This window comes from Mizuhopecten yessoensis, unplaced genomic scaffold, assembly GCF_002113885.1.
Source record: "Mizuhopecten yessoensis strain PY_sf001 unplaced genomic scaffold, ASM211388v2 scaffold8151, whole genome shotgun sequence".
Taxonomy (NCBI): Eukaryota; Metazoa; Mollusca; class Bivalvia; order Pectinida; family Pectinidae; genus Mizuhopecten; species Mizuhopecten yessoensis.
The window spans coordinates 131105-203193 of record NW_018407404.1 but is presented as its reverse complement, the minus strand read 5'-3'; the positions used below and the strand labels follow the sequence as shown (position 1 = coordinate 203193).

Sequence of the window (72089 nt, the reverse complement as noted above, 5' to 3'; positions counted from 1 at the left end):
GAAAGAGGGGGTCATACAAGAAAAAAGATAAAAATGACAAAATAATTTAAATGAGACCCACACAATTATTTCTTATTGATGCCTTCACCATTTTACTTACTAAAACATATTATAATTGGAGAACTTGGTCACATTAGTACATTTTTACCAAATTCCATGGCCCCCCACTCTTTCTTAATGGTTTCCATGGTAACGCAATGCAATATTGCAATAAAATTGGCCTTATATCTTAGCAGTGGATTCATTGACCAACAATAGAACAAACAAAAAATCAAATGAAGCAGTTTCAATCATTTTTATTGAGGAAGCTTAATGGTTCGTGGCATCCCCTCTTAATGAGAAATGCAAAATGAATCATTACCGAATATGAAAGGTTGGCTTCATTATATTTTATTGTTTATAAATTTGTGATAATATATATATATACATATTTGGCGATCTAGAAATTGTTTGATATGTTTGTGCTTTAGTTCTTCATTTGTTAACAGCTATGGTCATTTAAGGACGATTTAAATATTTACTAGCAGAATCGCCAAATTGAAATTCCTCTCAATAATTCGTCAGTTATACTATCAAGCAACACCTATCGGACGTCTGGCATGGTCTTACACCGACGAAATGTATCAGTGGCTAAGCCACTATTTACAACATCGGGCACAACCAAATTATCATAGGCGAAGACACATGTCTCGGGGATGACATAACAACATACCTTATACATGTGATAGAGGCCATTATGTTTGCAATACCTCCATCAGAAGTCCAACCCAGGACAACTAGTTTACTGGTCGTACGGAGTACAACAGAGCTAAAGAGAAAGTCTCCCTAACAGAGGCATAAGGAAGCAGCTAGTATTCTACAAGGGTGACTTATTCCCCCTGTTGGAAAAACGTCGTACCGATATTTCGAGGCGGTCATAGCGATTCTTGTGAAAGTTTCCCTTGTATTTTGTCAATACATCCCGGTGTCTACAAGGGTGCCAATGTAAATGAAATAGAGGTTATTATTTTCCAGTGCCTCCGCCAGGAGTCGAACCCGGGACCTCTGGCTTACAAGTCTTACGATCTACCGAAGGAGCTTAAAAGAAATTCTCCCGAACAGAGACGGCAGGAAGCAGCTAGTATTTTACCAGGGTGACATACTTCCCCTCCAGGACATAAATCGTCCCGATAGTTCGAGGCGGTCATAGCGATTCTTGTGAAAGTATCTCTAGTGTTTTGTCAATATATCCTGGTGCCTACATCGGTGCCAATGTACATGAAAGAGAGGTTATTATTTGTTAATGCCTCCGCAAGGAGTCGAACCCGGGACCTCTGGCTTACTGGTCTTACGCTCTAATGAAGGGGCAAACGAGAAATTCCTCCTAGCCGAATCGGTAGGTACAGCTAGTAATTGACCATGTTGACATATACATGTCTCACCGTTATAGCAACACAACATTAATAATTCAACGTCACGCCGAAACACCGAATCAGAGACATAGCTCTGTTTAACAGCTAATGCGTTGTAGTTCAACACACTTGATATATCTTGTGTCTTCGTCAATTATTTAGAAATTTATTTTATAATTTGTTTTTCAAATTTCAGTGAATTTGATAGGCTGTTCGGTTCCTGTTGTATTTAACAAGAAAACGACAGGCATCGGATAATTATATCATATGCTTACAATGGCTTACGACTGACGTTCGATCACGTGTTGGATGCTATGCCAATGTTCATAGTCTATATCTAATAAACATAGATTGTATCCCGAACGAAGTAATAGTAGTGCTTAAGAAAGCAGACGGTTTATCGCTGATTTCATTAAATCATTAAAGAAGTTAATGGCGGTTCTCTATAAAGGCAGGAGTGGGATGTTGCACAATCAATGATACTTAAAATCCATTGACCGCTACATGTAAGATACGAAATTGATAGTAAGAATGGAAAAATATTTTGACGTCATCTGAGGAGACGTCGACATGGTTTATGAACATGTCGCCGAAAAAATCTTAAATCAATTGATACATATTTGCATTTTCCGAAATAATTTTGTTGTGTAAATAGTCGGGAGTGACATCGACTTACCGTTAACAAGTCTAGAGAATATTACCGACATATGTAACCTTAATCGGTTTCATAGTTTGTAGATCTAATTCATATTCGTTATTTCTACTCCTCATGCTAACATTTTTTTAGAAGACGATTTTTAGGTACTGTTTTTTATTTTATATTAATAAGAGGCAAGTCGATGTCACTACCGAACATTTACACGAATACATAAAAACAAATAAAGATGTTGTAGTCATGAAACTATTGCAGTCATGAAACCAACCACTTTTCCCTTATCATGGGCCATGGAAAATATAAAGGATCTTACATGAGTGTCCATGTCAAATTGAATTTATTAAACGAGTTCAATGATTTTATTGTAATAATTTTAAGAAATTCAACATGAAATCGACACGAATGTAAGATTCTATTTATCACATCACGTTAATAGTTTAAAAAACAAATCTAACACAATTGTGTGTTATCAGATAACTCTGCATAGGTCATAACCAAAGTATTCCGATCATAGCGTTGTCGTTCCGCGCAGTGCAAAGTAGTTCACAGTTTTTATAAAAATAAATATTTAATACAAGTAGTACCTGTAGAGGCGTAGGAATATGTTCCAACGGTTTTGGCCAATCGCAAAACCTCTAGATTGTATGACATGTAGGTAATAGCATATTTATGACATTGCCGTATGACATAGTAAAATGGATCATATATGTTGTAAAAATGGTTTGAATGGTCGCTAACAATGTATCAGGGACATGTTTTAATAAAGTTTACTGTTTTTGTTTCAGATGTTTGCGTCTCGGCAAATGTCGAAGATGATGATCACAGCAGTGATCCTTTGGTTCAACGCATTTAGGACAGGTATCTTTACTGTTACCTTTATGTCTTAACTGTTCCCCGTATGTTTATACTGTTACCCGGATGTCTATACTCTTACCCATATGTCTATACTTTTACCAGACACGAAATATATACGCATCTGGGACAGGTATATTTACTGTTACCTTTATGTCTTAATTGTTTCCCGTATGTTTAGACTGTTACCCGTGTGTCTATACTATTACCCGTAAGTTTATACTGTTACCCATATGTCTATACTTTTACCCGTATGTCTATACGTACGTACCCGTACTTGTTGAAAGATGAATTGTTTTCCTCACGCCACCCGACCACCCATATGGTTATTATCAAATGTGTTATAACCTCACAAAACAGATGCGTGTGTTTATATGCCAATTTTAATAATAATCGCGTACGCAGGACTTTTTATCTCGTACGTACGACATTATTTATTTTTCATTCCAAAAAAAGGCACGAATAAGGTTTCGTAGGTCAGCATGTTTTGTACCCAAAACAACCCACTTTGAATCGATCTTACTGGTACTTTGCCGAGATGAACAATTTAGAACCTGCGATGAAATACGACAGAAAACGTAGCATCTGTTCCTCCAACTCTTCATGTATATTTTATTTTATTTTATTTTTCATTAACACGACTTCATGTTCATAGTACCTAATAACCACCATCATAAAGTCCATAGTTTTAGAGTGTATTACAAATATAAGTATAACGAGACGCTTGACTTCACAATAATACATTCCTTACTTCTTCATCCGATAATGATGGCGGAGATAGCTCGATATGTAGATACGATTAAGATATATAAACTGTATGCACATGGAATTCCTTAATTCTCCAAGGGTTACGCTCACTTATGTTCATAGTGTGTTTGTTAATGTACAATCAACAGCTGTAACCGACAATGCCAACCGAAAACACGATATCGTTATCAGGAATTTAACAGAAAAATGGTGACGGTGGATCAGAATTCACAAAACAAAGAGTAAATGCTATGATCAGAGATGGCCTCCGGCTACCAAATATAAACATTCTACAAGCAGAAGGTAAACAAAAACACCGGAGAGGTGATAAGCCAGGAGTTGTGATTGCTATCATCGAGACATTGGATCAAAAACACTCAGTCATGAAGAAAAAGAACACTTTAAAACAGTGTCGCGATTACTCCAATGTATATATTGATAATGACATATCTCAAAGCGAGCTGGATACACAGTGTCCTCTTCAAACTGTTTTGCGGGAAATAGGTAAACAACACGACTATAAGGTGTACGGTAACAGAATCGTAAAGGTAAAGGAACCGGAGCGTAATGACACGGGTAACGTGCACTCTGACTCGGACGGATGGAGGATCGTACAGCGCAGACACACACCGAATCGTGACGAGCGCCGCGTTAATCGAGATCATGGCTTCGCTACCGACAGGCGTCATGATCAACGTCAAGGTAGACGTCATCCGCAACGTGATAATCACTCTACTCAGAATTATAGCCGCAATTAAACGCCGCTAGGCCAGTCTTCGACTAGGTGGTTGAAACATTAATGGGTGGTCCAGGCATGAACAGGATAACTCTGTTTTTAGAAGTAAGGTAACCCAACATTTTGAATTCGATGTTTTTTGACCAGTAACGAACAGATAGCGGTTGACGGATATCGCTTTTTTGGTCACAATAGGAAAAACATTCATGCCCGTGCCAAGCGTGGTTCAGTTGGCATTGGGTTCCTTCTGAAAAACACTTTGTTTAACTTTTTTGACGTTTCGGATCTCAACAAAGAGAAGGAGGACGTGTATTGGACAAAATTGAAAGCGAAGTCTGATGAATTCACAATATGTTTATGTGTGTGTTACTTTCCTCCAGAAAGCTCCAAACACTCATATGATCCTTATATTGCGTATTCAGTGTTCCTACGTCAAGTACACATGTACCAAAATGAAGGACAAATATTCATATATGGTGATTTCAATGCTAGAATAGGTGATCTATCGGACTATATTGAAGGAATTGACTGCGTTCAGCCTAGACATTCTATATATGCCGATGTAAATTCTTACGGTGACCATTTAGTTGACTTTTGTATCGACTCCAGTACGTGTATAATAAATGGGCGCTACAACGTCGGTGACGACAACTTCACGTGTGTGTCTAGGAGAGGGAGAATTGTCGTTGACTATATGATCGTGCCACACGACCAACTGCTCTATTTTGTTGACTTTACGGTAATGACAATGTCTTCCGTAAAAGAAAACGTCAACGGTAATATTCCTAACTCTCATCATATACATTCATTATTGGAGTGTACAGTAAACCTGCCTGATGATATAGGAATCGCCATTACTTACCGAAGTCTCCAAACTGATGTCAACGATATATCTGACACGCAGAGACGTTATAACGCAAAAAAAGTTCCGGATGATTTTCTTGTCGGACCCCAGTATTTACCAAGCATCAACGAAACAATCGAATGTTTGGAAAACCATCTATGGAATAGCTCTGACGTTAACTCTGCGTATGAAGTTTTCGTAGATTTCCTAAATGTAAATATGGATAACGTTGGCATGCGAATCCGTAATAAAACCACTATACGTCCTAATAAAAAGTCATTGAACAGTTGTGGGATCGCACAACGTTACACGATTTGCGGTGTGCGCACGATGTGTGCACGGTGTGTGAACGGTGTGTGCACGCTGGGCCAACGATAAAAAGCTGAACGATCATTGGTTGCGCACATATGTGCGCACGATGGACGGACGTTGTGTGATAACAATCGTGGTTGGTGTAAATTGAGGAATGCCTTAACAATTTATACGGTTTCTTGTTAAACATATAAACTTGATGTTTACGTATGTTTCTATATTCTAGCAACATCTATAAACTTATCTTTCTGTCTATAAATTCTTATATCTAGGAATTGTGTTTTCTGTGTTTTTAAACAAACTTAATCGACACATGTAAAATTACAACACAACCCCGTATACAGGTAAACATAACCATTGTGTACATGTACCTGGACCGTAGTTTTCTCCCCGCCTGGGGCATTTACGTAACTCGTCGGGTAAGGCCGGGGGTGTGAAAATCCAGGTGAAGGGGAGCTATATATAGGTAAACGAATACAAATAACAAATCCTTTTTATGACGGTAAAACGGTATCGCATATCAGCTCTGTGTGTCAGGCACTGGTCAGGTAAAACTCCGGACACTCATACAATTGTTATTTACCTGTTCTGTTACCTTGGAGCCAAACCCATTCTTGACAGCCTAACGGTCACTGTAATACTGTGTAATACGCATTGTGAAATTGTATAATCTTGATTATTGGGATGAGAAATTACAGATATATACACAGTGTACATTATCGCATACAAGCCTTACGTATTTTTGTCATTCCGTAATTTTGATCTACAAACGATACCAAATCGCACAGTTGTGCGGAGAGAAGCGCACAACGGGGCGAACGATTGCTAAATCGCACAGTTGTGCGCACCATGTGTGGACGATGTGCGGACGGTGTGTGAACGATGTATGCACGGTGTGCGCACGCCATTTTTGGTGCGTTGTGCGGTCCCACAACTGTACAAACCGTATTGGAACAACGAACTGCAATGTAAATGGAACTCTGTGATTGAAAAAGAACGTAATTGGCTCAGATGAGCTGATAATCAGAAATCACAAAAACGTCAACTCAATTTTGCATTCTGTACAGAGCGTAAGGATTTCGATGAATTGCATAGAAAAGTTAAACGACAGTTTCAAGCGCAACAAATGAATGAATTGCGTATTAAACTTGAGAAACCTAATTCGAGGGATTTTTGGAAAGATTTCGGGAAAATTGGGATTGTAAATGACAAGTGTACGGCTATACCTCTACAGGTTAAGGATATTGATGGTAATATTATTACTGACACGTGAGATGTCCTCGAGCCTTGGCGAGCAAACTACGAGAGCCTGTACGCAACGGATCAGGAAACTCCAATGTATAACGAGGAACATTATGATATGGTTAAGGAGCGTGTTGCAAATAACACGGTTCCATTACAGCATAATCTGGATATTTCCGTCCTTAACGCACCGATTCAATGTCAGGAAGGTATGGAAGCACTAAGGCGTACAAAAATTGGAAAAGCTGCAAGTATCGACCATATTCCAACGGAAGTGCTCAAAAACGACGCTTGTGTGGATATTATGTTTTCATTAATTAGTCATTGCTTTAACTATAGAGTTGTTCCGGATAAATGGAAACAAGGTTAAACTTTGATCAAATGATCGTAAAACCTAACAACCCTGACCCTATGGATCCATTAACGTATCGGGGTATAGCCTTGTTGTCCGTTTCCTGTAAGGTCTATTGTGATATCATCAACCGTCGTCGTAGCGCCTGACTGGAAAAACGTGGTATTCTACACGATGCTCAAAACGGTTTTCGCAAGGACAGAGGTTGTCAGGACCATGTGTACTCACTTTCGTGAAAAACCAAATAAATGCTAAGCAGTCGACGTTTTCGTGTTTTATAGACCTACGTAAAGCCTTTGATACGGTCGTCAGAGACTGTTTATGGTATAAGATTTTACAGTATACAATTGGTTCATGGCAATTTGGGGAACAGTCAAATCTATCATCCCGAGGTAGGGGGAAGCCCTGGGGAACTGTTTGCCAGAGGCCGCTAGGCCAAGGGCAAACAGTTCCATAGGGATTCCCCCTACCGAGAGATGATAGTTTTGACTGTTCCCCAAATAACCATGAAACAATTGTTTTATTACCAAATAAATATTAGTATCAATGCTGGATGCAATGTTGCCATTGCTTCAACACTGAGTCGCGGTCACCGAAACGCTTGAACGGGGCTCTCGAGGGGGGCTTTCTGCGCATCGAATTCGCGCCGGGTAACAGTTCGCTCTGACCGGGAAAACAGTTTTGACTGTTTCACCCCTACAGCCGAAATCGGACAAAAGGCCAGAAACAGTCAAAAATGACTAATTATAATTTATATAGACTATTGGGTAATAATCTGGTATAAAAGGAGCAATTTATAATGCTGTACAGCGTTGTTACATGTTGTGTACGCGTCAACAATCTGCATAATGATTGACTGTCTGTGTCACGTGGTGTAAAACAAGGTTGTTTAGCCTCCCCGACACTCTTTGCAATCATTATTAATGACTTAATTGAAGAGCTTAATTCTTCAGAACACGGTATTGACATTGACGGTGTCAGTTCAGGTTGTCTTTTTATGCTGACGACATTGTGTTGTTGACGTCATCAGACGATAACCTCCAAGCCCTTCTCAACATCGTGTCATCTTGGTGCTCCCGGTGGCGACTATCGGTAGTATATCGGCTACCAAATATGCATTCCATTGCAACGGAGTTTCCCTAGAACGTACGGACCGTTATAAATACTTAGGTCTCTGGTTTGATGACTTTGCTGATAAGAACTTGGCTGTGAAAGAACTTTCAAAATTTGCTAATAGAGCCCTAGGTCTGCTTATTTCCAAGTTTTACTGTGCTGGTGGAATGGCCTACGCTGTGTTTACGAAGTTGTATGAAAGCCGTGTGCAACCTGTTCTATTATATTGTTCTGCCATCTGGGGTCAATCTCAAGGTAAACTAATTAATAATGTTCAGAATCGAGCTATGAAGGTGTTCATGGGTGCGACAATACATACATCGAATATTGGCGTTATTGGTGATATGGGATAGTTATCTACCCTTAGTAAACAAAGAACTGAAGTTTTTCGTCTATATTGTCGTGTTAATTATATTGATCATGGACGTTTATTATACAAAATGCATATTTGGTCGAAGCGGAGACATCATTCGTGGGACGCGCGAGCACTTCCGCTGAGTGGAAAGTATAATCTACGTAACATTTTGGAATCCGGAGTCAGACCCACTGACCACACTTTAATTGTCATTAAAAATAATGTTAGACAAAAGTACGAGAGTGACTGGTTCGGCCAACTTTGGGACGATCGGGGCCTTGTAAATGGAAACAAATTGCGGACATACAGGATATACAAGAAAGATTTAAAACCAGAACACTATGTTAAACATAATATACCTGGGCCTTACCGTGGTGCTCTAACCAATCTCAGATGTGGTAGTGCTCCTTTAAGGATAGAGACTAGTCGATATAGTAGACCCCCGACTCCTTTACATGAGCGTTTTTGTTTTTTCTGCTCTAACTCAGGCGAGACTGAAGTTCATTTTTTATGCGACTGTCCTTTGTATAGCGACCAAAGACTTAGTCTATTTCATCAGATGGAGAACTCTGGTGATACTTTCAAAGATTGTGATAGTAATGAAAAATGATATTTATTAATGGACAATCCAAATATCCAATTTTTATTAGGAAAAACTGTATATTTTATGTTACGCAGAAGGAGGATGTTTTTAAATTGGATATAAGGGTTTTTCTAATCACAATTATTTGCAGCATCTTTTACTAAATATATATCTCCTATAATTTAGGAAATGTTCTTAATTTCTCTTTTCCTTTTTGTAATATTTTATAATTTCTTAAGTATGGACTATTGAAGTAATTGTAAAGATTGATAGTGTCTCATAAGTCATTGATGGCTGGATGTTAATATAGTTTTATGTCTAAATTTCTCAGATACTTGTTTTAATGTTTGTATTAACATGTAACACTTAAATAAAATAAATGATTAATTGATTGTATTCTCTACACCCCTAGAATATATTATAGCAAAACATAATACAGTGTGCGCTACCTTGTGGATGAGATAAGAAGAATAGATTGATCCTTTGATATACATAAAAAGGTACTCGCGGTCGCATATCAGTAAACTTGAATGGCTTTGTAGTCGGATGTCGGTCCTTTGTAATTTTTGAAGGACAGGTATCAGCCAAGCTATTGGTCAGGTTGTTTTACCTGAGACAAATCAAATATCTACCAGGGTGTCTTCGATTTGCTATGACATATTCAAGGGGTGTAGAGAGCCTTAATGAGCGTAACCCCTGCAGTGTTGAGGATGGCCCATTGTCTTAGGTAAATTATAATATTATAATATTTTCAGATTTTTTTTTTTATATCTTTCGTTTTCTTACTACAATGTTATAATATTATTTCTATGATGTTGACAAAGAGTAAATTGAGGTGAGCGTAACCCCGGCCCATTGTCTTAGGTAAATTATCTAATATTTTCAGACATCTTTATATCTTTCGTTTTCTTACAATACAATATTTTGTTTATATTGTTGACAAAAAGTTATTTGAGGTATTCGCCAGGACGGTTTTTATCAACATGAAATTACAGGTCAGAGAAAAAGAATAAATTATGAAGTATTTGTAGAATATCCTTGTCATTCGTACCCAGACATTAAAATATTATTTATCAGATATTTTCATATTCATATGAATTTATTTCAGTTGCTCCGACTACCTGTGGACAATATTCTGTAAATGACACATACTATGCGAGTTGTATCGGTAAGTTTATAAACTCTTATAAATGGAAAGCTAAAAAGTCTCCAAGTTGTGGAGAGTTCAGTAAAACATTGGTTTAATTATACTGAAACGCAAAACAAACGTGACTATTATTGGCCATACTTCGTATACACATACCTTAAAGTTTGTATCAGTTGTGTTGTAACATCCACACGTACTGTATCATGAAAGGGTCAAATCAATTGTTAATGATGGCTTGGTATGTCTTTATATTAACAAGCATCCATTGTAAAATATATTAAGCAGTTCTTTTTTTTTCTACTGGTAGTATCTTATCCATTGAAAAAAGTAGTAAGGCAATGAAACACTGTAGATCGTGTTAAGTAGTATAGGTATATTGTATCAAATGTACACAATACACGATATATTGTTGTAGAAGTGTCGGTATACTGCTAGATACGGTATATTTATGAACACGATACACTAGATGTTGATGAAGTAGTGTCGGTATACGTTTATATACGGTGTATTATAATACATGTACACGTTGCGCGATACATGTATATTGTTGAAGTAGTGACGATATACTGATAGATAGAATATATTACATGTACACGATACACTAGATATTGATGAAGTAGGTCGGTATTCTAATAGATACGGTATATTGTATTACATGTACACGATATACGATATATTACTGAAGTATTGATATATACGGTATATTGTACTACATGTATAGGATACACGATATATTGTTGTAGAAGTGTCGGTATACTGATAGATACGGTAAATTGTATCACATGTACACGATACACGATCTATTATTGAAGTTGTGACGGTATACTGATATATACGGTATATTGTATAACATGCACACGATACACGATAGATGTTGTAGTGGTGTCGTTCATTCGATTTAAGCCTTTTGTAAAAATGATAAAAATCGAAAATACAAAGATACATGATATTTTTCGCATATGCTAATAGATACAAACTTAGTTGCATGACAATATTATCATCATAATTGTTAAAATAACTGTGCAATTTACCATTCACATTTTCGATAATTTTGTTTAAGATGTGTGCTTACCTGTATCAGATATTAAAAAAAATGTTCTTTATATTTCTTTCTACCTTTTATTTCCTAACGCCATTCTTGGCAACACGTCGCTTTTAGCTTTAATGTTGAACGTTTGCCCAGATGAGGAAGACAATGGATTATGTGTTCTGGTCGGGCCATACCAAAGTCTTTAAAATGGTAGTTGTTATTCCCTTCATAATGTTCCATATTTAGGGTAATGACAACAACTGGTGCACCCGTTGTCAGTATAATGCGTACAAGCGGAATACTGTGCTGGGTGCCTTCGGCATGGTATTTCATTGAGATAGCACTATAAAGTCGACATCAGATCCGTGATTTCACATGGAGGCAAATACTCTAGCATACCACGTCTCCAACACACATTCACGCATACACAACACAAATGGAAGCACGTCCTTAAAGACCTTAGCTATTGATTCAATCGTATTACAAAAATGATATGAGGTATGGTCTATGTATGTATTTAGACCAATGAATCAGCACATTTGCAATTACTTATAAAAATAGTACATCTCACTGAACTGATCTTATATATATGAATATTTGCAAAATGAAATTGTACTTTTTCTAGACTTTGAGTGGTGTTTGTACCAGTTCTACAGTGACCCGAGATCGTGGTCAGATGCAAGAGCGATTTGTGAACAAAATAACAAGACGTTGGCCCATATTACTGATCTGTCGCAGCATGTCTACCTGACGTCACTAATCCAAACCAGTTTACCTGCATTCTACTTTAACCCGCCCAGGTATGTATTTACAAACTCAGTGTCTGCCAGAGACCGGGATATATTTTGGTTTTGCCGTTTGTAACCGGCATTAGATGGTATGTTCTCTGCGTCAAACATGTATTCTTCGGAGCTCATTTTTTCAGGTTGAGAAGGAATATAGGAGGGCATGGATTCCTGATGTCTTTCATATCATTGGTGTTTCCTCGGTTGCTATTGACTTTGCGTGTCGCCTTTGAGTAATAACGTGTGTTGTTGCATGTTTTCTTAGCACCACAATGTGGATAGGATTGTACAAGACAAATGGGGGACAACCTGTATGGCAAGATGACTGCGCCACTCTAAGCGCAAACTATACTCCTGTTACTGCAACGTTGAACGACTCCACCGACATATGTTACATGCTAGACGGACAGGGAAGCACCTATCAAGGACACGCCTGTGAGCAGTCTCAACCGTTCCTATGTCAGGCAGCAACGTTAGGTAAGAACACTCCACGTTTAACTTTTTATCATAATACCATTTTGTGTATGCCGTAATACAGGTATTTCTATCGACCAAGCTGGTCAGGCTTTTGTTTGGTTTGTTTGTGTTTTACGTCCTATTGATAGATAAAAAAAAATCAAGACGTGCCAGGATTTGGTGATGGAGGAAAACCAGAGGGCCAGGGAAAACCACGGACACGCGGCCAGTCCTCACTAAACACTTATCCAGGAAATCACTAATTCGGCAGTCAATATCATTCCCCAAAAATGTATATATTATGCAATGCTTAAAGTTCACCTTAATGTCATTGGATCTATAAATAAAAGGACTATTATATCTCTATTTCATATACTAGCAAGTGTATTTTTGCTGTACAAGTTTTAAATGTTCCAAAGTTTAAAAACAATATACAATAAAGGGGAAATTTTAGCATACTGGTATATTTTTGCTAATAACAGAAAATAAATAATAAATGGTGGAGAAAGACTCACTCAAAGCTACATTTTTTCGGCTTTTGTAAGAAGGAAAATACAGGGGAATACTTTTGATCCGATGAATAAAAAAATGTCTAATTACAGACCGTTTTATATTACATATTAAATCATCGAAAAAATGAGTACTTTTCATTTAAAAGTAAAGGGGAGTGGACACATAAATTTCTTTTCTAAGCTAAATATATAAGTTTAAGAAATTCCACTTACATTGATAAGAAGAAAATACAATTTTGTTCAATTGTGAACACATTCATAGATTCCTGATAACACACTTGGAAGATATTGTATAAATTTGTTTTGTATATTGTCAACAAAGAAAGCAAATCACTAGAAATCACTTAAATTGGTTTATTTGCCAAAATATAGCACAGATACAAAGACAAATACAAGGTCATACATATAAGATTTATTGAACAAACCCCAAGAAATAGTAAAATTCAATCTAAAAACCTAACAAGATTGCTTGGTTCTTCAATTATTAGTAGGACAGGAGACAACTGCACTGATTCAAAATGCATTACACCACAGTGTGGAACGTGTAGCATAATTAATGAAGGATCTCGAATCAGAGTTAAAAATGGTTTTAAATGAACTTTAAAATGCAGTATGAACTCTAAATCAAATATTGTTGTATATACAATAGTCTGTTCAAAACGTTCAGATGTTTATATCGGCCAGACAGGATAGGTTATGAATTTCGTAAAATGATGACGTTACACAGACAACAAACAAGGAAATGTGATCATAGAATTTTAAAAGTAAACAAGCATTTTCATTCCTGTTCATAAAACACCTGATGACGCGATTGTAAGAGAAGTTTAGGAATCAATGTTTACAAAGTTGTTACAACCATCTTTCGATAGTTCCTATTAATCCAAAATGTTTGTTTCAATTTGTATGTCTTCTGATAATTTTTATATGGTGGCGCCGCCGATGACATGCATTCGGGGGTATTCGGGTATTTCTGGTAACGTAGATTTGGGAACGTATCCCAGTTGGGTCTAAAATGTGCCGAATCAGGCCAGTTGCCAGTAGTTCCACCATTTACTTTTATTTATGAGTGATGTGGCGATTGAATTGGTCCGGGGATACTTTAGTTGCTACATGTATGCATGAATATACATGTTCTGGGAAAGGTAACTAGTAATAAGCGGAAAATCACGAAAGACTTTCGATTGATTGTTGTTGGTTACGTTTAAACGGTGTGGGTTATATACATAATATACGTCCGCTATATGGTACGTTGATTGATTGTACCTTCAAATGAGGATTGACCTACATTTAGACGTATACAGTAGTATGAACAAAGATGGCAACGGACCTATTCTATGATGACTGCAATGAAGTGTTAAAATGCTACATACGACGAACAAATAGTAGAAGTGGTTTTGCTACGATGGTTACTACGGAAGCCGCGGTTGCTTGGGTAATATAGTTCCCGATAATCTTCATCGATTAATGAGTTTATTAAGAAAATACACACAGTACAACACTGTAGCCCTTCGACCAAGTCTATTCATTTATAACGGACATTACATTGATATACTGCTATGTTAGTGAGGCTGTCAAGTGTTCCAGAAAGAAGCTGCCATTGTTTACTTTACCGTCGAAGATATTTGAGTGTGCATCTATATAATGAGACCTTTTTCAGTATCCGTTGTCGTATACTTAGACATAACGGATCCCGCTTATGTTCGACGTACATGTAACTAGATCTTGAAGAAATCAAGCAATAGCTGTAATCGGACTGTTATCTCGCTGACGCGTGAACGCCGCTATATTTGAAACTAGTATAAATCCGCCGAAGCTTCTTTGATTGCGTAAACGCTAATGTATACGCAATAAGAGTTTACTTAGTTAAGAAGGGAGATACGTAAATATAAAAGCATTCTCTTGAAGAGCTGTGTAGCAGAGAAAGGCCTCGAGGATTGGTCTTCTTCTGATTAAAAAATGTGTTTCGTTTTCCTGTAACTTTGACTTCAATCCACTTTTTGTATATTTTCCTTCGCAAGAACTCGTTTATTTATTACCTCCTGTACATACACACACACATACACACAAATATGTATATATATATATACATAAACCTTTTATCCATGTTCTACTTTGTCATTGACTCCTGTTTCCAAAACTACATATAAACAAAAATATTATAGAAAATGTCAACCTCTCCGAGGAGGACATAATCAAAATTCGCTTGGTACAATGCATGTATTATTATCGGTGACCGCTATATACAGTGTAGCGACCAACTATACGGTTACCATACAAGTATAACAGTAACGTTGAACACATATTTAATCAGTGTCATTACACTGTTAAAAAGTTATCATTTTTTCCAACTTACAGATATCAGCACATGCTATGAAAGGGTTTCAACACTTTACGGTTCGCTTGAAAACAAAAATCATACTCGCCCATTGAGTGGATGTTTCATTTTACTTGGAATTCAAAGAAACGTTGTGGGATTCCGGTACTATGACAGTTATTGTAGATTGGTGACTTATGAAGCAACCAAAACTTACGCAAATGGCTTTTATAAATATGCAAAAGGTAAGTACGGAACAATGCATTAATTACAGTATACACTATTTTACAAGTAACCATTTTTAAATATTGTTTGCTCAGCTATTTCCGACAAAATCTCAGATAGTTGTTTTCCCTTTTACTCATCAAGTCAAGTCTCACCGTTTCCAACAACATAGTGAATATAATATTTATAATGATACCTGATCCACTGCAGGAAAAATAATAGAGGATCCCGCTGTAGTTTATCGTAAATACTGTGGCATCCCCCTTAATTTTGGATGGACGTATATATGTTGTGCAATTAGGCTACTGTTGGACAGGTACTTCATTTGTTTAGAGCGACAGATAACCAATCTCATGCCAAGGATTCACATCCTAGCCTAGTCCCGCTGCAAATTTAAGCAATGAGCACTGTCGTTGATTAAATTCTGTTCATAAATGTATCATCATAATTGTTGTCCTTTTTTAGAAAAGTACCGCGAAGTATGGTGTTCTTGTCATTACTGATTTAACAAATCTATAATCATGACAAAAATAATTGTTTCTAGTGCATAATACCAGTTTTAAGCAGCGTTACGTTTATCCTTATATTATCGTGCTTTCCTTGTTTCGGATATCGACGTCTTAAACATTTTACTTTCTCCTTGGTCGTTATTGCTCTGTCATTCGAATTTTGACCACATATTTAGAGTTGTAATGTATTCTTTCGACTTTTTTTTACACGATTTACGGGATTGTCTTAAGCACAATTACACTGCACTCTACTGTACTTTTTACAGTGTTATGTCCGTTTTACAAATACAATACAGTTAAACTTCGATGTTTCGAACGTTACGGGTCCATCGGGGAAAAATCGAAACATCGAGACTTCGACTTAAGAATTTCTAGGATATTCTGTATATGCTGCAAAAGACCGAACGTAAAGACACAAAAATTAAGCAAGATATTAAATTTGAAATATATAGGAATTAGATTTAATGTATCAAGACAAATATGTCTATGTATTTATGCACGGTAGTTTGCATGTTTAGATGTTAAAATGACCCAGGAACATCCCAATGTTCTCGTACAGTTACATATAGTTTTACTGCAAATTATTAGTTGTAATTTTCAACGTTTACCTAACGATTGGCCATGCGTTCGAAACAGCGAAACAGTCGACTCTTAAAAGTTCGATTCATAAATATTAATAGTATATACGGAATTTGGTAATACTTAGTGAATAAAGTATCGTTGTAGCTTACATAAACACGAATTTCAATATTGTTTATACCATTCCATTTACCAACTGTATATGTGGTAATGTTTGAATGCTTCTAATGGTTGTTTCATTGTATTGTCTTTTAGCCATGATAAAGACAGAAGTGGTAACACTCACAGAACCTGTGAGTTATATAACCAGTGTATGCCAAAGTGTGTACTCCACTAGTCCAGTGGAACTACCAACGATAGAAACGACACTGGCTCCAGATTCGGTTCCTACTTACACGTGGCTGGCGACATCCCACACGTACTCTGGTGTATCAGTTACAGGAACAGTATCGATTGTAACTATTACAGGTAAGTACATTTATAACTAAAATCACGTCAATATCAATCGTCAGGTCCAGTGATATAGTCAGAAGACAAGTTAAATTCACCAATCACGTTTGCTGAATCATGTAGTGTCCCTGTCCGCTACCAGGTTTAGTGAGTTAGGTAGTATGCGTAAGGTCCAGTTCCGGTAGCTGTCAGATGTAGTGAGACAGGTAGTATGCCTAAGGACCAGTCTCGGTCGGCTGTCAAGTCTTATGAGTAACAAGAAGTGTGCCTTCAGTCAAGTCATGTAAGTAGGCAGGTAAAGTGAGTAAGGTAGTATATCTAAGGTCACGTTCCGTTATGTGTACGTAACGATTGGATCATGAGTTCGAAACAGCGAAGCAGTCGACTCTTAAAAGTTCGATTCATAAATTGAATATTAATAGTATAATGAAAGGGAAAAACTCTGGTTTTCGCTGAAATTTCGTCACATAGAAAAATTCGAATCTTTGAAGTGTGATTCATGGAAGTTTTGACTGTAACTAAATTCATAGTCGGAATTTGGTAATGCTTAGTGAATAAATTATCACTTTACACAGTTGTTGTAGCTTACATAAACACGAATTTCAATATTGTTTATTTGGTAATGTTTATATGCTTCTAACTGTTGTTGCCTTGTATGATCTTTTAGCCTTGCTAAAGAGAGAAGTGGTAACACTCATAGAACCTGTGAGTTATATAACCAGTGAATACCAAAGTGTGTACTCCACTAGTCCAGTGGAACTACCAACGATAGAAACGACACTGGCTCCAGATTCGGTTCCTACTCACACGTGGCTGGCGACATCCCACACGTACTCAAGTGTATCAGTTACAGGAACAGTTTCGATTGTAACTACTACAGGTGAGTACATTTATAACTAAAATCACGTCAATATAAATCGTCAGATCCGGTGATATAGTAAGAAGACCAGTTCAATTCACCAATCAATATTGCTAAATCATGTAGTGTCCCTGTCCGCTACCAGGTTTAGTGAGTTAGGTAGTATGCGTAAGGTCCAGTTCCGGTAGCTGTCAGATGTAGTGAGATAGGAAGTATGCCTAGGGTCCGGTCTCTGTCAGTTGTCAGACGTAGTGAGATAGGTAGTATTCCTAAGGTCCAGTTCATATCGGCTGTCAAGTTTTATGAGTAACCAGAAGTGTGCCTTAAGTCAAGTCCTGTTAGCCGGCAGGTGAAGTGAGTAAGGTAGTATACCTCAGGTCAAGTTCCCGTCAGCTGTCAGGTCTAGTAAGTTTGGTAGTATGCCTAAGGTCCAGTCCCTGTCGGCTGTTAAGTCTAATGAGTAACACGAAGTATGCAATAAGTCAAGTCATGAAAGCCGTCAGTGAGTTAAATAACAGTTGTCAGGTTTAGTGAGTTAGATAGTATGCCTAAGGTCCAGTCACTATCATCTTCCATGTTTAGTTGGTTAGGTAATATTCCTAAGATCCAGTCCATGTTAGCTGTAATGTTTAGTAAGGTTGGTAGTATGCCTAAGTTCCTGTCACTATCAACTGTCATGATTAGTGAGTTAGGTAATATTCTTAAAATCCAGTCCCTGTTAGCTGTCTGGTCTAGATAGCTAGGTAGTATGCCTAAGGTCCAGTCCCTGTCAGCTGCCAGGTTAAGTGAGTTAGGTAGTATACCTAAGATCCATTCCCTGTTAGCTGTCAGGTCTAGAGAGTTAGATAATATGCCTAAGGTCCAGTCCCTATCAGCTGTAAGGTTAAGTGAGTTGGTTAGTATGCCTAAGGTCCTATCATTGTGAGCTGTAAGGTTTAGTGAGTTAGGTAGAATGCCTAAAGTCCTGTCCCTATTAGATATCAGATGTAGTGAATTAAATAGTATGTCTTACCAGTACCGACTACGTCCAGGGTCTCATCAGGCATTTGTTACTTCAAATATACTTATGCCATTGTCGTACACGATGTGTTCTCCTGGAACAAGAATTACATCATTGTAGCATTTAGAAGTGATACGGTGCCTAAGATTTTTGCGCACTACCTTTTTAGGTCACCTAAGACAAAGTCTCAAGTGACCTATTGCGATCGCCTTTTGTCCGGCTTAGTGCGTCGTGCGCCATGCGTCGTGCGTCGTGCGTCCGTATACAATTTACATTTTCGACTTCTTCTCCAAAACCCCTGAACCAATTTCAATTAAATTTAGCAGAAACCTTCCATGGCCAAAGGTCAACCAAAATTGTGGGGTCTGAGCGGCGGGGCCAAAAATGGTCAAAATGACTAACATTTCAATATCAAGATATATATGGTAGAATTAAATAATCATCAAAGATGGAAAGGTCTTAAGGTGTTTTACCAAAATTGTGAAATTCATGACCCTGGGGTCTTACGTCTTCCCCTATAGTTTATATAGGGAAATCACATTTTGGACCAACATTTGTTTAATTTCCATTGGAAGCATTATCAGTATTGGAAAGCAGTTTGATAGTATGCACATATCAGCCCTGACTGACCCCCAGGGGCTGATGTTTTGGGCCAAAAAGGGTTGAATTGACTGAAATTTCAAAAATCTTCTTCTCCAGACCCAGACATGGTAGGATCAAATAATATTTTTAGATGGAAGGGTCTTAAGGTGCTTAAAAAAATGTGAATTTCATGACCCTGGGGTCTCACGTTTTCCCTTGGGGAGGGGGTAAACTTTACTTTAGTTTATATAGGGAAATCACATTTTGGACCAATATTTGTTTAATTTCCATTGGAAGAAATTCAATTTGCGTAAGCACTAACAGTATTGGATAACAGTTTGATGGTATGCACATATCAGCCCTGACTGACTCCCAGGGGCTATGGGTGGGGCCAAAAAGGGTCGAATTGATTGATATTTCAAAAATCTTCTTCTCATGACCCAGCTATGAGAGAATCAAATACTCTCCATAGATGGAGGGATCTTAGAGAGCTTTACCAAATTCGTGAATTTCATGACCCTAGGTTCTCACGTTTCCCCTTGGGGTGGGGGTAAACTTTACCATAGGTTATATAGGGAAATCACATTTTTGAACAACATTTGTTTAATTTCCATTGGATGTAATTAAATTTCGGTTAACACTAACAGTATTGGATAGCATTTTGATGACATGCACATATTAGCCCTCAAAATGGGTGGGGCCAAAAAGGGTCGAATTGACTAAAATCTTCTTCTCCAGACCCAGATATGGTAGAATAAAATACTCTTCAAAGATGGAAGGGTCTTAAGGTGCTTACCAATATTGTGAATTTCATGTCTCTGGGGTCTCATGTTTCCCCCTAGGGAGGGGGGTAAACTTTAATATAGTTTGTATAGAGAAATCACATTTTGACTAACATTTGTTGAATTTCCATTGGAAGAAATTCAATTTGCGTAAGCACTAACAGTATTGGAAAACAGTTTGATGTTATGCACATGTCAGCTCTGACTAACTCCCAGGGGCTTATAGGTCGGGCCAAAAAAGGTCGAATTGACTGATATTTCAAAAATCTTCTTCTCAAGACCCAGATATGATATAATCAAATTCTCTTCATAGATGGAAGGGTCTTAAGGTGCTTTACCAAATTCGTGAATTTCATGACCCTGGGGTCTCAAGTTTCTCCCTGGGGAGGGGGTAAACTTTACTATAGTTTATATAGGGATATCACATTTTGGACCAGCATTTGTTTAAATTCCATTGAAAGTAAATCAATTTGGGTTAGCGTTATCAATATTGGATAGCAGTTTGATGGTATGTACATATCAGCCCTGACTGACCCCAATGGGCTGATGGATGGGGCAAAAACTGGTCAAACTGACTGCAATTTCAAAACCTTCTTCTCAAGACACATATAAGGTAGAAGCAGATGCTCCTCATAGATGGAAGGGTTTCAAGTTGCTCTACCAAAAGTGTGAATTGTAAGACCCTAGGGTCTTACGTTTACCCCTTGGAGCAAAATGTATTATGGTTTATATTGGCAAATGATATTTTGGATATAACATGTTGATAACTTGATTGAAATTATAACCCTGAGTTGACAGTTTGATACCTTGAAAAGTTTGAGCCATCCCTAACCCCAAGGGCTGTAGGGCGAGGCCCAAAGGAGTCAGTGTGCTAAAATGTCTTCATTTCTCTTGTTTATAATCAGAGGTGCTAGTTTCAAATACTTTTCAGTCTTTGATCTGTATGCTAGATATTGAATAAGGTGGTTTTATTGTTTTTGTCTCTTTGAATAATATTTCTGTACATGTTTTGAAAACAAAAATCAACTTTCTCTATAAATATATCAGAACTCAGGAGACCGTTAAGGCCCATGTGCCTCTTTTTTTGCATTAACAGTTGTGAGACAAATTTTTAGTCTTTTGACCACTTACATCACTGATGCGTCCCAGGAGGACGAACCAGTTGTATGGCGCAGTCAAATTTATCTTTTGGATACTGAATCCAGTAAAAGTGTTAATGGTGCAACCACATGTGTGTGCTATTCGTTCAACCTATCATAACATCCCGATCAACTGGAAATCCACAGTTATGCCGATCATAAAGACAAATTCAAGGTCCTAAAGGAGGCTGGTCAACCTTTAAGAGATAACAACTCCTTGTGGAAGTCCACAATAGTTGGTTTTGAATGAAGAATCGGAGCTGACTTGGGCGATACGGACATCCTCATATTTTCGCTATTGTGTGAAGAGATGAAACATCTCCTTTTGCCTTAATAGGAGATTGATATAAATAGTTTTCATACAATGTTTTTATGTCTCTGGTGACTTTCCTCTTATTGTTGTTCTTCCTACTAACATGATTATATATTAATATTGTCTTTCACCATTTTGAAAACAGAAATGATATCAATAATCCTATTATTTGAGGAGAAGCTACTGTTTTCTAGTGCAGACATTTGAAGTCATTGTACCGAAACTGTGATATTTCACATGTCATTTAGTTTTAGGAGCCGCATTGCAGAACATTTCTGACAATATTAAGCATATGGAGCCAACTAATATGACTCAGCTGACAATGTTCTGCAAACAACTACTTGAATACGTTTTGGACCATCCCGACCATGTGTGCTCAGATCTCGTAAGATTTTATATTCTGTTTTGAAAGATTGTAAGGTGTTTTTTTACAAGGTTATTAGCCGTTTAAACTTTCAAAAATTCACCCTGTGTTTATTCTGTACTGTTTTACTATCTCATCTAGGATATTTTTTAGTATAACTATAAGATGCATGCTAATTGACACCGCAATAAGAGTCCTACTTAAATTTTCCAGTATGAAAAAGGCAATACTTGTATGAGGTTAAAAATCTCCCGTTTTATAGTATGTATACAAAATTGCCAAAGAGTACAATACATTTTACAGTATTTTACAATATTTTATTTGACCTTGATATATAAAACACTATTGGATGAAACAGTGTTTGAGTGTGTATTTTATTGTATTTTCATTCATATTTAGATAGTACGTTAATAATAATTGCCGGCCGAGAGGCACAGTGGTAAGCTCGCGCGCCTTTCATCAAGATGGCCGGTATTCGATATCCTGATCGGAGGTGAAAAGTTAGGGGGTAATTTGCCCGACCACGTGTTTTTTTCTCCGGGGAACTCCAGTTCCTCCATCATCATTACACACCACGTGCTAACATACGGGCCAACTAGCTAGAGTGATTAATATAAGTTGATTAAACTTGTTTCATAATTGCTGGAAATTATTTAAATGTAAAGTTCATAGCTGTAACAATTTATTGAGAGCTTTGTTTAAACCAGTAAGATTCCCAAAATGCAGAGATCGAGTATAGACAGGCTGATATTTTGTTTGTGTTGGTATCAAAATGTAAAGAAATTGTTTTAAATAACAAATTTTTGTTGTATCCTTGTGAACAATGTGTGTTTTATTAATGATGCTTGCACTAACCCAGAAAGGAAAGAACCATACCATGTCATGGTAGTTAGTGTCTCTAATTCTTCATTTCATCAGTACATTTAACTCGTTTTTTGGTCGATCATAATTGCAGACATGCTTGTTAAGTATGCTTAAAAAACAGAAAATCCATGGATGATCTTAAATAAATTAACGAACAAAGTATGAATTTAACAAAAACAACATGCCACAAGGATGTCTTTAACAAGATTGTTCGGAACTATATTGCCTATCGTACGTCCAATCTGCACTAAACAAACTGTTTGAAAAAACTATTTTAGATTTCACCTCTGACTTTGAAATTGGGATTACAGTTAAGCAAATTAAGTGATATTGTAAACAAACATCAGTGTGACTTAATATTGTTTCGCTGTCTTAACAGAACAGTTTGCAGTGATATTAAATATAATTATGATTCTGACGTTAGCTGTTAATAGGACGTTAAACAAAATTAAACCAAACCAAAACTAAAATAAAAACATTATAATTTATTTGATTCTGAAATTAGGCATATTCTATGTTATCGAATTTATTAATGCGTTCACGTACTTTCGTAAAAGGATGACTTTTGAATTATTTAAAAGATTCGTGCTGCATTCATTTTCAATGTCTATAATAAGCATGATAGAAAACAAACTTTCTTTTAAAGAGGTTGTGTACAGAAGTGAGCACAATGCCTTCAACACAAATGTTACATGATCCTTTATTTGGCACAGACTACGAATACATAAGTACACTTTGTCTAATACACTATGCTAGATTTCAAAGTAAAATACATTTTTATCTACTATTACTACTAAGCAATGGATTGAAATCGATACTTTAACGATATCCCCCCAAAATAGCAAACATCATTGTAGCGTTTTACAACAATTATGAAAAAGGTTATTTCATCTTATATTAATCACTTGTGTTGGCCCGGATGTTAGACTGAAAGGGTCTTAAAGTTGGAGGAAACCAGAGTACATGGATAAAACCCATGTGGTCAGACAGGTGACCCAATACCATTGCACGTCCGATCAGGTAATCGAACCCCGTTCGTTTTGGCAAAAGTTAAGTGCTAGCGCTATTTGCACCACCCGACCACCTTTAATAATATAATCTTCATTTTTAAACATAGAAAGGGATAGTAAAGATTGAAAATCAAATAACAAGAAAGATTGAGTCATTACCAGCTGGTGACCTCGATTTGAACACAGCGGTTTCATGTAAGTATGAAGGCTAAACACGTGTAATATGAAAGCATGGTGGATAACTTATATAATTATTGCATGGATGCAGTACGCGTTTTTAAAACTGCAAAGAAGGAAGCTATACACGTATTTGTTGTGTCCATTGATATTGGGGCTTAGTGAATGTTTTTGAGCGGTTCGGAGTCGAGACAAGGATCATTTGCACACTTTGTTTGACGAAGGAACCAGACGTTTCAATAAATATTTATGTTCAAGACTAAATGAACAGTTCATATTGGTAGTAGGTTTGAGGTAGAGCCAGTATTTAGTGATAGTATGACGTAGTACTTGTATTGATTGTAGAAAAATGACACCAAAAGTGTTGATTGTAAATATGGGGACATAAAGAGTGTCGGTTTTAAACTGATGGTAAAAAGGGACATATGTCAAATTTCTAGATAACGTATCCTTAAACTAAGACCTTGTATGGAAAGATTAGACAAAGGCACGGAATAGTAAAAAAAAAAAACTAAAATTGAACGATTCATGAAACACCTTCACGGCAGGTTTGTACAACTGTTATTATGTTCTTGTAAAATTTGCCTGTGACAAGATAGTCAGTCAGTCAAACGAAATTTTAACGCGTTTGTAAATGTAACGTCATAATGTCATCATCTGAGTGTGACGTCATACAAATCCAGGTCACTGAGTGCAACCTAGTGGTATAAACCCCTCATGGGTGTTCCACATGAGACACACACACGCAACGTCGGTATTTGTTGGTCTCTTCAACTGAGGGTTATATCATTTTTATGTTGTACCAATCTTTAAAGCGTCATACATTGTGTTCATCGCACGTTTGATTTGGAGCCAGTAACTAAAAAGGATTGTAGAAAGGTAGTTTGTGGTTTCGATTTTCGTACATATTTTTTTTTATGTAATGTTTGCTTTATTGGTTCGTAAAATAAATAAACATGTTGTTTTTGTCCTGATTTGCTCTTTTCAGTGTATCTTTCCATCTTGAACCACGTGTACAGTTTCCAAATGAACATCGACTGTCGACAACATAACCAAACGGTAGGCATTAAGATACATATAAAATAGATATTAATCGACAAATGGATTATCATACTAATGCCATGAATGTATGGTGTGGAAAAAGATATACACCAGTGCGTTAAGCGCAGGGGTGGATGTGTAGTTTCGAGAAAAACATGTATCATATGTGCAACGATGGATTACGAAACATATTGTGATATTGTGTCATTTGTCAACACCAAAAATCTATTAAATTTCGCTTTTTCACATTTGACAGTTAAGTTTATTATGTTGTTTACTAATTTCCACTTGAATCATAAACTCTCCCTCGTTAAGGAGGGCGAAGAGGGAGAAAATTAAACTGCAACGAAAACGTTCAGGTACACAGTACTTCTATGACACACTTAAAATGTTGTCAGTTTTAGGAAGGCATGGTATACTTTTTACAAACAAAGGATTATATGTAAACATATTTGGTGTTAAATACAGTGAAACCTCGATATACTGTCCCTCGTTTTAATTTGCCATCTCGTTAACCGCCAAAATGTTTAATGTCCCATTTCCTGTTTCCTTATTAATTCCTGCATACATTTTCGTTAACTAATTGCTAAACCCGTTTAAAACACCACCATATCTCTTGACAAATGGTGAAATTATAACGAGGATTTAGTGAATATCAAAATAAAGGTAATTGAATGTTCCCTTTAATGACGATAGACCTTTTGTTTCAAATTGATCAAATAACAAATAGACAATACTTTTTTTCTTTGTATGTGTTAATTAATTGATGAAGCTTGAGCAAAAATACACATTCATAGTAACGCATTTTAATTAAACGGGTATAATGGCATAAACATACAATAAACGTTGATTGTCAATGATGATATCGCATTGTCTTTAAATGAAAACAAGATGTAATAAATCAATTATGGTGTTACACAGCTATCACACTCTGCCTCCGGCCCACATACACACATGCACGCATACACAACATACATGGAGGCACGTCCTTAGATGTCCTAAGTTGTTAGTAGGAGGCTAAACCCTATCAATTATGGTGTTACAGAGCTACAGTGTATCATACTTTGTCTCCGGCCCATATACACACATGCGCGTATACACAACATCTTTTGAGGCACGTCCTTAGATGTCCTAAGTTGTTAGTAGGAGGCTAAACCCTATAAATTATGGTGTTACAGAGCTACAGTGTATCATACTTTGTCTCCGGCCCATATACACACATGCGCGTATACACAACATACTTTGAGGCACGTCCTTGGATGTCCTAAGTTGTTAGTAGGAGGCTAAACCTTTTAAATAAAACAAATAAAACCTATCATACTACATAAATTACATGCCATGCGGAAAATAAACAAAATGTCGAGTTCATCAACGAGACACCAACATGACATTTTGTTACTATAAAGACACTTTAAAATGAGTATTGTAATTACTAGACTATATATGTATATATATTTATGTTCTAGCCCGAGTTACTGGACCTTCAGGATAATCTTATCAGATTGTCAAAACTTAATCTGAAACTGCAGAATGTCAGTAAAACGTTTGAACTCAACATGACATCCATGTCAATAACGGTAGGAGATGGAGGAACGTTACAAAAAGAGTATACAACAGCATATGGCAGGGTCATACTAGAAAACCTCGAGATCTTGAGACAGAACCTTGCCAGTCAGAAACTGATGATTATGGTAGGTAGCAATGGAGAGTTGATGTAGAGGCAGAGTTGAAATTGATTATTGTAGTAAATTGATCTTTTTCAGTGCAATGAATATTATATATTGTATATTTATCATTTATACGACGGACTTGCAAGAACACAGGACGAAGAGATACATAGTAAATATTTGTGATAGTGCACCGGTTTTATAGTGTAACTAAAATAGAAAGACAACGTATTTGAACATTCAATGATCAATTTCGAAAATAGTTGTTGACATATATTCATGTGATGATTTCTAAAATCCATGAATACTACAAAACTGCATTTGTTTACATGATTTAGGTTAATCTATACTTTTAAGTTCTTTAAAATTGTTTTCTAATGCTTATCGTGGAAGCATGACTATGGCATACATTTAACATATCTAGGACGGTTATATAAGAAGTTGTCATTGTAGAGGATGGTGACAAGCGTTCCAGGCAGACTATAAGGACAATATGTGCCCTTTTCTAGCCGACGAATTCTTGTTTTATATTTAATACAATAATTTTGACTGGTTGCTAAGGCTTTCCCTGGTGTTTTGTTTCACTTTCAGGTACATCGACAAAATGAAAATGCGGGTTTACGGTTCTCTTTGTGATGCCATTTCTCATAAACCAAATGTCTCATGAATTAGAATTTTCATAATTGTGTACTTCATTTACTCCAGGTTACGAATATAACAACTAATTGTATATCCCAGATTGGGCCAGGAATGACCCTTGGCGTCAATACCTTTATAGACCACATTAAACCTCTATACCCTCTTAATCGATAAAATGGCAACATGGCAAAAAAAACCATTAAGCTGTCACCATCATTTGTTAGTTCTTTGTGTAAGTTTTTAAGTCACCCACAGCTTTCCGGGGGGGGGGACGTATAGGTTTGCGCTCCGTACGTACATCCTTCACTCTGTCCTTCCGTGATAGAAGATTGTCCGGGATATGTATTCTATTCTATTTCACCTGAAGTAACCAGATTTGGTGTACAAGGACATCTTGAGATGGCGGAGTGCAGAGTGCAAGAAGCAGCTCACTATGACCCTACTGTGAATTATGCTTTGATCTTTGACCTTTACTTTTGAAAATATTTGACCGGGATATATCTTATATTATATTTCACCTGGAGTAACCAGATTTGGTGTACAATGACATCTTTGGATGGTAGAGTGCAGAGTGCAAGAAGCAGGTCATTATGGCCTGACTGTGACCTATGCATTGACCTTTGACCATAACTTTTGAAAATGTTTCTCCGGAGCATATCTTCTATTCTTTTTCACCTTAAATATCCTGATTTGGTTTACAAAGACATTTTTGGATGACGGAGTACAGAGTGCAAGAATTAGGAGGTACCCGTAACCTATGACTTGACCTTTGACTTTTACTTTTGAAAGCAAAATTATCCTGGCTATATGTGCTATACTATTTCACCTGGAGTAACTCGATTTGGTTGACAAGGAAGTCTTTGGAAGGCGGAGTGCAATAAGTATGTTTCATGATACTTTCCTAACAGTAGGTACATCCTGATATAAGTGTACTGTTTGTTAAATATAGAAATAATTTCCGTTGGGGACAATGGATTGCCTTGCCATACTTTGCCTTGTTTAATATGCTGTGGTGGGTGCCCTCGTCATGGTATTTTAGTGAGATAGCACTATTTAGTTGGCATCAGATCCGTGCTATCACAAAAAGGTAATCACTCCAACATACCCTGTCTCCGGCATACACATATACATGGAGGCACGTCCTTAAATGACCTGAACTGTTGATAAGACGTTAAAGCTGTACAAAAAAAAAAAAAAACCTTGATTACCTTATACATATAATTTATTACAGGTTATATCGTACAAAGAAAATCTGTTCTGCCGCTCACAAACTTCTGGTCACATCAATATCTCCGTCATTACAACACTTGCTTTCGACGATGACGGAAGAAAACTGTCAGATGTTAACTTCTTAATGGGGTTTCCTGTTTCATCTAATCTCGACGCTGCCGACAGCTCTTTAAACATGACATTCAACGGGACACACTATATGGCAGCTTTTCCCGGTGGGTTTTTCAACAGTGCTTCTGCTTTGGTGTCTGCCGACATCTCGATGATGAAATCCTGTGAGATCTATGGCAAATATGGAACTACGTCACCGACTTATAAAGACTTTGATTTCTATCTTCAAACGAATGGATTGATTTCAGTAACAAAATATCGACCATACAACTTCTTGTTCTCATTTAAGGAAGGAATTGTACAGTTGCCAATAACCCAAACACCAGTCATTATCATAGCCCAATGTCAAGGTAGGTGACACCTTTGCGTCAGAAACTGGTCCTCATTATAGTCATCACCACTAAATGACTAATTTCGGGGAAGATCGCATGACGTCATACATATTTTGAACAAGGACATAGCACAATATTCACAATTATCACGATTTTAGGGTGGTAAGGTTTCACCTAATTTTAGAATGCTTAAACCGAAGCAAAAGGCTAAACGAAGATAATATTACTCTTCAATATAGTCCTTTCGTCCGATTAAACTAGACACTTGTTCAGGATAAGTGTCGTCAATGACGTTGAGGACTATTACCCTCCCTGGAGGCATAGTCATGTTCTGCCTGTAGTCTTTCAAAGGTCGTTGTGTAAATATTTCCTTTGATAATATGGTGCCATTGTTTTACCGTTTTTTAGGTTTGAATAATGATTTTCTGAAACAAATAATCGACGATACCCGCGATAAAAATCAAGGTAGACTACTTCCCATTAGCAAACACTACGTTTTCCCTCATGAGGAATGTCAATAACAATGTCAAGTGCATAAAAAATGTCACAATATCGATGATGATATCTGCCAATTGTTAAAAGGTACTTATTATAACACCACAATATGTTCAACAGGGTTTATTGTGATAAAAATAACCCTGAAAACATAGTGTGATAAAATATGAATGGTCTATGCACTACTATCATATGTATAAAGGTTCTGATATCAGCATATTGCAAATTTCTTTTTTACTATAACGAGCATGTGTTCATCTTAATTTATTTATCTTATAGTGGGTGAAAATGCAAAACAAGGAGGCGTTCCAAATCTGCAAATACACAAAGTTTTATCTCAAGTAATGGAAGGGCAGGCGAGTTGTTGGAAATCAAGCAAGAACCTTAAGGTATATAACAAACCGTTAATCAATTGTTCTTGAATGCTTTGTGTAATACACGTAATATGTTATCATACTAGATTTTGGGTTTGTACAAATTCTGCCTGAAGATTTTACGTATTTGATATCCTTTACCTTTTCATCATAGCACATTTCAAACAGATTTTCTCAATTAAGTTTTTGTTATCCAATGCATGATCTCAAGAGGCGACTAAAGACTCCCTGCAAAATTATCCCTTTGGTTCATTAATTATATCATAAATTCTACAAATAACAACCGCCTTTCTATTGTCTCCTGTTACCAAATGGTTTGATCTGCACGTGTTCCTTTTTTAGTCTAAGAGTCTGTCAGAAAAAAATCTATGACTGTCAAATGCTTCCGGTATAATCCAAACTTCACATTTATAACAATAACCAAATCAAACCAAACCACAGGAGAGACATTTTGCTTGTTGCAGCTGGCTGGGGGGAGAAAATCCGAGATTACTTTGAAGTCATTGTTCTTCGGTACATTCTCAGCGAGCATAAAGTTGATACCACCAGATGAGATAGATTTCCAGGCGGTCTTTCTGAATTTCTCTGAAAAGCTGAATGACACACCATATGTCTTGGCAACAGTACTAGCAGTACTTATCGCCCTTGTCATCGCAACCCCAATACTGCGTAAACAGGATTGCATCGACTATGCTCTGGTACATATATGTTTAATAGTTATTTTCAATATAATGTTATAATTTTGTCGCATCTATGAGTGATGATTCTTTTCATAAGACTAGGAATGAATGCTGGAATTATGCACCTTTTTTGAAACGTAATGCTATGTGTTTGTTCACAGTGGTCATATGAGCGTTTGATTGATAACAAAGCCGATTCGACCTTCGATTATTATATCTGTGTATCCACTGGAGTCAGGTCAAAGAGGCAAATGGAGGCATTGGTTTATATCAATATCATCGGAACCAGAGGCGAGACCGGGGCACGCCTATTGGCAGGAAACAACAGAAAGGTATTAAATATGTGGTTGATTCTAGGAAAACGGCTGTTTGCTCAAGATTAATAAAACCGTTGCCGTCGTTCCCCTTAAAGCCTCATGTCTAAAATTGTATAATTAGGATTTTATACATTCTTCAGTGTATTATTTTTGTAAACTTTTTGTATTACATATAGTAAAATAGTTTGTCTTTGGTCTCAGTTGAGCTAAGGACGACGATTATCAAACTTTAAAATATCTTTTGTCATTCAAATCCTTGATGGCTCCGATAGTTGATCCGTTTGATGACAAATGAAACATATCTGGGGAGTCCTTTTATTTTTATTTTCTGACAAAAGTTAATTTTGACAACTTCACGTTGTAAAGGAGCATTATAAGATATCAGTTTTTTCATTTGGACACTTTTGACAACGGTATTTCCTTTTCGATGAAAACATGACCATATCAAACTGAACAAATTACTCTTGAACAATTTTAATATCCCCCTCGTAAAATAAAGATAACATTGAACTTGTTTTCTTGTTTACTGCCTTCTTCTTCCAGTCATTGTCAAGATGTAATAGTAGGACGATTAGAATTATATGCCCTCAAAGGTGAAGCATCCGAAATGACACATGAAAAAATTGCTAGGTCTTTAAAATAGTGATGAAGAAAATGTAAAATGAATTCCTTTGATTTACAGATAAAAACAGTTAACATTTCGGGGATTGAAACTAACCAAAGCACTATGCAATTCTATTTTTTGTTTATCAATGAAACCTGCGATTAAGATGATGGTTTTGCTTTGCCTGAAAACTCAACGGTAGTGATCTTTCTTATATCACGACGTAGTACTGCACACTATAAAATGATGTTTTACGTATAATTTCAGAATTTTAGCAACGGAACCTCGTGTAATTTCTTTTTGAAATCAGCTATTTTCCTTGGAAATATTAAAACCGTCAAGATTTGGCTTGGAGGAAATATCAAATGGCAATCATGGTACTTGAGCAAAATCATCATAATAGACGGAAAGACGAGAAATGCGTAAGTATAATGTACTGACTATTTTAAATTTGGTATCATCAGTTACAATTGTAACGTATCCCCTTCTTCTAAATGGCTCAACTTTTAATAATATAAACAAGGTTCAAAACTTTAATGCTATTAATTACAAAGCAGAAGGCTCTCAATAGTTGTTGTGATTCTTTCCTACAAAGACAAATCCATTGTTAATGGCTGACGAGATGACACCAAAAGTGTGAGCTTGCTGAAATTCTTATTTCCATCGGTATATATTGTATCATTTATCAATTCATTCTACTTAGGATTCAGCTGAAATGCAACAAATGGCTGTCACTTGAAAAAGGCACAGGTCGGCCCTGGCGAACATTACGAGCCGGAAAGCAAACTGACAAAGCGAGCAGCCTTTCAGAAGTCAGTACACGGAATTTATTTGATGATCATCTGTGGTTTTCACTGCTATTCCGTCCAAGGTACAGCAGATTTACCAGGGTACAGAGGCTGTGGAGCATAGTATCACTACTGTTCCTTTCAATGGTTGCCTCAGCGATGTTTTATGATACACCAGACGATACGCTTCCTTTTTTAAACGTGGGAAACTTCGAACTTGGGTACAAGGAAATATACACTGGGTTGATGTCCAGTATCATAACGGTTGTGCCATCTTTGATTATAACCTTCGCGTTCAGCAAAAGAAAAGTTCTTGGGGAGAAACCTTTGAGCATCTCATATAACGGTGACACTGTTGGTTCCTCTGGAAGTCTACCCTGGTGGTCAATATTCCTAGCATACACATTACTGTTGCTATGCATCATTTCTGGTTCATTTTTTAGACTTTTGTACTCATTGGAATGGGGACCTTCCCTCACTGTGAAATGGATGTCTTCGTTTTTTCTTGGATCAACACAAAGTGCCATCATAATCGACCCTGCAAAGGTAAGGGGATTTATGTTTAGATTTTGCAACAAAATGTTTACAAATCGCTTCATTTTAAGAATACTTATTTTTTTCTTCAGCTTATACTTTCTAAATAGAACCCGAACTTACGAAAGGAGTAACAGCGACTATGTGATTCGGATTTGCAAGCGCGATTCTTAAACATATCAGTCTACAGTATCTAAGCTTACAGTCACTCAGACTGTAGTCACTTAGTCTACAGTCTCTAAGTCTACAATATCTTAGTCGCGGTCACTTAGACTGTAGTCATTTAGACTGTAGTCACTTAGTCTGTAGTCACTTAGACTGTAGTCACTTAGTCTACAATCTATTAGTCTACAGACTCTAAGTCTGCAGTCTTTAAGCTAACAGTCACTTAGATTATGGTCACTTAGACTGTAGTCACTTAGTCTGTTGTCACTTAGACTGTAGTTACTCAGACTATAGTCACTTGGTCTACAGTCTCTAAGTCTACAATATCTTAGTCGCGGTCACTTAGACTGTAGTCACTTAGACTTTAGTCACTTAGACAGTAGTCACTTAGACTGTAGTCACTTATACTGTAGTCACTTAGACTTTAGTCACTTAGACAGTAGTCACTTAGACTGTAGTCACGTAGACTGTAGTCACTTAGTCTACAGTCTCTAAATCTACAGTATCTTAGTCTACAATATCTAAGCCTGGAGTAACTTAGACTGTAGTCACTTAGTCTACAATTTCTAAGTCTACAATTTATTAGTCTACAGATTCTAAGTCTGCAGTCTCTAAGCTAACAGTCACTTAGATTGTAGTCATTTAGTCTACAGTATTTTAATCTACAATATCTAAGTATACAGTTTCTTAGTCTGCGGGCTCTAATTTAACAGTCACTTAGACTGACGTCACTTAGTCTACAATCTCCAAGTCTGCAATATCTTAGTCTAAAATTTCGAAGTTTACAGTTTATAAACTTACAGTCACTTAGACTGTAGTCACTTAGTCTACATTATCTAAATCTACAATATCTTAGTTTAAAGTTTCTAAGTCTGCGGTCTCTAAGCTAACAGTCACTTAGACTGAAGTCACTTAGTCTACATTATCTAAATCTACAATATCTTAGTATAAAGTTTCTAAGTCTGCGGTCTCTAAGCTAACAGTCACTTAGACTGAAGTCACTTAGTCTACAATCTCTAAGTCTACAGTGTCTTAGTCTACAGTCGTAAAGACTTGGTTGCGTGGGGTATTTAACAACTTCTGTTTTTTATTTAAATTGTGCTTTATATTCGTACTAGTTACATTGTATAACTTCGAAAATGCATTATTGATCCTAATGTATTCCCCCCCCCCCCCCCCCCCCCCCCCCGCATCATTTGGTATCAATTGCTATCTATATGACTAATGATCAATCAAATTCTAATTAGGAATACTATTAACGTTTTTAAAGATCAAAACAAATATGTAGATTTACTCTGAACTGTCCTTTGACTGACGTGATGGCGTCATAATTTTTTATGATATATGTAAATTGTAATATGTAATGTTGATTATTATGTCCCCCAAACGAAGTTGGGGACTTATTGGTTTTACTCCGTTTCTTCTTCTTTTTCTTCTTCTTCTTTCTTCTTCTTCTTCTTCTTCTTCTTCTTCTTCTTCTTCTTCTTCTTCTTCTTCTTAAATTGTTTTATGCTCAAATTTAGTTTATACATTGTTGGTGTATTACATGGCATTGCGATCCTTTTCTTTTGCTTTTCTTTTGGCAGTTTGAGGGCTTTCTGTAATGGTCCCCCATTACCATTAATTACTACTTGTTTTTAATGTTTTACTTATAAGGTCACCTGAGACAAGATCTCAAGTGACCTATTGCGATCGCCTTTTGTCCGGCGTCAGCCGTCATGCGTCATGCTACCTTAAACAATTTACATTTTCGACTTCTTCTCCAAAACACCTGAACCAATTTCAATGAAATTTTGCAGAAACCTTCCAGGGCCAATGGTCTACCCCAACTAGGAATTATATGGTCCACAGCCCCCAGGGGCCTGAGGGGCGGGGCCAAAAATGGTCAAATTGACTAAAATTTCAAAAATCTTTTCTCAAGATCTAGATAGAGTAAAATCAAATACTCTTCATATATGGAAGGGTCTTAAGGTGATTTACCAAAATTGTGAATTTCGTGACCTTGGGTATCACGTTTCTCCTTGGGGAGGGTGTAAACGTTACTATAGCTTATATAGGGAAATCACATTTTGGACCAACATTTGTTTAGTTTACATTGGAATTAATTCAAACTTGGTTAGCATTATCAGTATTGGATAGGAGTTTGATGGTATGCACATATCAGCCCTGACTGACCCCCAGGGGCTGATAGGTGGGGCCAGAAAGGGTTCAATTGACTGACTTTTTTAAAACCTTCTTCTCAAGACCCGTATATGGTAGAATCAAATACTCTTCATAGATGGAAGAGTCTTAAGTTGCATTACCAAAATTGTGATTTTCATGACCCTGGGGTCTCACGTTTTCCCCTGGGGAGGGGGAAAACTTTATTATAGTTTATATAGGGAAATCATATTCTGGACCAACATTAGTTTAATTTCCATTGGAATTAATTCAAACTTGGTTAGCATTATCAGCATTAGATAGAAGTTTGATTTTATGCACATATCAGCCCTGACTGACCTCCAGGGGCTAATGGGTGGGGCCAGAAAGGGTTGAATTCACTGAAATTTCAAAAATCTTTTTCTCAAGACCCAGATATGGTAGTATCAAATATTCTTCATAGATGAAAGGGTATTAAGGTTCTTTACCAAATTTGTGAATTTCATGACCCTGGGATCTCACGTTCCACCCTGGGGAGGGGGTAAACTTTACTATAGTTCATATAGGGAAATCACAATTTGGACCAGCATTTGTTTAATATCCATTGGAATTAATTCAAACTTGGTTGGCATTATCAGTATTTGATAGCAGTTTCATGATATGCACAAATTAGTCCTGACTGACCTCCAAAGGGTGATTGGTGTCGCCAAAAAGGATCAAATTGACTAAAATTTCAAAAATCTTCTTCTCAAGACCCAGATATGTTAGAATCACATGCTCTTCATAGATGGAAGGGTCTTAAGGTGATTTACCAAATTGTGAATTTCATGACCCTGGGGTCTCACTTTTACCCCTGAGGAGGGGATAAACTTTATTATAGTTTATCTAGGGAAATCCAATTTTGGACCAACTTTTGTTTAATTTCCATTGCAATTAATTCAAACTTCGTTAGCATTATTAGCATTAGATAGAAAAATGATTGTATGCACATATCAGCCCTGACTGACCCTCAGGGGCTGATGGGTTGGGCCAAAAAGGGTTGAATTCACTGAAATTTCTAAAATCTTCTTCTCAAGACCCAGTTATGGTAGAATCAAATGCACTTCATAGATGGAAGGGTCTTAAGTTGCGTTACCAAACCTGTGAATTTCATGAACCTGGGGTATCACGTTTCTCCCTGGGGAGGGGATAAACTTTACTATAGTTTTTATCTGGAAATCACATTTTGGACCAACATTTGTTTAATTTCCATTGGAATAAATTCATACCTCGTTAGCATTATCAGCATTGAATAGCAGTTTGATGCTTTGTACATATCAGCCCTGACTGACCCCGAGGGGCTGATGTGTTGGGCCAAAAAGGGTTGAATTCACTGAAATTTCAAATATCTTCTCCTCAAGACCCAGATATGGTAGAATCAAATACATTTAATAGATGGAAGGGTCTTAAGGTGCTTTACCAAAATTGTGAATTTCATGACCCTTGGGTCACACGTTTCCCTCCTGGGGGGGGGATACACTTTATTATAGTTTATATAGGGAAATCACATTTTGACCCAGCATTTGTTTAATTTCCATTGGAATTAATTCAAACTTGGTTAGCATTATCAGTATTGGATAGGAGTTTGATGGTATGCACATATCAGTCCTGACTGACCCCCAGGGGCTAATGAGTGGGGCCAGAAAGGGTTGAATTGACTGAAATTTTTAAACCTTCTTCTCAAGACCCGTATTTGGTAGAATCAAATATTCTTCATAGATGGAAGAGTCTTAAGTTGCATTACCAAAATTGTGATTTTCATGACCCTGGTGTCTCACGTTTTCCCCTGAAGAGGGGGAAAACTTTATTATAGTTTATATAGGGAAATCATATTTTGGACCAACTTTTGTTTAATTTCCATTGCAATTAATTCAAAATTGGTTAGCATTATTAGCATTAGATAGAAAATTGATTGTATGCACATTTCAGCCCTGACTGACCCCCAGGGGCTGATGGGTGGGGCCAAAAAGGGTTGAATTCACTGAAATTTCTAAAATCTTCTTCTCAAGACCCAGTTATGGTAGAATCAAATGCACTTCATAGATGGAAGGGTCTTAAGTTGCGTTACCAAACCTGTGAATTTCATGAACCTGGGGTATCACGTTTCTCCCTGGGGAGGGGATAAACTTTACTATAGTTTTTATCTGGAAATCACATTTTGGACCAACATTTGTTTAATTTCCATTGGAATAAATTCATACCTCGTTAGCATTATCAGCATTGAATAGCAGTTTGATGCTTTGTACATATCAGCCCTGACTGACCCCGAGGGGCTGATGTGTTGGGCCAAAAAGGGTTGAATTCACTGAAATTTCAAATATCTTCTCCTCAAGACCCAGATATGGTAGAATCAAATACATTTAATAGATGGAAGGGTCTTAAGGTGCTTTACCAAAATTGTGAATTTCATGACCCTTGGGTCACACGTTTCCCTCCTGGGGGGGGGATACACTTTATTATAGTTTATATAGGGAAATCACATTTTGACCCAGCATTTGTTTAATTTCCATTGGAATTAATTCAAACTTGGTTAGCATTATCAGTATTGGATAGGAGTTTGATGGTATGCACATATCAGTCCTGACTGACCCCCAGGGGCTAATGAGTGGGGCCAGAAAGGGTTGAATTGACTGAAATTTTTAAACCTTCTTCTCAAGACCCGTATTTGGTAGAATCAAATATTCTTCATAGATGGAAGAGTCTTAAGTTGCATTACCAAAATTGTGATTTTCATGACCCTGGTGTCTCACGTTTTCCCCTGAAGAGGGGGAAAACTTTATTATAGTTTATATAGGGAAATCATATTTTGGACCAACTTTTGTTTAATTTCCATTGCAATTAATTCAAAATTGGTTAGCATTATTAGCATTAGATAGAAAATTGATTGTATGCACATTTCAGCCCTGACTGACCCCCAGGGGCTGATGGGTGGGGCCAAAAAGGGTTGAATTCACTGAAATTTCTAAAATCTTCTTCTCAAGACCCAGTTATGGTAGAATCAAATGCACTTCATAGATGGAAGGGTCTTAAGTTGCGTTACCAAACCTGTGAATTTCATGAACCTGGGGTATCACGTTTCTCCCTGGGGAGGGGATAAACTTTACTATAGTTTTTATCTGGAAATCACATTTTGGACCAACATTTGTTTAATTTCCATTGGAATAAATTCATACCTCGTTAGCATTATCAGCATTGAATAGCAGTTTGATGCTTTGTACATATCAGCCCTGACTGACCCCGAGGGGCTGATGTGTTGGGCCAAAAAGGGTTGAATTCACTGAAATTTCAAATATCTTCTCCTCAAGACCCAGATATGGTAGAATCAAATACATTTAATAGATGGAAGGGTCTTAAGGTGCTTTACCAAAATTGTGAATTTCATGACCCTTGGGTCACACGTTTCCCTCCTGGGGGGGGGATACACTTTATTATAGTTTATATAGGGAAATCACATTTTGACCCAGCATTTGTTTAATTTCCATTGGAATTAATTCAAACTTGGTTAGCATTATCAGTATTGGATAGGAGTTTGATGGTATGCACATATCAGTCCTGACTGACCCCCAGGGGCTAATGAGTGGGGCCAGAAAGGGTTGAATTGACTGAAATTTTTAAACCTTCTTCTCAAGACCCGTATATGGTAGAATCAAATATTCTTCATAGATGGAAGAGTCTTAAGTTGCATTACCAAAATTGTGATTTTCATGACCCTGGTGTCTCACGTTTTCCCCTGAAGAGGGGGAAAACTTTATTATAGTTTATATAGAGAAATCCAATTTTGGACCAACTTTTGTTTAATTTCCATTGCAATTAATTCAAAATTGGTTAGCATTATTAGCATTAGATAGAAAATTGATTGTATGCACATATCAGCCCTGACTGACCCCCAGGGGCTGATGGGTGGGGCCAAAAAGGGTTGAATTCACTGAAATTTCTAAAATCTTTTTCTCAAGACCCAGATATGGTAGAATCAAATACACATCATAGATGGAAGGATCGTAAGATGCTTTACCAAAATTGTGAATTTCATGACCCTGGGGTCTCACGTTTCCCTCCTGGGTGGGGGGGGATACACTTTATTATAGATTATATAGGGAAATCACATTTGACCCAACATTTGTTTAATTTCCATTGGAATTAATTCAAACTTGGTAGGCATTATCAGTTTTTGATAGCGGTTTCAGGATATGCACAAATTAGTCCTGACTGACCTGCAAAGGGTGATGGGTGGGGTCAGAAATGGTTGAATTGATTGAAATTTCTAAAATCTTCTTCTCAAGACCCAGATATGGTAGAATGAAATACTCTTCATAGATGGACGGGTCTTTACCAAATTGTGAATTTCATGACCCTGGGGTCTCACTTTTACCCCTGAGGAGGGGATAAACTTTACTATAGTTTATATAGGGAAATCATATTTTGGACCAACTTTTGTTTAGTTTTCATTGCAATTAATTCAAACTTCGTTAGCATTATTAGCATTAGATAGAAAATTGATTGTATGCACATATCAGCCCTGACTGACCCCCAGGGGCTGATGGGTGGGGCCAAAAAGGGTTGAATTCACTGAAATTTCTAAAATCTTCTTCTCAAGACCCAGATATGGTAGAATGAAATACTCTTCATAGACGGAAGGGTCTTAAGTTGCGTTACCAAACCTGTGAATTTCATGAACCTGGGATATTACCTTTCTCCCTGGGGAGGGGATAAACTTTACTATAGTTTTTATCTGGAAATCACATTTTGGACCAACATTTGTTTAATTTCCATTGAAATAAATTCATACCTCGTTAGCATTATCAGCATTGGATACCAGTTTGATGCTATGTACATATCAGCCCTGACTGACCCCGAGGGGCTGATGGGTGGGGCCAAAAAGGGTTGAATTGACTGAAATTTCAAATATTTTCTTCTCAAGACCCAGATATGGTAGAATCAAATACACTTCTTAGATGGAAGTATCTTAAGGTGCTTTACCATAATTGGGAATTTCATGATCCTGGAGTCTCATGTTTCCCCCTGGCGAGGGGGTAAACTTTACTTTTGTTTATTTGTGAATCATATGGTCCCGAGCCCCCAGCAGCCTGACGGGCGTGGCCAAAAAGGGTAAAATTTACTAAACTTTCAAAAAATTTCTTCTCAAGATCCAGATATGGTAGAATCAAATACTCTTCATAGATGGAAGTGTCTTAAGGTGCTTTACCATAATTCAGCTGCTTGACAGAACCACTATTTGTACAAAGTACATATACTACCCAGATATTTTACACTGCTTTTGCATTACACGTAGTTCAAGTTACTTTTGTTACAAACTAATTTCTTTTTCACTCACATAACTCAGGTGACCGTTAAGGCCCATGGGCCTCTTGTTATTTATACGCGAAAATTAGCTTTCAGTGTCGTGAAACTGTGAACCCGCGCTTTGTAAGTTTGAATAAAAGCGAGTGTTGTGTACGATTCACGTGATGTGTTTTAAACATGTTTACCGTGGTCAGATGTCTTGTCTATTTTTACTGTTGTCATTGTCTAAGTTTTATTTTTGGCGCGTTGTGGTTAGTTTTGAACAGCGCGGTCAAAGACTAAACGTAAAATGAAATAGAACGCTGTTCATGTACATACATGTAATGCCGCCATGTTATTTGTATGAAAATGCGATTGTGTGAAACCCCTTTTCATGTAGAAGAGGGTATATTTATTATTCGGCTATTCCGATAATAAACTCATTAAACGTACCTTTGGAGATGTAGGAAATGTGTCTGTACAACCAAGCCGGAGATACTATACTTCCCCTGCTACGTTACAAGCAGGATTTGCCAATTCCTCCACAAATCGACAAACCAATCAATATGTTGTGATATAAAACTCGAACGGGTCTGTTTGTATAAGCAAATCACTATATTTAAAAATTTGAAGCAAAATACCGTCAAATTCAGATATTTATCAAAGTATATTTCTTTAAGTAAATTTCAGTGTTGCTGATTGACCATGTGTCCAAATAGCAACATCTATCTGGTTTCTAGTTAAAACACTTTTCGAGCTTAATGATAATATCATAAAAATCACACCTAGTCCCATCTCATTATTTTTTCCATTTGTATGACTTTAGTTTTGATCATATACTTTCGAAACTTCTTTATTGTGGTTTTCGATACCACTGATTAAAATGCGGAGTTAGTTTTATTTTAATCTTCTTATATACGTTAATCCATAAATTATAAATGGAGGTAATTTCGATTACATTTCACCATCAGAGTTGATACGTGTTTAACACAATGAAAACCAGACATATGGCTAACTGTTCTGGCTATATATTTTGTCGTACTATTTTAGGCAATCATACTCGCAATCCTTCTAGTTTGTCTCTGTTCAGAGAAGAACAATCGAAGTGATTTTTACCTTCCGCCGACCTCTGTAGTAGACAAACAACAAGAGTTCGCCGGTCAAGGTAAGTAAAAACTTTTTTATGGCGATGTATAAATAAAAACGATTCAACATTTTCATTTCTCGGAAAAATATTTCTATATCATTTAAGCGACGATATCAAAGACACTGTTCTATTATCGTAAATAGTAGATTTGTACCTTGTCAACACGTCTGAACGTCCGGAACGTTTTGACTTGAGCAAATGTTTATGCATATCACTAATCAATTGAATATAGAAATGTTTTGTGATTCATAGCGTTCTGAAACAAATATGTTGTAAAGGACACTGTAACAGACGAGTAGCAGACTGTCCGTGTGATGAACCAGAAACCAGAGCCCAGAAAAAGCGTCGTTACACGCTACACATGGATCGGAAACTAAACAAATTACTGAGGAGATTCGTGTTTGGGGTTTTATATGCTTGCATGGTTTTGCTCATTGGTACACAGCAGAAAGTTTCCGAAGTGTATGGGCAAAACAAGCACTTGAAAAACGTTTTGAAACCTACACAAGAGGTACACTAACTGTATCTATTATTTTTTTTTGTAATATTTTATGTTTTGATCTCAAAATTAATTTGATTATTTATTATCCAATGAGTTAAAACTTGAAATACGAATTACAATATACAGGTTAAAAAGATACAATTAATCTATGAAGAAATATGATAAAGTTTAAAGCAAGCACTTTTAATCACAACAATAATTAGTGTTCTCCAAAAAATCCCACATATATACATATTGTACTTTCTTAAACATTGTGACAATAGCTAAGCAATTATCTATGATTTCTGATGCAGGTGGAAAAAATGGAAGATGTCTGGCAATACCTGAACAAAGTAGTATTGCAACGTTTGTACCCTTCGGAGTTTTCCAGTGGTGAAATAAAATCATTGAATGAGCTGAGATTTATTGGAGACTGCTATAAAATGGGGCCCATACGCCTTCGCCAAATTCGAGTAACGGGTAGGGATGACAACAACAAAATATAAGTTAATATGGAGAAAATTCATTTTTATCTTAAACACGGATCACGTGACGTAGATAAGTACGCATGTTAAGTAACAAACAGAAAAAATAATTGTGGTGAAATATAATGTATATAAACACGGGTTACAGGTAACGTAAACATACATGGGTGAGATAAACACGAGTGAAAGGTAAAGTAAATAAAATCGCGCGTCATGAAATGTTAACAAATACGGATGTCTGGGTAAAGTAGATACGTACTAATGACAAGTAACGTAGACCACACGGATGTCAGGTAACATAGATAAACACGGATGGCAGGTAACGTAGATTAACACGAACGCCAGCCAACGTAGATAAACACAGTGGTCAGATAACGAAGATAACACTGGTGTCAGGTAACGAAGTTATAATCTGTTGACAGGTAATATAGACCACACGGGTGCCAAGTAATATAAATAAACACGAATGACAGGTAACGAAGATAAATATGAAGTACAGGTAACGAAGATAAACACGAACGTCAGAAACTCAAACGTATGTATTGACTTGCCCATTAACATTCAACCTTTGATAGGACCAACGCATCTCGACCTGTACTCTGACTCAAAGGCACTTGATATTTATTCAGATTTAATGACACTCGACCTCTTTTGAAGCTACCTTGCATTCGACCCCTTTTTGTATATACTGTCACTCGACTCTTATTCTGTCTCATTCATTATTTTGACTCTTAAATGACATCCGATATTTTTGACACAATCATAATAGTCCCACTATTTTGGACTTTGTCAATAACACAGATTACAGTATTCAGTTTTTTATTGGCACATGGCCACTGTTCTGACTCAACGCTTGACTTGATTTGCTCATTGACACGTGTCCTCTGTTCTGTTACTTGACGCTTTGATCGACTTGCTCATTGGAACTCGTCTTTTGTTTTGACTTGGTCATTGACCCTCGACGCTTCGATTGACTAACTTTATGATACCCAACGCTTCGTTTGACTCACTAGATAATACTCGACACTTCATTTGACTCACTTATTGATACTCAACACTTTGTTTGATTCCCTCAATGATAATCGACTCTTCGTTAGACTCACTAATTTATACTCGACACTTCGTTTGACTCTCTTAATGAAACTGGACGCTTTGTTTGACTCACTTGATGATACTGGACATCTCTCCAGATTCAATGCTGTCATAGTCAAAATTCTAACATTTTTAAACGAAGATCTTTTTAACGACACATATTACTTTTTTTCAAATTGAAGGCACTTGTACCACTCCATCATTGATGAAGAAACACGGGATAGTTTGTATTCCTGACTACGATACGGATACCGAAGACACTAATGACTACACCGAAGGTGTGGAAATAACAAAATAAATTACTTTATGTACCTTATTTTGTCTGCTGTTTCGCGAAGATATTTTTTTCGCGTTGGTTCTACAAAAAAAGGACAAGTATAAATGCACTTTTCAGCATTGTGTTACCTGAATAATGCAAAACTAACAGCAACATATGTTTCAAAAATGTATACTATGTCTTCACATGACACTGTTATTGCATGCCTCTTTAAAAGCCAATTGGTCTAGTGAATTTACATTGTGGCAATGACGTCGCGTTTGTATCCTTACAACCGCACGGCAACATCGATGGCAGCATCATAACTGTTTAGTTCTATCAAATTTACACAAATTGTAGGATTTTATAATAATTAATCTTAGACTCCTATTCCTTGATCAAAATGAAGTTCCAAGTTAGTTGGTTGGTTAATGGTTGTTCATCACTATCCATCGCCATTGAAAAGTATGCTATTCGAATGTGCCGTTCTTGGATTAATATCTGTCGTTTTGTACAAGTGATTGTGCTATCACTCCTTTATCTATTATATAATATTACGCAATTGAGTATTTCCAATTTGTCATACTTACATTAATTTTGTATATTCAATTATTGTCATTGTTTATCTTATTGATTTTAAAACTTGATACGTTCCCGATATACGAGAAGAACTTTAAAGTTTTATATTGTGGGAATGCAAATCTAAGGATTATTTTGTTGTAGGATTTGTTGTTGACGATGTCTTAAAGACAAAGTTGAGTTCTAATGAAGGACTGTACATATTCATATTATAAATAGTGAGATCAAATGTTATAAATATCTCGATGACATTGCTAATTGTACTTTATTCATAATTACAAATATGTTGCTGCAGGTTGGATCACAGCGAATATGTCTGCTTCATTGAATGACTACAAAGCTTCGTATCGATACCATCACAACCTCAAAGAAACGCCCACTTACACTGGACATTTCGGAACATATGGTGTCGGTGGCTATTTCGTTGATTTGGATGTTTTGCCCACTAAGGCCAACGATATTGTAAATAGATTGCGAAGGAATGTTTGGCTTGATGAACGAACACGTGCCTTTTTCATTGAAGCATGCCTCGTTAACAGAAACAACATGATTTTTACTCATATTCAAGTCGTATTCGAATTCCCAAGCACAGGTGGAATATTCACAGACACAACCGTTGTTTCATCCAATCTCTATCCGTACACACACACGTTTGACTACATTATTCTGTTCCTTCAGATATTGTTTTCATTTATCATCTTGGTGCGGTTCGTGTTGGTGGTTGCAAAGATTATAAAAACACAAGGTCACTCCCTTTTAACAGTGAGTCAAGCCATCGAAATTGTTCATCTAGGAGTCTCCGTGGCTGCTGTCGTTTGCCTTGTCCTCAGATTCACCAGCACAATAGCCGTTCTTAACACTCTCCGACAGGAAATGGGTAAGTGATACTATAAGTGTCATCTTTGAGGATAACTGTAACAAGAATTGTACGTCTGGTATGTTTATATGTATGTGGGTATATATATAGCTTCTTATAACTATCCTATAAATAAAACGTAAAACAGATATATAATGACGCAACACTTGGACATTTCTTGCATTAAAGACAGTTCAATGTTATTGAATATCCATGTTCGAAGTGTTTTGAAATAAATGTAGAAAACAGTAGAAGATTTATATTGTTATACATTGACAACTTTTAGCTGCAACAGACCAAAACAGATCAATCTTTTCTTCAAATGTCATTTCATGTGAAGCGTTTTGGATTAATTATAGCTATAAAGATATATCTTTTGAAGTAACATCTCACTAGGATACGAAGTATAAGTCCTTTCAATTATCTTTGACAGGTTTCTACACATCCTTTGGGTATGTCTTTCAATGGGATGGATATTTCTCTTTATCCTTGGGTATGGTTACGTTCCTTGCTATCCTGGACCTGCTAAAACATCTGCAATTTAATTACCAGATCTTCTTGGCGTACAAGACAATCACAGCGTTTCGAAGAGAGCTTTTTCATTTTACAATAGCCCTATCAGTTCTTATTGTTGGTTTCGCATCTTTGATTACTCTGATATATGGTCCCACGGAAAAGGGTTTCAGAAGCATTATATCCGCAATACTGACTCTGTTTCGTACGACAATCGGAATGATCAAATTCCGCAATGACATAGATGTGCCAGCACTAGATATATTTGTCATGTTTGCAATATACGCCTTAGTCGCTACGCTTGCATTTGTTAATCTTTTAACAAGTTCACTGAATGCTCACATCACACACATCAAGCAGTTGATTAGAGACGGGAAGACACCGTTCGACTGGAATCTCAGTCGACACTTCTGGAATCGTCTGACAGGTTTATTCACCGTATGTGGTGTTGCAAGACGACGCAATAGCAGAAAGAAAGGTTTGTTGAGCTTTCGAGCATATTTAGCTTCATGATTTAAGTTTCTTTTATGATCTCGTTAATATGTAATTATAATTTTTAGTATCTTGATTTGTCTGTTCTCAGCTGAAAATTTATTATTGATATTCACAGCTTTGGAAGTCTATAAAGTGTTTTGCGACAAGAAATTGTTATCGTCTTGTTGATTTATTGATCTCACAAAGAATCACTTCTACCAGTTATAGTAATACACTATTTATTTATTTTCAATTCAGATCATCTACACGATATTGACCACCTACACCAGGTAATAGAAAACTGCCTTTTTCGTTGTTGTTTTTTTTTTTTTTTTTCTTTTTTTTTTACACGTATTCAATAATCCCTTGCCGTAATAACTTTATTTTTTCTAGTAAACATTATGCATTTTCCAATACATTCAGTGATTTCAATTTAGATAACAGTTTTTCATTTTCGTCCTACGAAAGCCCTTGTCCATCAAGGGCATGCCATGGGGGGGGGGGGGGCAGGATACCGGTGTACCTGGAGCTGTTGTACGTTTGCGTTATATGCATATTGTTTTCAATTTCAATAGAAGAGCGAGATTAAGTTCGACCAATTCCTGTCAACCGTAATGCTATTGCTCCGAGACGACGACAATGAAAGGATGGAAAAAGAAAACCTGTGTCGTATATTGGTAAACCTGAGACGTGGATGTCGACGTAGGGCTACACCAAATGGAATTCAATATAGGTATAAGCTGAGTAACAATCAAGAAATGTTGTTTATCCGTATTTCTACAACCTCATCAGAGAGCCGATGAAACTTAAATATGAATATATATATAAAAAAAAATCCGAGACGTTTTCGCTGCATGTACATTTTCGACCTTTTTCTCCCGCCGTAATGAGGGCAAATACATTACTACAGCAAAATATTTTGTAAATAGCATAATGCATATAGCAAATCAATGTGAAGAGCGAATTAAACACTTAGTGGATATTTATTTCATAGGTGAAGGCTGAAAGTTTGACTGGGCGAAACTTTCCCGGTAAACAGTACTTTCTGTAAGGTATAAGAGTCATAGCAAACTCGATTAATTTATCAATTATATACATAAATTTATATTATATAAAAACGACGTGCATTAGAGTGTGACATTTTGCAGGGTCACCCATCGGATATCACTGTCACCCAAGGCGAAGCCGAGTGTGACAGTGATAACCTCGGGGTGACTCTAGGCACTGTCACACTCTAATGCATGTAGTATTTTTTTTATTATACAGAAAGTCAATGAGCTGTGGATAATTCTCACATCAAATCACCAAGAAAAACCCTATGGTCCTCTGCTTTTGAAATAAAGATACGTTAGACTTACTGCACAATTTACGCATTTCCGAAAATGTCTGTGGTTATCTAGCAGACGGCATGCTATAAATTTACCAAATCAAAGAAGCACTTGAAACACTCTCTCATGTTAGTGTTAAAACGTCGTATTGATCACCGGCGAGTAATACACAGTAGCGACATTGAATGCATGTGGGCCTAAAGGCGCTGTGACAAAAATGGATATATTACGAACGAGAACAGTTATGCTTCATGTATTGAAGTGGTTGAAAAAAGGCAAAGCTATAACAGATTATGCCCGTTTGTTAAGTCAGTGCCTCTATAAAATGGGCATGTTTCCCTTTCCCGAACATCTTATTTTACAGATATTCTAACGACTGGTCTGAGGCAGATGACATGTTAGTGGTTGAGTTCCTAGCTGAAGTGGTGAGCTGTAGAATTGATGTGGACTGCTACACGATATCTGAGGCCGATAATCAGGGATTGATTCCATACGGAAATTATACTGACCCACTCAGTATGTTCTTCAGCATCAACTTTCCTAACAGACAACATGCACGTGCATTGTCTCCGGTAAGCACACAGTCATCATATCTTCAGCTGATATAGTAAAATTTGAGGAAACATCAAAAGTTTACTAACACAAAACTTGAGAAAAGAGTCAATACTGTATACCAGAATTTTTTTGCAAAGTCAAACTTTCATTCTTTGCCGGTAACCCTTCAAAATAATCTCTATATCTAACATGTTGTTTACAATGTACTTATGATCGCTGTGATGATTAACCGCCTTCATCAAGGTGGACGAAAAAGGCGAAAATTTAACTGCAGCGAAAATTTCCCCAGTATACAATAAAAATTTGTTCGACTATTTAAACGATTAACGTGTATCAAACAAACATAGCGAAAACGTCAAGTTTTGCTTTTCCTGTTTAAAGTCATAATTTGCACGAAGTTGACTAGCTTTAAATAGATAATTCGCTACCTCTGCTTTATTTCCCAACAACTATTGTTAAACTTTCAATAAATACTTGTTATTGTTTGATTTTCCGTGACCTTTTTCTTTGGGTCCTTAACCTAGCGTTTAGCAAAATAACTTCATATTAACCGTTATGACTTAGAAAGGAAAATGAATTTTCAAGAAAAATGCAAGAAAATAGAATTAATGTTGTGAGAGGAGTCCGTCACGTGAACACGTATATTGATCGATTGTCTGATAACAACATGAGGTTTCTCTTGGAGCTTCGCTTACTTGTTCATTGAATCAGCTTCCATCAGGGCTTAATCGTTATAAATATAGGCTGAAAATAACTGGTTAAGTGATTATATATGGTGTTTCATTAAATGCTGAAATGACCTTGTTTTTGATTTTTCAATTTTTAGCTTTTACACGTACTTAAATGTTTGTGTATGCGATGATATATTGGTTTTATATCTAATCTGAAAGCAACGTAGGTCATTGTTGTGAACGAAGAATTGGATGAAATTGATATGACGGTATCCTTTAGTTCTCTGAAAACGTTATTAGCTCACCTTGGTCCTTCGGACCAAGGTATGCCATACCGTAGCGTCGGTCGTCCGTCAGTTCGTCAACAATTTCTTTAAACGACTTCTTCTTCGTAACCATTGATTGGAATTTAATTAAAATTTGATTGGAAGCATCTCTAGGTGGTGATGATTCAAAAATATGCAAATGGTGGGGCTGACCCCCCAGGAGACTGAGGGGCGGGGCCAATAGGGAGTAATTTGGCTATATTGCTTTAAGCGACTTCTTCTCTGGAACTAAAAGGTGGATATCAGCCATATTTGACTGGAAGCATCCCTAGTTGGTGGTGATTCAAAATTGTACAAATGGCGGGCTGACCCCCCAGGGGGCTGAGGGTGTGGCCAAAAGGGGTCAAATCGGCTATATTGCTATAATGACTTCTTCTGTAGAACCATGCCATTGATATCGATCATATTTGGTCGGAAGCATTCATGGTAGGTAGGTTTTAAAAATTTTACAAATGGTCGTGCTGACCCCCCGGGCTAAGGGGTGGGGCAAAAGAAAATGTATTTCTTGGAAATGGTTGAGGTCCCCACCGTGTAACCATATATACAATTGCTGAGCATAAAGAGAAGAATGCACATTTGCTTCCAGGATGGTTCTAGGGTCTGGACCCACCTTTGTAGTCATAGTTCCTGGGTCATAACTTTGAAACGGTTGAGATCCGAACTATATATACAAACGCTGGGCATAAAGAGACGAATGAAGTCATGATCTTAGAATAGACCCTTGAGCTGACCGAACCCCTAGGAACCTAGTTTCTTAGTCACAGCTTGGAAACAGTTAAGATCCCCAACCTATAACCATATATACAATTGCTGAGTATAAAGAGATGAATTCGCATATGTTTCCAGCATGGCCTTGGGGTCTGTCTCACCCTTGGAGACTTAACCCCTGGGTCATAACTTTGAAATGGTTAAGATCCCCACCCCAAAACTATATATACAATTGTTGGGCATAAATAGACGAATGTAGTCATGTATTAGAATTGAGTCTAGGGTCTGCCCCACCCTTGCAGACTTAACCTCTAGGTCATAACTTTGAAACAGTTGAGATCCCCACCCAAAAACTTTAAATCCAAATACTGGGCAAAAAGAGACGAATGCAGTTATGATATTATAATTGATCCTGCGGTCTGGCAACAACCCTAGAGACCCAGTTTCTGAGTCACAGCTTGGAAACAGTTGAGTCCCCACCCCATAACCATATATAAAATTGCTAGGCATGAAAAATCTAATACAGATATGCTACAAGGATTAAATTGGCATTGGGGTCTGGCATATCCCCTTGGATCTCATTTGGAGAATATTTTGTCATGATTGCTAAGATATCCAGGTGAGCGATACAGGCCCTCTGGGCCTCTTGTATATTTTCATTTATTTTTATATCTTTTATGATGCATAAGACAGACCAATCGATAAAAATGTTTCTACAGGACAATATTTATGTTTATATTTTTCAAGTGCTATGTAACTATCAAAGTGCCATCCAGCCACCTGTTTCGCCGACCGACATTCCTCATCACACATAGTACTAGTGGTAACTCTGGTGATTGGCGACAACATACCGCCCAACAGGCCATGGCATGGAAAGGGGAGGTAACTACAATAAAATGAAGACAGTATCTATAATCACCATACAACCGTTTATAAAACTGATACAATATAGTTTCCTTAGTTACAAGTTGCTTTACCAGAGATATTTTACTCAATTATAGACAAAACAACAACAAAACCAAGAAAAAAATAACAAAACTATAAATAATCTGCAACACTCAGTTATCATCTTTAACTTAATTTTATAGTTCTAGTTAAACTGCTCCAACGGGTTCCGTCAAATTTTATTGTTTCCGTGTATGGTACATAAATACATGATAATACAGAATCAATTGACTTGTGAGCTTTCCATCTCAGCTTCTACTTTCTTCTTTTCAATGAAAAATAATGCAAACGTCCTTACATTTGAGTCCCTAATACTTCTAAAACATTTATGTATGTTAACACATTTAGATGGTAATGCTTTGTTCCAGGTGTATCTATCCGCTTCCATTCCTTATTGTCCACGGTACATTCTGGCTGTAGCATCCGTCCTTTGGCCTGGTATTGCACCTGCCATCCAACAAAACAATGCTTTTGAACATGTTCTTTCTAAAACCGAAGATGTATTTTATCTCCCGGGGTTGCTCAAGAAAATAGTACTCATGTTTCCGGAGGAGTCTGTCTCAGTGAACACCGTCATCCAGATATTGGTAATGTAACGTTAATTGCATATGATTGCATTAATGAACATTGATAAAACTCATATAGTCATATATATTTTGAAAACGATTTTGCTAGGCTTTATTTACAGTTTTCATAAAAATTGTAATTTTGTTTTGTTATTAAAGCAATCAAATTACTTAAATGAACATTTTGTTAAAGAACTTATTTCTTATCTGACCTTTCAATCATTGCAATAATTAAAATTTGTGTGGACCTTTTTACACCTTAAGATTAAACGTCATCATGAAATCTATGGGAATTAATCACTTGAGAAGAAATTGTGAAAGCGTATTGTATATTTCTAAACATTTTCTTTAGGTTGGTAAGTATGGATTATGAATGATTCTTTTTAGACAACTAATAAGAGTTTCTATGTGACGTTTGCATGACTAGTACGGTATGTACACTGACACCTTCTTCAGACAAATGGCCAGTGAAGCGTGTAAAATGTGTACGAGTTGTCCACAAAATCGATTTCGATTCGGCTACGCTGTAAGCGTATGTACAAAAGTTGTTATATATGCACCGAAATTACTCGATTCAGATACGCATTGTTTAATACGTATTGTATCGTATCTGTAATATTGAAAAGAACATAAACGTATGCAAACCTAAGTGAATAGTTGCTACTCTTTTCGTTAAAAGTTTTGCATCAGCACTGAAATGATCGGTTTTTTAAATCATAAAGAGTAACTGAAAATGCATACTGACATACAAGTTGTGCCGTCGATATACCTCTACTGGCTCTTCCGTATTAGAATGAAAAAACTAATAATACAAGAAGTAAAGATTTAGCTCTTGTTTCCTCCATATTAAGATCCCCCGCTTGCAAGCATGCGGATCAACAAGAGTAATTAATATAAGTTAAAATAACTTGTTTTACAATTCCTGTAAAATATAAATGTTTATACTTAAAGTACTGTTTTTAGGACAGGTTTTGTAACTTCATTTCGCTGTAATCCGTTTCTTTTGACGCATAGTTATTGCTCTTCCACATACGAAAACAACGTTGACTTCAATTGCGATACATTTAGTAAAACCCATTTTGATGAGTGATGTTTTGATGGAAATTATAATCGTGTTGGTGCCAGGATTCCCGAATATCTCCCTGATCAGAATAGCATGTCCATCCGTTAAATAATCCACGGTGTTATATACTGTTCTTGCTGTAGATTAGTTCACTTGCACCCTCAAAACGGAATAAATGTATACAGAGACATTATAAAGGTAATATGAATTGTTTCGCGGGGAATTTTGTATATGAAGTGAGAAAGGTTTATATTAATCTTCACTAAAAGTAATATTTTCCCCATTTTAAAATATTTTTGTAAGAACTGACATCAATTATTTAACATTAGTTGTTGCCGTAAGAGAAACAAAACAAATCCTATTCTATCGTGGGAATTTACTAACGACACTAGAGTTTGCCATCAAGAACGTCAAAATGGGCCTTTGATACATAATTAATACAAGATAAGTATTAGAATATCGGTAAGATGTTCCCCCTATGTCCAGCATTTGTAAGCAACGTACTTCAAAATGTAAAACTACCTCGTGTAACTTCCAAAACATATCGACATTTGTCGGAACTAACTCATTAGCTTATGTCATATATTATAGTGTTTTGAATGCTGTAGTATATATACTACACATGCATTCGTCATTTTTTTATTCAAGTGAACTTATCTGCAAACACCAATTTCTTATGAAAACTCAGATAACGCACTTTTGTTAGGAAGTACGAGTAGTCTACAGCAAACACGTACAGTTGCTGGGTATAAGCTTGTTTCTGTTAAATACGGTCTTCATAACTACGGCTGAAATAAAAATAGAACAAAACATTTGTATCTGTGAATTCGCATCTTTTACAATATCTCCATAAATAGTGAACTAAAAGTTTTCATTGAACCTTGTTATTCTGCATCACCTAAATGTAATAATTCATTGTCAAGAAAAATTGAAAAAAGTTGTCCTAGACATATATTAAAAAAAAAAAATCTGCATAAACAATTTAACTCTCTATTATAGAATGCTTTTTTATCTTGCTAGTTGGAACCGGGAGATAAGTTTCCTATATTACACGTATTGGCCAGGGGTGACGTATCGGGACCAATCACAGTGCAGTATATTGGGAAGAAAGTATTCATTCAACCGCCAGCAGGTGATGAGCGTAAACTCCTATTGAACAATTGTATACGTGACTTGTTATTATTATTGATACATTGTTAATTCCAAACGGTGTTTCGAACTTTTGTATTTTGAATTATCAAAAGTACTTACCAAAGACTCAACATCAAATCTAGTCTCGTTCAACCAGACACTTGTCTGCGCAAGCTACGCCGAACAGAGAGTCTGGTCAAACCCAGTGCTATCGTTTTGTGAAGTCATAATGCGGCTTACCAGAATTCTGATATATTATTCCATTGGTCAAAGGTAGACACACCCTTTTCAACTTTTGAAGTCATAAAATTTGAGTGGTGCGAAATTGTATATTTTGATTGTAAAAAACTTACCTGTACATGCATTCCTGAAGTATCAGTGTTTTCACTATTATCGCGTAAATGTAAGAAAATGCTCTGGAGATTTGATACATGTTCTTACATTTTTCTCGATAATAGTGAATACACGAATACTTCAGGAATGCATGTACAAGCAATAGTTTTCATTAATTTATTTATTCTTGAGACTACATCATATCAAATTGTGTTTACAGATCAGAAACCGGAAATCAAGATTTTGACAAAGCAAGGGGATCTGGACTGGAAAGAAGGAGTCGCCGGTAAAAGAATGTCCGACAAAGACTTAAGCGTCCAGATCGATTGTCTACCGAAAGGGTAAGTTATATAAAATAAAGTAGCTTCTGTAACTGACAGAAAGAATTGTGTATCAAATGTTTTCTTCAGGTTAACATATTGGAATCAGAAAATGCGTTAGAAGGAATATGAGTGTTTTCATGTGTGTTTATGAGACTGTATTGTTTAGGTTCTAAATAAGGTTTCAGTTATAATAAATGTTTTACCATATACATGGATTTGTGCTATTTGTTTTGTCATGAGTGATACTGCTAAGTTTGATAAAAGTACAACTTGAACATTTACATATCAACACGAACGCGGCATATCCGAACGACACACTACTCAACTGCCTATAACACGTAATACAATTGTTCCTTCCAGTTACAAAAAATTTCAGGAATCACGCTTTTATTACATCTGATTATATGTTAATGGAATTATTGAACTGTAATACTTAACTGGTTATAGTGTGTAGTATACGATACAAAAGACAATCATCTGACCATTTCTCTATCTTTTTATTTGTCGACTCTCAAACAATATTCGCTCTTGGGCCTCCGCGCCCTAGGACCAATAAAGAGGTTTCTGGTTGATACGGAGTAGAAAATGGGGTGCTGAACATATTCCATGGATACTCATATTGTACGAACATGTATCATCAGAACTTACCTTTTTGTATGCGTGCGCATTAAATCATGTTTCACTAAACGTGTAAGTTTAATAATATGGATAATTGATTATTTTCATGAGTCATAAACTCGCGATTGAGTGGCATACACATTAATGCGAAAAAAAGAGTCTGCGCAGATTGACATGTAATCTCAATGCATAAATTAACGAGTGACTTTCTAAGCGCATCATGTTCGAATTATTCAGAATATATCAGTCATGAGTCTGCCTTTTTGAGATCGGGTATACTTTTTCAATTGATGAATTAATACTATTATACGTGAATTTTTTTGGGGAGAAAATATGCAACTGTTGAGAGTTTGTTCATTTCAGTGTGAAAACATCAATCGCACCGTATGAATCAAATTACGCACTTGTAAGTATTACTTTGTTATAAAAAAATGCACGGCAAACATAATAGTTCAACAATAAACATATGACCCTTTTTAAATCAACGCATAATGCATATGAAGTTATGTTTTATATTCTTCAAATAAATTGAATACAGGTCCTTTTAATGTCCAAACAAGGATACTTTTATAATTCCATTTTTTGTGACACGTGATTAGTAACTAAGTGAAATACTTAATCTGGAAACCATATAATAATGTCTGCAATAGAGATCTTTGTAAATCACAATAAACAAAGGTTATAAAACTATCAATCTTTTAAACATATATAATATTAACTTTAAGGTTACATAATTTATACTATTTTGTTCGTTTTATCATTGTAGTCGTTCAGAGGGAGAAACCGGCGTCTTGGTAAGAATGACGATTTTGATCTTGGATAATGCTACCAACGATATATATATCTATTATTATACAATCTAAATCCATTATCAGATTCAGTGATATTATCTATATGATATAATCTTTTTAAGTAAAGGTGTATACGTGTTGCAAGCACTTGCATACTATTTTTCTAATTTTAAGCAATACCGATTCTTTAAAATACTATTTTGTAGATCACGAGAAGGAAACGCTTTTGGGGATATACCAGAAGAGGATTCGATCAAAATATTGGCGAATGATTGGACGATCTCTCGGATTTACACAAGATGTTCTGTCAGAAATAGAACGCAGGAAACCAAGATCACTCGAGGAAAAGGCTTGTATCGTCTTAGGACGATGGCTGAAGAGAAATACAGAGAAGAGTCTGTTCCAGATACGGGATACATGGATGTGACTGTGTGTAGGACATTCTCGATCATAGTATCGATCGGTTTAAACTAACCATGCTACTTGTTATATGTCGTACATGCTAGATTGTACATGCTTATAGTATAAATAATATTTTTATATATTTTGATTTTGCCGTTTATAGTGATATATCTGACTAAAGATTAACTGGACCTTTGTAGCTTCATGTAGAATTAAACTATGACATACATACACTAATTGTATATCGTACATTTTCATTGCCATGGAGATTTATGTATATGTGGACAGCTGTATTGGATTGGTGAGCATCCTTTCATATACTCATGCTACATTCATTTCACATCTTTTTTTTATCTTACCAGGAATGAATTGTGTTATTCATCGCGGTGGCATGGTTTGCAGTTCCGAAACACTAATGATGTTTTTTGAAAGGCTATTATCAGTCGGATCAGTAGAATCACCATACTTTTTACCGAAAGCGTCTTGCTAATGAGTTTAAGACATGTTCAATTAATCAATGAATAATAGCACATGACAATTTCTGAGCAACATATATTTAGCTTAAACCAGTTCCGAAGAAGTAGTCTTATCGATGAGTAATGTCTATGCACGATAGACGGTTAAAAGAGGTAAAACTATAGCAAAAAATCAAAGTTAGTGTTGCACAGAGCAAGCGCGGAACCATTATCTGCAATTGTTAGTAAAGTTCAATCATACATGTGGGATATAAGCAAAACGCAGGATCTGCGCATTTTCCAAGAGTCCTTTCGCTACAATATTGTAAAGTTATTGTATTTGTTGCTGCAGCACAACTTTCTGATGCGTATCACTTGTGTGTTACACGTAACTTATATCTAATATTTAACTCATCTAATACAATTTTGTGTAATCATTGCAAGTTCTAGCTGACTACAGTATTTAGTAGATAATTATAAACATAGCTGTGTAGTAGGTGTACGTTAAAGTGCTTCGTCAGAATAAACATATAAAGGTATCATTTTAGTATTTAATCATCAAACCCTTATTTGAATACCCATCCTTGTATGAAGAAGCGAAATCAAAGATTCCGTTATTACAAAATATTTGATCATGACTAGGATACAAAAAAAAGTTTTGTTTTTTAAATGTCTGTGATAAATCTCATTATCATTCATGACATAAAATTGATTTTCTTTTTTCTCGGGCGAACCTAAAAAGAATACGTTCAACGCTGTGCAAGTTGATAGGTATTGAATTTATTTTAATTTTTAAGCATGTTGGAATTTACCCCAGATATTTTTCCAACTTGCCACTTCAAATATGCTATTTTTGGATGAAATTCTTTCAGTTATGAGTTATATCAACATATATTTCAAAAACGTATATCAATTAGTTTTCTGTTGAATCTTTTGCCATTAGACACACAAAAATAGATATGATGTTTCAATACAAACCGACTGTGAGGACATNAATGTTTCAATACAATCCGACTGTGGGGACATGTTTGTAAATGTGACTGTAAAATAAACCATTCGACCCGTTATAACTATTTTTGAGAATGGTTCAGTCGAGTTTATAAAGCATAAATCTACTATATCATAACTGTCAGGTTTGCGTTTGGATCGAATCTGAGGAGACAGACGTTTTGAATTCTATCCTATTAATGTGAGGGTAGAAGTAGAGACTTCCTCATTCTTATTCGTGCATGTAGTCCTTGCAGACATGCTGCCGTGTGGATTAGGACAGAATACTTTTCTAGAAATACTTCCTACTTACTCATATGATTGCAAAATTTGTATTGCTGCATTCATTGTGCATCTGTAAATAAATATTAGTTAAATGTGCGCATTGTAAGTGTCATTTTTTTCTTTTTGCTTTCAAATAAAAAAACTCACATCTTAAGTCATAGCAATGTTAAACCCTTGACATCTAAATGACAGGGTGAATCAAACATACCTTTCATACTTTCTCCCTTTGAGTTTATCGTTTCTGCATCAATCATTGTTACAGCACGTCCAATTGCTTAAGAACGGTTTGGACTTTACGATATGTAGTACGTCGATCGTGTAGATTAGATGTCAATTTGATTTCCGATTGATCAATTGTATCAATTATATCAGGCCATCCTAAAACAATTAGTTTCAAATAGTGAATTAAGGTAATAGGATGTCCTTCTAATACACCTCACTGATGGAAGTTTTCGTTCACTCTTGGTGTTCCACTACTAACATGTTTGTTATACTTTGACATTAAGTGTATTTATGTCTCCTGCAACAAAGTTTGATGAGCCGGGGGATAAACTGGAATCGCATGAGAAACTGTGTGTCCGGTAAGATAATCAGGGAATAATGTCAAATCAAAATAAAACAACGGTTATCCCCATTAGTAACAACTGATTCTTAAAAACCTGGAACAACCCAAAGTGATGTGTTAACTCTGATAACTTTGTTTGAAATGTAAAAACAAGAACATATAGCGATATAACGATAGCTTGTTGTAGTGGGTCATGGTTAGATCATGTTAATCATAAACATGAGTTATCTCCTTCTTCACAATGAAAAATAATACTTCTTTTTTAAAGTCCGCTGATCAAACATTGTGTATGGAAGACCAGGTATGTCATATGTCCAATTGTGTAACCTTCAAACATATTGCCGTAAACGCCATACGCAAAGTTATTATGTTCTATGTCCTGTAGTAACACATAACATTTTACCAGAAGCACGGAACGAAGACAAAACCACCAAAGGAAACTACTATTTAAAGACATTTTTTAGGGGTTTTCTTCAAATTCTGGATCACTCTGCCGAATGTTGGTGACGTCAGGAAATTTCAAAGTGAGCAACATCACGTTGACTTTTCGAGGCCGCGCTATTGCTAGTAACATTATGAATAATCAAGTTCATGACGTGCCAGGGTTAGTCGGGGTCATTGACGTCGTTAACAATCTCCGTCCGGGCTTCATATGCAAATGAGAAAGGAACGGCCACAAAACTTCAAAAAACGCTCAACAACATCATAGTAAAGCCCAGGAACAGTAGATCTAAGGAAAACTTTTCAGAATGCGTGTACAAAATCTGATAGGAAGAAACACAAAATGAAGTGATACTGGACTAGGTAAACACCGGAAACACGCCAGGCCAGAAAGGAAATAGTCATGATCCCAAACATAGAATATAGTAATAGTCAAACTTCGATGTTTCGAACTTTACTTGAAAACCGGAGAAAAAGCGTAGCATCGGGACTTCAACTCACACATATTGAACATCGAACATTGCATTCATATGTACAAAAGACAAAATGTGAATCTTATGTGACGAAACACAAAGCAAAGTATAGGCCTATAGTAGTATAGCGGATTTCATTTAAATAGTATCAAATTAATAATGCCGTTAATAGTCAGTGTCGTATAGCGAATTCCATTTAAATAGTATCAAGTTAAGAATGCCGTTAATAGTCAGTGTCGTATAGCGGATGCAATATAAATAGTATCAAGTTAAGAAAGCCGTTAATAGTCAGTGTCGTATAGCAGATGTCATTTAAATAATCTCAAGTTAAGAATATAGCAGGATATCACCTGATTCAGCTGATAAAGCTTACGGACATCTTACACACCAAATACTCTAATCTGATTGATCGATAAACTCATTTCATTGTTCTATGAAAGAAAAAATGATAAGCCACGCCCCCCGGATTTACTTTCGCTAATTTTAACATTTTAACGGCAAGTACGATATGTACTGTTTGCCCTTCATCAGACAAACGACCGGTAGAGCAGAGGTTAAATGATGTGCAGAATATTGATAATAACTCGTCGATTTGGCCACGCTTCACTTTGTTGTTATATAAATTCCCGATAATCTCCTCGGGTTACAGTAATACCATCGGAGTGAAAGGCACTTTCACACTCTAATGAATGAAGTATTTATTTTATGAAACCGAAACAAAAAAAAGACATAGCTGCTCATTTGCGCTGTCACATACTGCCACGCATTGCTATTGCGTTTGGAAGCAACCTTCCATGAACTCAATGTAAAAGCGAATGTGACATTGTGAAATTAACAGTTTGTCTCGACAAATCAGATTACAGGATTTTAACAAGAGGTTAAATTTCAATAACTCCCTTTATCTTTTTTCTTGATTCAGCCGTATGGGTTATATCTGTGATAACGATAACTGGTTATGCTTTATGAACCAATATGCACTATTTACTTGCCAATATTTGGAAATGTTTAGATATAATTGAATGTATAAATGGCGATGTCTTTCCAAAACATATCTGATAGAAAACTTACGAATTTACTAGGTTGGATGGTGGGGCATATTTTTGTTAGCTTTCTCTGTTTAGTCTACTGATGCAATGTAAATAGAACAAAATACCTGTGAATGGTTTTTTTTATATCTGTCATATATGCATTAATACATTAATACACTCCTAAAGCTAAAGTAAATATGCGTCGTATCATAACACATTGATAACTTTCATATACGTTTTAGTAAGTCGAACGCTCGAGATAGTTAAGTCGAGCGCTCGAGATAGTAAGTCGAGCGTCCGAGATAGTAAGTCGATCGCTCGACTTAAATTAAAAACAATGTGTGTCCTAAACCAGCCACCTTACTTTCTTCATATTTTCATGTCTATCGAATTTAAGATATAATTACTTTTATTTTGTACTATTTGTTTTTTCCTTAAGGTATTTATATATTAATCTATTTTTATTTTTATTTTTATTTTATTATCATTTCAAAACTTCAGTATTCTCTTATAGCTATCGTTATTATTTTCCTATATAAGGGTATTGGTGCGTCCGAGGATTTATTTGGTAAGGGAATAAAAATAACAAAATGACCCCTCTAATTAACCATGGTCTACTGAATTGCCAAGGTTAAAATATGGTTAACCCATCTGTTAAAGAAAAAATAGACCTTTGTGAATAACGATGTCATTGATGTAGATTTTTTAGGCGATATAAAATTTAGACCAAATGGGTGTAGGTGGACCTCACAGGTTCACGCATAGTTTAAGCAATGTTTTGGATTAGGTTTGAAATACTATTCGTCCATCAGCCAAAAGGTTTTTTCGGGATTACTTTGATTTCCTAGGTTATCTATCATTGTCAAACCCTTTGGGTAGACATCTATATAAATAATCATAATACTAATACCTTGAGGTTCTGATAAACCGCTTTATCACAACCTAGTTTGTAGGTCGTCTCAAAGCGGTTCACAAATTATTATCCGTGGTTATAGGGCCTTTGCAACCAGCCAATAATTTTCTCAACTCCATGGGGAGCATATAGCCGGTGCTGCCATTTCGGTGCTCACAGCTAGCATTTTACAATTCTAGCACTAAAGTAAAGTGATTTTCTTAAAGATACAACACAGTGCCGTACCGTGACTCGAACCCGCAACCCTTCGGTCACGAGCCCGGCGTCCTACCACTAGACTACCGTGCCTCTACATACCAACAGAGTTATATCAGCCTCTGTTCTAAAACAACTAGCAAAACAAACAATGGATAATTTCATCAATATCTGCCCTGTAACAAAAGATTACAAAAAAACTCATATGAAAACAAAATTCAAAACAAAATATCCGAGTATCTATAACTGAAAAATATGATATTCCTCATCAATAGTTGATAAAATGGTCGCATGTCAAGTCGGATTCACGTCTGAAATTTGAAACACGTGGTGGCTCAGTATTGCGAGTTGGGCGGTTCACATTTGAAAAGTTGTATTATCTGTGGACCATCAGTCATACAGAGATTTATGTGTTTGATATCAATTTCCAACACTTTTGTTAAAGTTCGTGTATTTTTAATTTATACACCAAAATACACATTATTTATGTATGTACCAGGAAGAAAGCGATTACCTGAACAGGATGTGCCTACTAACGGATCATGTTCACTTGTGCCACGTCAAACGGCAATTATCTAAATCTAGTCTGTTATGCACCATATATTTGTATCATATTTTTATCGCTGTTATTAATGCTTTTGTCAGTCATCATTTCACTATTTTTTGAACCTTCATTAAGTTTCTTTGTACACTAATCGTGCATGGCGATCACTACAGTGTGTCATGTGTTGGACGACAGCTAAATCAGATAAATTATGAAAGCATTACCCCCAAAGGACTTACTGAAAATGCATTTATCCAATATCAAATCTATGTCTGACAATTAAAACGCGAGCTTCAAACCACCAATCCAATAGGTAAACATTCGCTAGGAAGTAAAGGGTTATGCACAAAATCAAGGTGTCCGCCCGTCCGGCTATATGTATGGCGAATGAAACCTGATCGATGCACCATTCCTTATTTTCCCAATCATATATATATTCTCAGTTTACTTTTTATTGGCCCTAATGGCGTTTTTGTGTTGATGGGACGTTCACAATCCAATTACTTACTAACATCCCAATCGTATAAGAGAGCGTATGTGATAAAGCGTGTGTATCTACGATTTCCGAGTAATGATAAAAATCTAGAATTAAGACGATCGGTACGCAATTATATAAAAAAAAACTTTCCATGTAGTGTGGTGGTCGCTTATGAACTGAATGTTTTATTTTGAAATAATATACAACTTAGGAACGATAAGTGTAATTTGAATTCATTTGTTTCTCGGGTGTTGATTATCCACCGTTACTAAATTGCAATCCAACATACTGGTTGTTGGTCAGGCCCCTCACAAATGATTTTGACTATCACTGTAGCCGTAGAGGGTTTTGGAAACAATAATTGAAACTTGTTATATATTATTAACGTGATTGCCTTCATTAAGTAATAAATTCAGATTTAAAAGAAACAATTGCAAATGTAGCAACTTGGAACGCGTTTTTACTTAATATAAATGTACATATATATACACTGTACCGTACATTGTATTTGGCGTTATACAGGGGTTTGGCGATCAATTGAAGGAAATATACAAAGTAATTCTTAAGAAAAAAAACGATAAAAAGAACATTAAAATATGTTGGCGGTCAACGACGTAGCAAATGAAACGAGGGGTATAGTGTCAAGGTTGATCAATCTGCTTGTTCAACGCAACGCCGTTTTTAGACTGCGACCAACGCATCATGTTCACGCGTTCGTCACATCACTTTTGGTTGGTTGTAATTTGTTCTCGTGACGGTCGACTCCCATCAGGACTTCTGCCGAAAAGTGCAATATCAGACCAGCGATCGACAATCCAGCAGACCAGGAGATAACAATATTGGGGAAACGAGACTCCAGGTCGGAAAATTTACCTCCGGCAATAGAAACTGTAATAAGAATGCTGAATGCTGCAAAATACCGAAAAGAAAGGTGTAGGAAAAGCATTTATATGTAACGACAAAATATGTTGTAATGGTCCTATCACACATATTTATGGATGACAAACTTAATAAAGCCCGGCAGGGGCATACATGTTCTATAACTCCTACATAGGCGTACTAACTTAAATCATGAGATAAAGGTTCTAAACCTCCTACATAATCGTACTGACTTACTTCAGGGGAATATAGGTTCTATAACTCCTACATAAGTGTACTAACTTACCTCGGGGAGATAAAGGTTTTATAACTCCTACATAAGTGTACTAACTTACCTCAGGAAGATAAAGGTTATATAACTCCTATATAAGTGTACTAACTTACCTCAGGGAGATATAGGTTCTTTAACTCCTACATAAGTGTACTAACTTACCTCAGGGGAATATAGGTTCTATAACTCCTACATAAGTGTACTAACTTACCTCAGGGAGATAAAGGTTCTAAACCTCCTACATAATCGTACTAACTTACCTCAGGGGAATATAGGTTCTATAACTCCTACATAAGTGTACTAACTTACCTCAGGGAGATAAAGGTTATATAACTCCTATATAAGTGTACTTACTTACCTCAGGGGGATAAAGGTTCTATAACTCCTACATAAGTGTACTAACTTACCTCAGGGAGATAAAGGTTCTATAACTCCTACATAAGTGTACTAACTTACCTCAGGGAGATAAAGGTTCTATAACTCCTACATAAGTGTACTAACTTACCTCAGGGAGATAAAGGTTCTATAACTCCTACATAAGTGTACTAACTTACCTCAGGGAGATAAAGGTTCTATAACTCCTACATAAGTGTACTAACTTACCTCAGGGAGATAAAGGTTCTATAACTCCTACATAAGTGTACTAACTTACCTCAGGGAGATAAAGGTTCTATAACTCCTACATAAGTGTACTAACTTACCTCAGGGAGATAAAGGTTCTATAACTCCTACATAAGTGTACTAACTTACCTCAGGGAGATAAAGGTTCTATAACTCCTACATAAGTGTACTAACTTACCTCAGGGAGATAAAGGTTCTATAACTCCTACATAAGTGTACTAACTTACCTCAGGGAGATAAAGGTTCTATAACTCCTACATAAGTGTACTAACTTACCTCAGGGAGATAAAGGTTCTAAACCTCCTACATAAGTGTACTAACTTACCACAGGGAGATAGAGGTTCTAAACCTCCTACATAATCGTACTAACTTACCTCAGGGGAATATAGGTTCTATAACTCCTACATAAGTGTACTAAATTACCTCAGGGGGATAAAGGTTTTATAACTCCTACATAAGTGTACTTATAAGCGACTTATTACGACATTATTAAAACGAAATTATTTAAATGACATCGGCTATACGACACTGACTAATAATGACATTATTAAAGCGAGATTATTTAAATGACATCCACTATACGACACCGACTATTTACGACATTATTAACGCGATACTATTTAAATGACATTCGCTATACGACACTAACTTTTTACGACATTCTCAAGGTGAGATTTTTTAAATGACATCCGCTATACGACACGGACTTTTTACGACATTCTAAAAGTGAGATTTTTTAAATGACATCCGCGTTACGACACGGACTTTTTTACGACATTTTTAAAGTGGGATTTTTTAAATGACACCCGCTATCCGCTATACGACACTGACTATTTACGACATTCTCAAAGTGAGAGTATTTAAATGACATCCGCTATACTACACTGACTTTTTACGACTTCATTTACGCGATACTTTTTAAATGACATCCGCTATACGACAATGACTTTTTACGACATTCTTATAGTGGGATTTTTTTAAATGACATCTGCTATACGACACGGACTTTTTTACGACATTCTTAAAGTGAGATTATTTAAATGACATCCGCTATACGACACTGACTTTTTACGACATTATTAACGCGATACTATTTGAATGACATCCGCTATACGACACCGACTATTACCGACATTATTAACGCGATATTTTTAAATGACATCAGCTATTCGACACTGAATTTTTACGACATTCTCAAAGTTAGATTATTTAAATGACATCCGCTATACGACACTGGCTAATTTCGACATTATTAAATCGGGATTATTGAAATCATATCCGCTATACGACACTGACTTTTAAAGATGTTTTTAACGCGATACTATTTAAATGATTTCCGCTATACGGCACTGACTATTTACGACATTATTAACTCTAGATTATTTAAATGATATCCGCTATACGACACTGATTTTTTTCGACATTATTAAAACGAGATTATATAAATGACATCCGCTATACGACACTGACTTTTTACGACATTATTAACGCTATACTATTTAAATGACATCCGCTTTACGACACCGACTAATAATGACATTATTAAAGTGAGATTATTTAAATGACATCCGCTATAGGACATTGACTTTTAAGGATATTATTAAAACGATACTATTGAAATGACATCCGCTGTATGACACCGACTATGTACGACGTTATTGACTCGATATTGTTTAAATGACATCCGGTATACGACACTTACTATTGACGACATTCTAAAAGTGAGATTTCTTAAATGACATTCGCTATACAACACTGACGACATTCTCTATACGACATACGACATTCTCAAAGTGAAATTATCTAAACGACATCCGCTCTACGACACTGACTATTTACGACGAGTTTATTTAAATGATATCCGCTATACGACACTGACTTTAAAGGATATTATTAACGCGATACTATTTAAATGACATCCGCTATACGACACTGACTATTTACGATTATTATTTACGCGAGATTATTTAAAGGACATCCGCTATACGACACTTATTTTTTACAACATTCTTAAATTTGGATTTTATAAATGACATCCGCTATACGACACTTACTTTTTACGACATTCTTAAATGGAGATTTTATAAATGACATTCGCTATACGACACTGACTTTTTACGACATTTTTAAAGTGAGATTATTTAAAAGACATCCGCTGTACGACACCGACTATTTACGGTCATATTAAAACGAGATTATTTAAATGACATCCGCTCTACGACACCGACTATATACGACATTGTTAAAACGAGATTATTTAAATGACATCCGCTATACGACTCTGACTATTTTCGACATTTTTAAATGAGATTATTTGAATGACATCCGCCGTACGACACCGACTATTTACGTTATCTTCAAGTGGGATTATTTAAATGACATCCGCTATACGACACTGACTATTTACGACATTATTAACGCGAGATTATTTCAATTATATCCGCTATACGACACTTATTTAGGGGGCTAAAGTGTTCCTCTCCGTCCGTCTGTAAACATACGTACGCACATAGAACAAATGTTTGTCAGCGCTCTAGCGGTTCATTCCTTGAAGGATTTTGATTAAACTTCACACAAATACAAAATACCATAATATCTCGGACAAGTTTTAGCCAGTTTCAGGGTTGCCGGGTTAAGGTCAAGGTCACCGTTACTATTTGTAGGGCCTGTAGGGGACATGTATTGCTTTAGCAATACTCAGTATGCTTGTTTTAATAAGATAATATTCCTATTTACTACGTCCTTACCGAGATAATTTAAGAGTTCTTGACACTCATTTACGTGACGTCCTGCTAGTCCATCGCGAGACTATTTTTTAACTGAAATGATTAGTCCTTAGTAATAATGTTACGGTAATAAGATGATATTCCTATATGCGAAGTCCAAAGCGAGAGTTATAATAATAAATAACCCCTCCCAAAAACCCCACTTACATTGGTATCATTACGGTGAATGGTTACATTGAGTACAGATGAATAAAACAACTAAACTAAAAGATTACAGTGCTCCTACACAACCCAGATTCCACCACTAACGAATAATAACAAATATTCCAAAACTCGTGACCCGGGCATGTGGCCAAATGTTAGTCCTCTAGTCAGCACCTGTAATAATGTAGCTTTCGACATGCACTAGGGTTGTATCGTTGGAGTTTGGCTCATTATGACCTGTCCTGACGTTTACCACTTTGGATTTTAACGCCTCCTATCAGATATCCTAGGAACGGGTTCTGGTTTTCCAGGACAGGACTGTTCGGCATTACTCGATGCCGCCCCCTCCTCTCACTGGGAAAGAGGGTCCACCTTTGGTTGAGACAAATGGATCTCTACTATAGAGTTCTGATCGTCGTCAGCACTGTCCTCAGCTTCATCAAGTACCGATACGTACCCAGTACAGTGACAAAATACCTATATTATATGAATTTTGGACCCGTGTATGTCGCGTGCGTTGTATTGTTTCGTTGGTACGTTCTCCTCGAACATTTCCGATAAGACAGAAGAGACGAGATTGTTTGAGGATGAGTTCCAGGTCATGCTTTGTCGTTCTGGCGTTCAAGTCGTTTATACTTTCGTCGTTGGGAACGCTTCGCTGACGCATGCGTAATCGATCGGGTGGATTAGTTATGGTCTGGGTAGGGATTTGTTATAGTGTGAAATCACATTTCATTGTATTGCAGGGTATATTAACGGATGTAAGATAACAGAGACTAATGTGTCAGCAGATTTCCATTTCCAATATTTGCGGTACCTTCCTATGAACTGCAATTCCTAAAAACTTTGGTTCAGTAACTACATAAATTTTAGAATTTTGTTATCAAAGATGATTCTTAACAGCCGTATGTATACCATTCTTCAAAATGTAACAAACAGTTATCCTGCATTGTTTTCCCCTTCAGTATATATTATTTAACCACTTAACGTATGTCACTGCTATACTGTTTCGGATTATGATTGATTTTTAGCGGACATGCGCAAACAAGTGTTTGATTAGATTGTGAAGGTGAAATTAGCAGGTGTTAGCCAGGATTATGTAATGGATTACACGTGTGCATTTCAGGAAATATTTTGTTTTGATATATGCCAGACAAATCTGACCATTAATTGAAGGAAAACTGAAGATTAATCGAGGTAAGTGTCAACTTATTATGTAAGGGGAGACAATAAATGTTCTTGAACCACTAATGGTGTGTAAAACTGTTTTAATTTGAAAATTCCAGAAGGGGCCAGGTGAGTTGAACGTATGGTTTGGCGTCTGTCCTCCCAGACTCTGTTCATAGTCCGATTTTCTGGAGCACACATTTACTTTTGAACAGCTTCGTAGGTATATATTAATGCTTTTTGACCAAAACAAACTGGGAGAAATGGCTATAAGATTTGTTCATTGGTAGAGTCACAGTGATTAAAATATTTAAAGTAATATATTATTGTTAGAAGAATTAATAAAAAGACTCGGGGTAATGCTATTCGGCCAGTAAAATGTTAGTGTGAAAGACTAAAATATGGTAAAAATGGACCTCGACCAAATGGTAAGGTCAAAGGGACAAAATGTATAAAAAAAACACATCAAATGACTTTTATTGAATAACAAAATGCCTAGGATAATCATATCTGACCTGTAGGATGTTTGGATAAAGGGATATAGATAATGTGCAACTGGATTACGTTGACCTACTTCTAATGTCATAGATATGTTAATAATTTAAGATTGATTCTTCTGATTAACTAAGAGATTAACGGTGATGATACATGTATTTGGCCAGGAACGCATTGTAGCATATGAAGTCCTACGTATACCTTTTGTTCAAATGAATACCGTTTAGACGACTTCCTCTAAAAAAAAACACAAGAAGCTTATGGTGAAGATGTTTGTCAAGTACCATGCTGAGATAAAGTGTTAAATATCAAGTTTATTTAAATGAATAACATCTGAACCGACTATCGTGATTGTTCAAATGAATGTCAATGGCCCACTTAAACCGTCACAAAGGTCTCTTTTAAATATAAGGAATATGCATGAAACATAGCAACATGTCAAAGGTAAAGCCTCATGTGAGAGGTCTAACACAATTTTATACGTTAAAGTCAATTCAACATATCAGAGATATTGCTAGGTCTGGGACCCTGAGCGAATTCTAGGAACATGACAGAAATCTAGCCACATGGAAGAGGTGTATACACATGGTAGAGGACATGAACATGACACAAATGTAGCCATATGAGAGAGTTGAAGCCGCATGGCAGATGTGTAGCCACATGAAAGAGGGCAAAATAAATTGACAGGGGTGTGGCAACATGACAAAGGGTTAGCCACATAACAGAGGTGTAGCCACATGGCAGAGGACAATGAACATGATTGAGGTGTAGCCACATGACAGAGGTGTAGCATCATTGCAAAGGGCAAGAAACATGACCATGACACAGGTGTAGTCACATGGTAGAGTTGTAGCCGCATGGCAGATGTGTAGCCACATGACAGAGGGCATAACAAATTGACAGGGGTGTAGCCACATGACAGAGGTGTAGCCAAATGGCGGAAGTGTAGCCACATGACAGAGGGAAAGAAAATGCCAAAAGGTTTAGTAACATGGCAGATGTGTAGACAAATGACATGGGTTTAGCGAAATGGCAGAGATGTAGCCACATGGCACATGTTTAGCCACATGGTAGAGGGCAATGAACAAGATTAAGGTATAGCCGCATGACAGAGGCGTAGCTACATGGCAGAGGGCAAGGAACATGCCAGAAGTGTCGAGACATGGTAGAGGTGTAGTAACATGGTAGAGTGTAGCCAAATGACAGAGATGTAGCCACATGACAGAAGTGTAGCCACCTGGCAAAGGTGTAGCCACATGGCAGAGGGCAAGGAACATGCCAGAAGTGTCGACACATGGTAGAGGTGTAGTAACATGGTAGAGTGTAGCCAAATGACAGAGATGTAGCCACATGACAGATGTGTAGCCACATGGCAGAGGTGTAGCCACATGACAGAGGGCAAGATACATGACAGAGGTATAGTTACATGGCAGAGGTGTAGACTAATGACAGAGATCTAGGGAAATGACACAATTTAAGAAACAAGACAGAAGTCTAGACACATGGCACAGGTAGCAACATAACAGAGGTGTAGCCCCATGGCAGAGGTGTATACACATGGCAGATGTGTAGCCACATGGTATAGGGCAAAACAAATTGACAGGGGTGTAGCAAAATGACAAAGGTTTAGCCACATGACAGAGGTGTAGCCACATCGCAGAAGTGTAGCCACATAGCAGAGGGCAAGAAACATGACAGAAGTGTCGCCACATGGCAGATATGTAGCAACATGGCAGAGGTGTAGCCACACGGTAGAGATAAAACCACATACCAGAGGGCAAGGAACATGACAGAGGTGTAGCAACATGGCAGAGGTGTAACCACAAGTCAGCGGGCAATGGACATGCTTGAAGAGTAACTACAGCGCAGAGGTAAAGCCACATGGCAGAGGGCAACGAATATGACATAGGTGTAGCCACATGACAGAAGGCAAGGAACATGACAGAGGTGTAGCCATATGGCAGAGGTGTTGACACATGGCATATGGCAAGGAACATGACAGATGTGTAGCCACGTTGCAGGGGACAAGTACCATGTTAGAGGTGTAGCCAAATAGAGGTGTAGACAAATAGAGGCGTAGCCACATGGCAGAGGTCTAGGAACATGACAATGGGGTCAGATGTCCACCCTCAAGTTCACAAGGGCTTAAACTAAATATCAGACATATACATTAAACGTTGCGATATTCATAGGCAAAGCCTCAATTAAGAGGTCTAACTACTAGTATCTGTCAAAAGTCCAGCCATATGCCAGGCGTGTATCGATATAACAGAGGTATAGGAACATGAGAGAGGTCTAGCCACATGAGAGAGGTTAAGCAACACGGCAGATGTATAGACACATGCCATAGGTCTATCAACATGGAAGAGGTACAGTAGTAGCAATAGGGCAGAGGTCCTTGTAATATTTCCAAGTTTTGGTCACATGCCAGAAGTTTGAACAGATATCAGTGTAATATCATAACATAAGTGAAGAAGCATGTCACAGGGCTTATTACATTTCGAAAGATGTAATATATCAGAGGTCTTAATATTTCTTAAAGATCTAGCTGTATATAATCATGTCAGTGATTTAGTCTCAGGTCAGAGGTTTACCTATATGTCAGAGGTATAGTAACGTGTCAGATTACTTACAATAATCAGCGGTGTACAAATATCCCAGAGGTCTAATCATATACCAATAATATAGTCACATGGCAGATGACTAGGATCATGTCAGATGTCAAGCCACTTATCAGGAGTTTTAAAATCCGCCAGTTATCTAGAAACAAGTACAAGTTCTAAAAATTGTTAGCAACATGTTAGATGCCAAGCAACATGACAGAGGTCAAGCAATATGGCAGCCGTTTCGCAACATCTTGCTACATGTAAATTTCAGAGGTCATGGCAGGTGTCTAGCTACAAGTCAGAGATCTAAACACGTAACAGAGGTTAAGCCAAATATCAGACGTCTAGCCACATGTCAGACGTCAAGTCACATGTCAGACGTCAAGCCACATGTCAGAC

At 36.6% G+C, this 72089-nt stretch overlaps 1 protein-coding gene across 1 annotated transcript; it reads left to right on the top strand.

The window, feature by feature from the left end:
* Positions 1-15588: 15588 nt before the first annotated feature.
* On the top strand, positions 15589-57797 carry LOC110455200. The gene is made up of 29 exons (XM_021505182.1): positions 15589-15671; positions 16995-17207; positions 17857-18069; positions 22113-22249; positions 24210-24297; positions 25268-25338; positions 26787-27011; positions 28858-29317; positions 30074-30183; positions 30633-30866; positions 31010-31180; positions 32037-32191; positions 32473-33103; positions 41765-41879; positions 42140-42372; positions 42657-42822; positions 44102-44197; positions 45050-45631; positions 46044-46601; positions 46856-46887; positions 47173-47330; positions 48290-48497; positions 50933-51067; positions 51499-51717; positions 53780-53891; positions 54444-54564; positions 55528-55570; positions 55931-55958; positions 56162-57797. The coding sequence occupies exons 2-29, from the start codon at positions 16997-16999 to the stop codon at positions 56380-56382; spliced, it is 5733 nt and encodes a 1910-aa protein (XP_021360857.1). The 5' UTR covers positions 15589-15671; positions 16995-16996; the 3' UTR covers positions 56383-57797.
* Positions 57798-72089: the final 14292 nt, after the last annotated feature.

What these genes read in the sequence shown, in the direction of transcription:
- LOC110455200 (XM_021505182.1), top strand. Translation starts at nt 16,997, where the DNA reads ATGATAAAGACAGAAGTGGTAACACTCACAGAACCTGTGAGTTATATA. An exon ending in AATCAAGCAAGAACCTTAAG is followed by an intron (nt 30,184 to 30,632) that starts GTATATAACAAA and finishes TGCTTGTTGCAG; the next exon opens with CTGGCTGGGGGGAGAAAATC. An exon ending in ACAAGAGTTCGCCGGTCAAG is followed by an intron (nt 41,880 to 42,139) that starts GTAAGTAAAAAC and finishes TATGTTGTAAAG; the next exon opens with GACACTGTAACAGACGAGTA.